This window comes from Chlamydotis macqueenii, chromosome 4 (genome assembly GCF_036417535.1).
Source record: "Chlamydotis macqueenii isolate bChlMac1 chromosome 4, bChlMac1.mat, whole genome shotgun sequence".
NCBI classification, from domain to species: domain Eukaryota; kingdom Metazoa; phylum Chordata; class Aves; order Otidiformes; family Otididae; genus Chlamydotis; species Chlamydotis macqueenii.
Window position 1 is genome coordinate 5,753,566 of NC_141559.1, and position 69,877 is coordinate 5,823,442.

Sequence of the window (69,877 nt, forward strand, 5' to 3'; positions counted from 1 at the left end):
GGTTCCAAAGGCCAGGGCAGGACAACGCTGCTGGGTGCAGCACGGGTGATGCTGGTGCTGTCTCTGGGCAGAGGAGTGGCTGAAGGCACTTGAGGAGGCGCTTAGCAGACCAACTGACCACTCACACTTACAGCTCAGGAGTCTTAGTACGTTCTTCCAACTTGACAGCTCCTTTTTCCATTTATTCCTTTTTTCAACTCTCCACCCCCTGAAATAAGAAACTAAAACCACAAACTCAGGGAGATCCTTATATTTACTCAGTAACTGTGCCTTCACCTTACACTTGAAAAGCCCCCTCAGAAATGTCCTGGGGTGATCTGGAGCTGTGACCAGCCTTGACTTCTTGACAGCAGAAGAACCCTCTCCTGCCAGGAGTTGTTTCTTCTGCCCACAACTTCTCCCCACAGCACTGTTCAGAGCTCCCTGGGACAGATGAATGTCAGCCCTGGCAAGATAAAAATCCCTGCCGTGGCACACAGCACCCTGGGGCGCAGGGACCCTGCTCTGAAGGGACAGTTCTGGGTACCCCTGAGTGCACACCCGGCTTCCCGCCCTGCAGCCATCCCTGGGAGAAGACAGCCAACATGCTCTGTCCCTCTGATGGTGCAGCAGGGAAGCTGTGCTCCAAAGCACGTCCTTCTTCTCTACACTGGGGAAACTGTGAGAGGCCTCCTGACAGATCCCACAGGCTGTGGGATGTGCCAGCTTTAGGAGGAACCACAGATGCGTTGCCCTGGAGCCAGAGACTTACCCTGTAAAGGGCTGTGAAGATTTTTCTCCAAGTGCGCTCTCCTCTCTCCTCCCACCGCAGGCTGCCTTTATCCTCTCTGTGCCTCGCTCCTCTCCCCTCAGCTCCTGCAGGCAGAGCCCTCAGCCCTGCTGCGCTTGGCAGAGGAGCTGCTCCTGGGCAGAGCTGTCTCTCTGCAGCGCTGCCCTGTTACCATCAGCTCCCTCCATCCCAGGAGCCCGGCCCAGCTCAGCAGCAGAGGCCCAGCCCAAGGCAGCACTTTCTCTGTCCCCTTGGGGCTCCCTCCAGCTGTCCCTGGGGCTGCAGGGAATCTGCTGGGAAACAGCCTGCAGCCATCACTGATGGTCCCTCCCTCAGCTGGGCAGAGACACTTCTTTCCAGCAGTGTACTTTCTCTTACCATATTCAGCTCTAGGTTCAAGAATCATCATTTCACACCTCAGTTTTAGGCAGGACACCCAGATAGCAGCATGAAGGAATCTACTTTACCCAATCTGAGGGGAGAGATTCAGTAGAACACAAAACATCTCACAAAGAGGTCTCTGCAAGTGTTCCGTCACTCTCAAACCCTCCTGGTTCTTCTCTTCCCCATCCTTTAACCTTCCCATTTATGATACTACCATCATGGATTCATCCAAGAGGTTTCATGATGTTCCTGTATCACAGGATGTCCACACACAAAACCACCTTCAAAATCCTCTCTTTCTTTGCTGGGATGGGCTTCACATCCAGGCCAAACATGCACCAGTGTCCTCAGGCTGAGGAGCACACTGCTGTGGGAGACAAAGAACCCATTCAAGTCCTCATGGAGAATTTCATTACCAATGACCCTGGGAGTACCTGGAAGGGGAGCAAAACAGCATGCCAATTATTGTGGAGGTTCCCGGAGGGTCTTGGGACAGTTTGGGAAACAGGTCTCTGTATATCGCGTATCAGGTGGGCCAACAATGGAGAAACTGATTTGCATCTGTTCCTCACCAAGAGGGAAGATGTGGTGAGGGATGTGAAAGCCAGAGTCAGCCTTAGTTGTCATGACCATTAGGTAACAGGGTCTCACCTGCCAAGGAGAATGAGGAAGGAAAATAGAAAAGTGCAGATGCCCCACCTCAGAGGAGGAGGCTTTGGCCTAGTCTTGTGATTTGTAGTGGGGGAGCCCATGTGAGCAGCACAGAAGGGCAGCAGAGCTCAGTAGAGCTGGTCTTCAAGGACAGCGCTTTTCAAGTCCAAGACCGTCTGCACCAACAGTCAGGAAAACAAGAAGAGATATTCAGGAGAGATGCTTGAGGAAGCAGGAAATTCCTGGGAAAGCTCCATGGCAAAAAGGAAGCATACAGGAGATGGATGCAGAGACTTGAAAGAAAGAAGGAATTCAGAAATAGGGTTGGTTTTAGGAAAGCTGCAGAGTTGACACTTGCAAGGGAGTTCAGGGGCAAAACAATCAGCTGTTCCTACTTGAGGAAAAGTGAAAGAAGAAATGAAGAGAATGTGTGGCCACTGCTGGGTTTAGTAAGAGCAGGAATAGACAGGTTTGAGGTACTCTTGGCCTTTGTCTTCTCCAGCAAGGTCTCTCAGTTGTGTGTGCCTAAAAGACAGACCCCAGCCAGAACACAGCAGTGGATGGAGATGGAGTCAGAGGTTACTTAGGTAAGGTCAAGCCTTTAGAGTCCATTGCACCAGATGGATGGATCTTAGGATGCTGAGAGAGCAGGATGATGCCATAGCAAGGCTGTTCTGAGACATTTTGTGAGGTCATAAAGAGTGGAGAAAGCAACAAGCAAATCTTGCATCCCTCTCCATGGAGCTGGCTGCAAGCTGTCATGAGGCAGTGCTGAGAGACAGGGCAGCACGTGAAGGTGTCTCTTGGAGGCTGGTGGGGACTCCCTTTGAGCAGGTGAAAGGACAGCAGAAGCCCACATGCAGGACAAGCGAACCTTTCCCTACTCATGATGTTCAGGGCAGAGTGCAGAGGTATTCAGCTGAGCACGTGGAGTAGCACAGGGAGAGCTCAGTTTCATTTTCTCTTCACCATCAGCTGTATTTTCCACCTCTCCTTTGGGTAGAATGGCACTTGTCCCACATATGTCCCTCTCTGCCTAACCTCAATCAGGGCAGTTGAATGTCAATGTGATGGCCAAGCATGGGCTTGTAGTGCTACGCGAGACACCAGGGCTCTGCAGCACAACTGCATGCAGCTGGCACAGACAGCACCGGCCCTGTGCAGGAACCCCAGCCCCATTCAGAGCAGTGGTGTGACGGGCACCAGCCAGGGCATCTCCGACCAATTCAGTGCCTTTGGCCAGTGACTGAATCCCACCACTGCAGAGACACAAGGTCTGTCCCTTTTCCATCCAGTAGACGTATGACAGCACATGAACACAAAACATCTCACACAATGGTCACTCTCAAACCCTCCTGGTTCTTCTCTTTCTCACCGTTTAACCTTCCCATTGATGATACCATCATGGATTAATCCAACAGGTTTAATGATGTTCCTGTATCACAGGATGTCCACACTCAAAACAACTTCCAAAATCCTCTCTTTCACAGCTCTTCCTGGATATCTACCTGGCTGCCCTCCTGGGCAACGGCCTCATCATCACTGCCATAGCCTGCAACCCCCACCTCCACAACCCTATGTACCTCTTCCTCCTCAACGTCTCCCTGCCTCACGTGGGCTGCATCTCCACCACTGTTCCCAGTGCCATGGCCAATTCACTGAGGAACAAAGGGGAGATTTCCTACCAAGGCTGTGTAGCCCAGCTCTTTTTCTTTGTCTCTCTTATCTCATCTGAGTACTGTCTTGTCACTGTCATGGCCTACGACCGCTACATTGCCATCTGAAGACCCCTGCACTACGGGACCCTCCTGGGCAGCAGAGCTTGTGTCCACATGGCAGCAGCTGCCTGGGGCAGTGGGTTTCTCTATGCTCTGCTGCACACTGCCAATACATTTTCACTGCCACTCTGCCAGGGCAATGCTGTGGACCACTTCTTCTGTGAAAACCCCCAGATCCTCAAGCTCTCCTGCTCAGACTCCTACCTCAGGGAAATTTAGGTTATTGTGGTTAGTCTCTGAGTATCCTCTGGGTGGTTTTTTTTCATTGTTGTGTCCTATGTGCAGATCTTGAGGGCTGTGCTGAGGATCCCCTCTGAGCAGGGATGGCACAAAGCCTTTTCCACGTGCCTCCCTCACCTGGCTGTGCTCTCCTTTTTTATCAGCATTGCCACGGTTGCCTACCTGAAGCCCCCCTCCATCTCCTCCCCGTCTCTGAACCTGGTAGTTTCATTTCTCTACTTGGTTTTGCCTCCAGCATTGAACCCTGTCATCGGCAGCATGAGGAACCAGGAGCTCAAGGATACCCTGAGGAGGGTGTACAAATACATATTCCTCCATCATTAATAAGGACCTGCCAGTTATATATAAGTCCCAGGAATGTAGTAAAATCCCTGTCTATCTTTTGCTCTTCTAATTTTAATTTTTATTTGTTTTTCAAAGTTGTGATAATATGAATTGTAATTATATATTATTCATACAACTTTTTCTTAATTTTAAGACCTCTTTTTTCTCTCTGGTAAACCCAATGTACATAAGGAACTGGACTCATTGCAAAGATAAAGCAGCTGGAACGTAGTCATTTGTCCCTACCCTCATCTCTCAGATCTCCTCTGGAGCTTGGGGCCCAGCCCCAGCAGGCAGAAGGGATTCAGGAGCCAAGCGCACAGTTGTCACATGGGAGATGACAACACCAATGTTCACGTAGATGTTTGACCACGCAGGGTGAGGACACGCTGCAGTGGGTGTGTGGTGCAGAGCCCAGTCTCCTGAAAGGCAGCTGAGACAGGCAAGTGCAGGAAAGAGGAGGCTGGTCCGTTCCCTTGGTGGCATGGAGAGTCCAAGAAGGTGCCCCAGGGCACCCATCAACCCCCAACCCCCTTTGTCAGATGTTTCTAGCACTGCCCACACACAGCAGTTTATGGGTGTTTTTGCTCTGTGTCCGTCTGTCAGCGACATGGCTCAAGGAGGAGGAGAGGGTGTATTGACAGGAACCTGGGCAGATCCCACAAGGACAAGTGCCAGTTCCTGCCCCTGCAGGGCACTCACCCTGGCTGGGGCACAGGCTGGGGAGCAGCTCTGTGGGAAAGGACTTGGTGGGCAGGGAGCTGGACAGGAGGCAGCCTGGTAGCAAGAGAGGAGAGCAGTGCCCTGGGATTTACGACCAGGACCATGGCCAGGAGATGGTGGGGGAAAGGACTCTCCTTTGTGTGGAGGTTGTTAGACCTTATCCAGAACACTGTGTCCAGTTTTGGGAACCCCAGCACTTGAAAGGCATTGGCAAGCTGCAGCAGATTTATTGAAGGGCCCTGAAGATGGTCAGAGGCTGGATCACTTTCCCTGTAATGAAAAGCTGATGAACCTGGGCTTGTTCAGCCTGCAGAAAGGACGACTGAAGGGTACCTCACAGCAAGGGGAGGCCTCATCTTTCTTACCATGGAGCTAGCCCAACATTGCAACAAGCTTTGGTCACCACGAGACATTGTGAAGTCCTCCGTCCTTGGAGATTTTCAAGACCCAGATGGACCAAACCCTGAGCAACCAGATGTGACTGTATACCTGACCCTGCTTTGAGGTTCTACAGATGTCCCAAGGTCTGCTCTGAACCTCAGTGATTTTATCATCCTAGGATCTCTTGTCCGATGTCTGCTCAGCAGATGAGAGAGCAGATGTACATGGGGCACAAATCCTCCTGTGTTTTATGTGACCATCTAAACCAAGTCAGGTGAACGTCTCCTCCACTCTCCTGACTGCAAGGGGAGCCTGGGAGGCACTGCCTCAGACAGCTCCACATTATCCATAAAGCTCATAGCATCCAGCTTTAACACCCTCAAAGGCCATGGTCTGGACCTTGAAACCCTGCTCTCAGAAACTGTTTGCTGAAGCTGGTCACTCAAATTCTAATACAATTTTCAGCTTTTTTAATTCCTTGTGTTTATTTCCTCCTCCTTTAGCTTTGGTTTTTTGGGTTTTTTTTTGTTTGGTTTTTTTTTTTGTTTGTTTTTTGTTTTGTTTTGTTGGGTTTTTTTTTTTTACATTCAAGTCTGTGGGGGATTTAATTAATATTTTTAAAATTACGATTGTGCAAGAAAAAAGAATTTCCAGAACTAGGCTGGGATGTAGCCGCAGGGAACGCAGGTGTCTTCAGTTACAGGGACACGGATGCCTGGTGCCAGTGCAGGTGTCCTGGGCCTCTGCCTGGCCTCAGCCAGCAGCTCCCGAGCAGCTCTGGTCTCCTGCAGGAGACCTCCTGTGTGTGACAGCGACTACTCACAGGGAAAAGCATCACATACACCGGGGCGTCTATGAGTGGCACTCGATGTCCATGGTCAGACAGCTGAGCTCTGCCCGGAAAGGGGAACAACTGCTTGCAGCAGTTAAAGAACACCTGAGTACCTTTCCGTCACCTGAGATTAAGGAAAACTTTAGTAAAATGATGATGTTTTTCCACCACGACAAAATGGGGATTTCTAGGATGCATATTAATTGCAGGGGAGGAAATACGGTACTGTAATTGTCCCTGTACTCTCATTGCCAGAAGTCTGTACGGTGCATTTAACCTCCCTGATTTTTCCACGTGTCCAGGTCTAAAGGTGCCTTCTCAGCAGAACGTCTGAATCGATGTCATTTCCACTGCTCTCTAGTTTCACTTTCTCCTCACTCTTGCTCAGTCAGATCCCATTCAACCACCCACGTTGAAGCTTGGATCTCCAGGGAGTCAGAAGCCCACCCCTGTCTATTTATCCCTTCAGCCAGCTCCTTCGCTATGTGTAGATCTACCGTTGCCCACCTCTTTGGCTGAAACTCTTCCAGTGAGGTTATCCCCTGTGGGTGGTGAACCTCATTGGAGGCAGCTTCAACTCAGCATACAGATGAGGAGTGTGGGTTCTTGTTTATTAAAATTTACCATACTCTCCTTCCCTTTGTTTGCAATGAAGGAAACCCTGCTGTGCCTCTGTGCAGCCAGGTCTCTCAGGAAAGCAGGTGGGAGTTGGTGCAGAGGAGCTGTCACCTCCAGCTGCAGACCTGGGTGGAGAAGTCTGGTGTCAGGAAAAGTGATGCAAGTCCCAGGGGGTCGATGAGAGAAATGGTGGGGCTGGAGTGGTGAGGAATCAGGTTGTCCATGCAGTGTCTGACCTCCAGGAGGAGCTGGTCCTACCCATCCTGACATCATTAGCAAATCCCCTGCATCCATATCAACTGGACAATGCTGCAATCACTCCTTCTGACAACTGAAAAAGTAATAAAATTGAAAAAAATAAGAAACTTAAAAATAAAAAATACTTTTGTGTTGAATACTCAGTGAAAGCTTCCCCTTTATGTCCACTCTGGAGACCTCTCCAATTAGCTGTCCAAGACTTGAAGATTGTAGGAAATAATTGGAAGAGACATGGCTTTTTGCATTTTAACGAGCCCCAGGGTGCATTTGGTGCTGAGACCGTGAACCTCAGACACTGAGAGGAGCCTGGACAAACTCCTGAAGAAGCCAATGTCAGAAGCAACCCCTACAGCTTCAGGGAGCATTAATGGGTCCCACTGGGGATCCTTACCAACAAAGCCTCCCTGGGGACTGGTTAGAGGAGAAAATGGGAGGCAGAGATGAGAGGCAGGCAAAGGCGATGTAAAGGTGGCTCTGATGCTGAGTGAACCTCCATGTGTTGCATGAAGACAAAGGGCCATGGCCTGACCCCCCAGCCCCTGGGAAGGGAGATCCTGTGGGTCACACATTGCTCAGGGCTTTTCCTGGGGCAGTGTGATGTGGGAATGTGTGGTGCCAAGTGCAGGACTATGGTGCGATGCTTATGGGTCGCTCCATGGTTGAGTGAGGAGGCCTTCAAGTCTTTGTGCCATCAAGCTGTGGTGTCTCCTGACAGTCCTTGGTGGTCCAGGCAACAGCCATAGCCAGGGAGATTAAGACATTGTTTCTTTTGGAAGCTTCTAGCCTTGCCACACCCCTCTGCCGTCTCCACAACTACAGAGTCTCACACCTGCAGCTCTTTCCCTGCAGGCATGCACCACTAGCTTGTATGACATTCGTTGGAGTGGCAAGCACCTTCTCCTTATAGCAACTTCTCAGCTGGTCAGGTTCCAGCTAATCCTGATAGATGGGTTTATTCTCTCCTGTGATGCAGGACTGGCCACTTCTTCTGGTAAACTTCAATAGGTTTCTCTTGGCCAGTTCCCCAAGTTGCTCAAAGTCCCCCTGGACTGAATCTCCATTTGGTCGGCTGTTAATGTCTGTGTGCTGATGGCTCACCCTGACTGAGGTGTGTCTGACACAATAACAGCAGGAGGAGTTTCAGGACACTACAGGAAATAAAAGGATGTACTAGTTTAATTTCTGGCCCAGTGTGATGGTTTAGCCCGAATCACCACACAGTTTCTTGCTCCCCCTCCCCCTCCCCAGGGGAATGGGGGAGAGAATTGGGAAGGAAGGAGAACTCGTGGGTTGAGATGAAGACAATTTACTAAAATAAAAAGGGAAAACTACAATAATAACAGAATATAAGGATATTAAAAATATACAAAGTGAACAATATGTGTTTTCTCACCACCTGATGTCCCAATGACCGATACAGCCCGTCCCGAGCAGCGATCACGGAAACAAAACCGAGCAGCAAGCAAAGGAGCAAAAGGGAGCCAGCAAGGTAGGGGGAACGATGCCAGCAAAAACAAACCAATTCATCTATTGTTGGTCCCTCTCCCTCTTTCCAGAGCATAATTGCCAATGAATTGGCATACGATGATGGTACACTCTGTAGAAACTTCTGCCACATGAGCCGTGTGCACCGGACTTCATCTGGATCTTGGAGTGCCTCCTCACTGTCTAGGTCACTATAAATGGCTTCCAGCACAGCTAATTCCCTTAGGTACTGGATACCTCTCTGTATGGTGGTCCACTTGCCTGGATGATAAGTAATATCTTCCTTGAAGGGATATCTTTCCTTCATACTTGACAGGAGTCGCCTCCAGAGGCTGAGAGCTTGTGCACCTCTTCCAATCACTTTGTCAATGCCTGCTTCCCTAGAAAGGGATCCCAGCTGTTTAGCTTCCTTACCTTCTAATTCCAGGCTACTGGCCCCATTATCCCAGCATCGAAGCAGCCAGGTGAGAAAGTGCTCGCCTGGACGGTGGCCAAAATCTTTTTGTATGTCTCACAACTCATTCAGGGATAGGGATCGGGTGGTTTCAGTCTCATTTATGAGTTCCTCTCTCATGAGTTCCTCTCTCATGAGTTCTTCTTCTTCCTCCTCTGTTCGTGATGGTCCTGGTTTTCCCTCATCCCTTACTAAAAGAGCTGACTTTCGCTTCCAAGATTTCTTCTTCTGTACTGGGGCGACTGATACTGACACAGGTTGGTTCTCTGATTCGGCTGCAGTGCCAGTAGTTAGAGTTGGAGTAGCCACAGTGCCTGTCATTGGGGCTGGAGTAGCCGCAGGGCCGGTAGCTGGGGCTGGAGTAGCTGCGGTGCCGGTAGCTGGGGCTGGAGTAGCCGCAGGGCCGGTAGCTGGGGCTGGAGTAGCCATGGTATTGGTCAGTTGATTTTTTCTCCCTTCTTCCTGAGGGTGCTGCACGTTAAGCAGTGTTTGGTAGATACTAGTCATTGCCCAACACAAAGTGATAAGCTTTGCCTCTTTAGAATAGCCATGGCATTTTTTCTTTCAAATATTCGATCACTTCATCAGGATTCTGTAGTTGTTCGGGAGTGAAGTTCCAGACCATTGGAGGTGAGAAGTTCTCTAGGTACCTGCCCGTCTTCTCCCACATACCATGCCACCCCTGCCCCTCCAACCTCAAGGCAGATCTCCGGGTGAATTTTTTAAATAGTTGTTTAATCCTAAACAACATCTGAAACCCATTCAGAAGACAGAGCAATAGGAGTATGCTGGCTTGCCCATCCCAAGGATATTCAAAATTCTCGAGAGCTGATGTGACTAGCTGAAAAGTAAAAGGGAAGGTAAAGGAGTAGGGGAAGGTACCCTCCTCTGACTTCCCCATAGATTTTCTCCCCGGAGAACCAAAGAAAAATGTGCGATTATTAATAATTCTTACCAAATGGCATCCAAAGTACGGAGTTGCCAGCAATGCCGAAAACAAGGACCAGACTAATTTAATGACCAGTGATGTTACCATATCATAAGCCAGTAGGGCCCAGTAAATCGAAATGAGAACTCTCATCCATTTCTGACAAATGATAAACAGCATCAAAGGAAATATGTGATGCAACTTAGGACAGACATAACACAACCATGTGAACACGTAGTACAACATTGTGACCAGGGATTCAAATAAAATAATGAGCACTTGTAACAACTTTAACACACTCTAGTCAGATCTCTCCTTACCTCAACCCTTCGAGCCCCATGTTGGGTGCCAAAAAGACTGTGATGATTTAGCCTGAATCACCACACAGTTTCTTGCTCCCCCTCCCCAGGGGGATGGGGGAGAGAATTGGGAAGGAAGGAGAACTCGTGGGTTGAGATAAAGATAATTTACTAAAATAAAAAGGGAAAACTACAATAATAACAGAATATAAGGATATTAAAAATATACAAAGTGAACAATATGTGTTTTCTCACCACCCGATGTCCCAATGACCGATACAGCCCGTCCCGAGCAGCGATCACGCAAAAAAAAACGAGCGGCAAGCAAAGGAGCAAAAGGGAGCCAGCAAGGTAGAGGGAACGATGCCAGCAAAACGAGCAGGAAAGATGGATGCCAGGAAGGCAGATACCCACCCTCGCCTGCCCCCACTTCTATACTGAGCATGACGTTTATGGCATGGAATAATCTCTTTGGCCAGTTTGGGTCAATTATACTGTCTGTCTTCCTCCCAGCTTCCTGCATCTGCAAATTAGCGAGACTTGGAAAGCAGGACGGTGTCCTTGGTCTCATTCACAACAACTGCTATAATCAGGGTGTTTATCAACATTCTTCACACACGAAATCCAAAACACACCAGCTACTGAGAGGAAAAGTTAACTCCATCCCTGCAAAACCAGGACAACTACCAACACTGTTTTGGTCACAGATCCCAAAATTGTAACTATGTGGACTGCTATGAAGATAATTAACTCCATCACAGCCAGACAGGGTGGGCTGGATGTCTTGGAAACTGTGAGGATGATAAAAGTGAAGAACTTGTGTGGAGGAAAAAGGAAACAGTGCATTGAAGGTGAGGCCAAGGATGTCATTGGGGCTGTTTGGGGTGCCTGTGGTGCAGCCTTGTACCCGATGCGAATTGTTTCCACAGTCAGAGGGAATCTGCGTGCTTGCCCTAATGTTGAGGACATTAAGGGGGAGGAATGAAAGTCTCATTTAGGCTGGAAGGGACATTGCAAGATATCTGTAGAGCTTACTCAAAGCAGGACCACACCAGGTTGCTCTTGGTTTTATCCAGATGTGTATGAGAAAATTTCAGGGATGGATGAAGCACAGACTCTCCGGGAAATGGCTTCCCACATCTCACTGTCCACATGTTGCAGAAGTGTCTCCCTACACTGAGCCTGACCCTCTCTTCTTTTCACTCCTTGCCTCCTGTGCTCCTGCCTTTCACCAAAGTGGCTACTTATAACCCTCCCCGTAGGTGGTACAAGTCTGTTACCTCCTCCCCTCAAAGCACTCCGTTCTCCAGAGTGAACAAGCCCAGCTCCATCAGTCAGTCCTAACAGGGCAGCTGCTCCAATCCTGACCATATTTGTAGCTCTCAATTGAACTTTTGTGGCTTCCAACTTGCCAATGTCTCTCTGGCATTGGAGGGAACCAAAACTTGGGCAAGCATTATGGATGTGGTGTACAGGTTATTAGCAGAGGCAGAAAATTACTTGTGGTTGATGTTCTGCTGCTCATAAAGCTTCTGATGGTCTTTTCAGATGGCTCATGTTTTGTGTAATGCAACACAAGGACCATCCAAATATTTCCCACAGAGCTCTGAACTGCCTAGGGAGTCATTGAAAAATAGCATGGAATCATAGAATGGTTTGGGTTGGAAGAGACCTTAAAGATCAGCTAGTTCCACGCCCCCCCCAGCCATGGGCAAAGACACCTTCGACTAGATCAGGTTGCTCAAAGCCCCATCCAACCTTGCCTTGAACACTACCAGAGATGGGGCATCCACAGCATCTCCAGGAAATTTCCTCCAGTGCTTCACCACCATTACAATAAAGAATTTCTTCCTTAGATTGAATCTGAATCTACCCTCTTTTGTTTTAAAGTCATCACCCCTTGTCCTATCAAAGCAGGCCCTGCTGAAGAGTTTCTCCCTGTCTTTCCTGTAGGCCCCCTTGAGGTACTGGAAGACTGCTATCAGGTCTTCCCAGAGCCTTTTCTTCTTTTATTCAGACCGAAAAACCCCAGCTCTCTCAGCCTGTCCTCACAGGAGAGGTGCTCCCACCCTCTGATCATCTTCATGGCCTCCTCTGGACTCTTTCCAAAAGTTTCATGTCCTCCTTATGTCTGGAGCACCAGAGCTGGATGCAGCACTCCAGGTGAGGTTTCATGAGAGCAGAGTAGAGAGGGAGAATCACATTCCCTGTCTTGCTGACCACTCCTGATGCAGCCCAGGATGCAGTTTGCTTTCTGGGCTGCAAGCACACATTGTTGGCTCACGTTGAGCTTCTCATTAATCAACACATTCAAATTCTTCTCCTCAGGGCTGGTCTCAATCCATTCCCCGCCCAGCCTGTATTTGTGCCTTACACTTGGCCTGGTTGAACTTCATGAGGCTGGCACGGGCCCACCTCTCCAGCCTGTCCAGGTCCCTCTGGATGGCATCCCTCCCTTCCAGTGTGTTGATGGCACCACACAGCTTGGTGTCATCGGCGAACTTGCTGAGGGTGCACTCTATCCCACTGTCCATGTCGCCGGCAAAGATGTTGAACAGGGCTGGGCCGAACACGGACCCCTGAGGGACGCCACTCGTCACTGGTCTCCACTTGGACATTGAGCCGTTGACCACCACTCTCTGAGTGCGGCCATCCAGCCAACTCCTTATCCACCAAGTGGTCCGTCCATCAAACTCATGTCTCTCCAGTTCAGAGAGGATGTCAAGTGAGACAGTGTACAATGCTTTGCACAAGCCCAGTCAGATGGCATCAGCTGACCATCCCAACAGTTTTTTTGTTTGTTGAGGTCTTTGCTAAGTATTCATTAAAGTTCATAGTAGTGTGTGCAAGATCCAGTTACCCGTTTGGCTGTGACATGAATTCAGGTGCAATCAATTTTTCAGTGGTGTCTGGGCCAGTGCAGCAGTCCCAGAATGCCCTAGATGGTGATGTATTTGTGCTATGCAATCAGATATTCCTTACACAAAATAGATAGGTGTTGCATGTCTGCTCTCCATATTCCTTGGGAGTCTTTGGTCTCTTCAGGCCTTTTCCAAGACGCAATTTCTTCAGCAGGAGCACTCAAATCCATCTGTTCAGGAGCAGACATCGCCAGGTCGGACTGTTGGACTGCTGGTAAGCCCGGTGGTGTGTGCGACAGTCGTGCTGTGCTTTTATTTGCAACTTCCACTCCATAATTTCTTATTTCTTCTTTTGTCCTCTCACCAGCACTGGCTGGCTGTTGAATGGCAGCGAGGTTTTGTGGCAATTGTTTAACAGTTCAGTACTTACTCCCACAAGCAGTTATACACTCACGATCTTTCTCTCCCTGCCCAGTGGCATGCCATACTCCTAATGAACACTGAGAATCAGAAAAAATATATACAAATTATTCTTTGGACAGCTACAAGTCTTTGTTAATGCAATCAGCTCTGCTGCTTGGGCACTCAGATCCAGGCTGAGTGGTGAACCCTCCACTCCTTTATTTTCCGGAATTACTGAATGGCCTGTCACCCGTTTACTGCTCAGGTCACATGAAGGCCATTGACACATAGCTCAAGATCCGAATCTGGAAGTGGCACATTTGTTAAATATGTTTGACTCTTTTCAGCTGGCAGGTTGTTACCACACTATTGTGATGTGGGTTTTCTTCCCCAGGTGGAGGGAGCACAGTAGCAGCGGGCAGTATGTTACATCCCTTAACTCTCCTGTTTTCCACTCTTAAGAGAATCAGCTCATCACGATGTACTCACTGCAGTGACTGCCTGGGCAAGGTGCTGTGACAGCAGCATTTCAATTTCCTGTCAGATTTGTACCATGGGAGGGAGGCCAAGCATCCGCTTTTCACTCTGATCCCCTAAAGGTGCTGTGGCAGCTGATGTAGGGATGCAGGCAAAGGGTCCCTGAGTTATGGGACCCTCATACAGAAAGAAGGTAAATAGCTGACCGTAGTCTGGCAGTCCCAGAGCAGGTGCAGACAAAAATGCTTGCGTCAGAAGCTCAAATGCCTTTACCTTGTCTGCTGTTCAGTGGATGAGTTCTCCAGCATCTTCAGCAGTAGACTGTGGTTTTGCCATCTCCTTAAAAGCAGCTATTCAGGGTTGGCAGAATCCTGCAGCTCCTGAAAGGGCTCACATTCGGTTTCAGTAACTGGCCCAGACAGATTTTGACTGGCTTTAGTATGTTCCTCAAGTAAACGACACTCCCTTTGCTGGAGAATGAAACCCAGATACTTTACATTTCTCTTAAAAAAATTGTATCTTATGTGGAGAAGTAAAATGACTTTTCTCCTCAGGCCCAAGAACCTCAGCTATACCTTCTTACCCTTGCTTTTTATATTTCTGACCACCTCTTCCTTGTTTGTAAGCATGAAGTCCCACAGGGCACCTCACCTCTCTGACTGCTCAGTCACCCTTGTCAGGAAGATGTCGTCATTGTGCTCCAGAAACCTCCTGGACGGCTTGCGCCTGGCTGTGATCCCCCTTCACAAAATACTGGGATAGTTTAGATCTGCTTTTGGGACCAGGGCCTGCAAACATGAGGCTTCTTCCAATTCCCTGAAGAAGGCCTCATCTACTTCCTCTTCCTGACCAAGGGGTCACCACCAGACATCCACCAACCACAACGTTGCCCATGTTCTGCCCTCTCATGTTGACCACTCAGCTCTCAGCTGACTCATTGTCCCCAGGCAGAACTCCAGGCCCTCCTGCTGCTCTCTCCCATAAAGGACAACTTCCCCTCCGAGCACAGGTCTGTGGCCTTGTGACTTGTAGATCCCCCAGACCCCACAGTTTCTCCTGGAGGTGTTATTTGTAGTGCCCTGCAACTGCTCCTGCTGTTACCTTGTGAGAGACACCACCATCATGGTGAGCCATCTGCAAACAAACATGAACAGCTGGCTCAGTTCATGGCAACCTGGAGAAACTCTGGGTTTTGGCCAACAGAAACCTCTGGAAGGTTTACAAGGAGTAATGTCCAGTCCCGTAGAGTGGAGAGACTAACCAAATACAACAGGGCAGGCTGAAATCTGATTGACTGAGCAGGGACCATGAGGAGAAGGTGGTAGGTGCTATGAGGGACACCATAGGTGCTCACCATGAGGAAGCCCAGCTGCATACAAGGCTGCATTAGGAGGAGCATGGGCCACCCAGACAACCTGAGGTATGATCCCACTCATCTCAGGACGGCTGTGGTCCCACACAGACAGGTGTGTCCCAGTGTGGGGCTCCCCATTTCAAAGAAGTAGGAAGGAACTGCAGAGTGACCAGAGGAGGTCTGTAGAGGTGGTGTTTGGGACCTGGTGCACATGACCTGTGTGGGATGGCTGAGGAACATGGGCTTCTTTGGCCCAACGTTGTGGATGCTCCAGACAGTATAGGAGTAGCCTAAGAGTGCTTCAATGGGGGTTTCAGTGGTGGTGAAGCTGTTCTTCACAGTGAGAAACAATATAAGAAAGAGATAATGCCCATTCAGATTTGCTCAGCATCAGAGCCACCTCTACATTGCCTTTGCCTGTCATCTCTGCCTCCAGGTTTCTGCTCTCACCAGCCCCAGGGAGGCTTTGTCAGTAATGTCCCTCAGTGGGACCCATTAGTGCTCCAAGAAACTTTGGAGTTTGCATCTGTCCTTGACTTCTGGAGAGGTTTCCTCAACTTCCTCACCTTGTCTGAGGTTCATGGACTTGGCCCCAAACCCACCAGAGAGGATATTACAATGCCTTGGGCTGGTTCTCTGCTGCTGAGCTGCTCCAGGCTCCTGGGACGCAGGGAGCTCACGGCAAGGAGGCAGAACGGCAGAGAGACAGCTCTGCCCAGGAGCAGCTGCTCTGCCAAGCGTAGCAGGGCTGAGGGCACTGCTGCGGGCACTGAGTGGGGACAGGCAGGGCAGAGAGAGGGTAAAGGCGGCCTGGGCTGAGAGCTCACTGGAGGAGAAACCTTCACAGCCCTCTGCACGGTAAGTCTCTGGCTGCAGGGCAATGAACAGAACCTTCCTGGAGGGGTCTTGTCCAGCTGCCACAGCCCACAGAGATCTCTCTCCAGTGTAGAGGAGGAGGAGGAGATGCTCCAGAGCAGGGATTCCCTGCTGCACTGCCAGAGGGACAGGGCACGACGGCTGCATTCTCCCAGGGGCGGCTGCAGGGTGTGAATGTGTGTGTGCAGCCAGGGGTGCCCAGGGCTGTCCTTCAGAGCAGGGTCCCTGCGCCCCAGGGGCTGTGTGCTGGGGCAGGGACTCTGCCTCTGCCGGGCTCAGCACTCAGCCTGCCCGGGGAGCTCCCCACGGCGCTGCTGGGAGAAACTGTGGGTAGAAGATGTGACCCTTATCAGGGTCCCTGTCCTGTTGAGCTCGTGGTCACTGCAGGTCATTTCCAGAGGCAACTTTTCAAGAAGCACATCAGGGCGGGTGCCAAATGGAAGGAAAGGTGCTTTCTGAAGTCTGTGCTTTCAGTTTCTTACTGTGTTTGTGGGGGAAAAGAGCAATAGAGGTGTCTGGTTGTCACAAGGGACTGATGCTCACGCAACATTGGACTGAAAGGTCTGTAGGTCTGTGACGAGGCTGATAACGTCCCTTCACCTCTTCCATTGCCTGCTGAGAGCCCCATCACTTGTGTGGTATCACCGTGGTTCATCTGAGCTGCTCCTTAGCCAACACAGAGATGCTCCTGTGCTGTGCAGTACATTTTGAAACTGGGTTCCTCTCTTCTGAGCAGCATCCAGTTCCTTCCAGGGGAAGAGCTGACTGTGCTCATCCTCTGGCTCAGAGAGGTGTGAGCCCAGGGCAGCTGACAGCAGGACGGATGGACATACTGTCTGTCCTCCCTGTGCACCAAGGCTCTGTCCTTTTGCCTCCCAGGGCTCTCAGGATGGCACCTGCAGTGTAGCAGAGGTGCCAGGGATGTCTGCCTTCAGCAAACCCTCCTCAGGTGGGACAGGGGGCAGGAGCAAAAGAAACATAACCACCCCCCGACAGCTCTGCTCTGCAGCCAGGTGAGTTGGGAGGGACAGTGCTGAAATGTCATTGATTTCATGAGGGGATTTAAACAGAGATCACTCCTGGTTCCTACCTGCCTGTTGGTGCACAGCAGCACTGACTCCTCAGGAGCCCACAGCAAAGTCCTCTGGTCTCCATTGCACCCTCAGCCAGCAGAACCCAGAGCTCAGCCAGGGAGCTGCACGAAGGTCTTTCTGGAAGGACAAGGGCTGGGGTGGGAGTGATTGTTCTATGAGAAATGGAGTAAGTTTTCCTCTGAGAAGTCAATCTTAACCCTTCACTGTCTTCTCCTGCTTCAACAGGCCCCCGTGTTCAGGGGAAGGAAATGTCCAACAGCAGCTCCATCACTGAGTTCCTCCTCCTGGCATTTGCAGACACATGGGAGCTGCAGTTCTTGCACTTCTGGCTCTTCCTGGGCATCTACCTGGCTGCCCTCCTGGGCAACGGCCTCATCATCACTGCCATAGCCTGCGACCACCGCCTACACACCCCCATGTACTTCTTCCTCCTCAACCTCTCCCTCCTCGACATGGGCTGCATCTCCACCACTGTTCCCAAAGCCATGGCCAATTCACTGAGGGTAAAAAAGGACATTTCCTACCAAGGCTGTGTGGCCCAGCTCTTTTTCTTTGTCTCTCTTATCACGGCAGAGTACTGTCTTCTCACCATCATGGCCTATGACCGCTATGTTGCCATCTGCACACCCCTGCACTACGGGACCCTCCTGGGCAGCAGAGCTTGTGTCCACATGGCAGCAGGTGCCTGGGGCAGTGGGTTTCTCTATGCTCTGCTGCACACTGCCAATACATTTTCACTGCCACTCTGTGAGGGCAATGCTGTGAACCAGTTCTTCTGTGAAATCCCCCAGATCCTCAAGCTCTCCTGCTCAGAAACCTACCTCAGGGAATTTCAACTTATTGCATTTAGTGCTTTTGTCTTTGTTGGCTGTTTTGTCTTCATTGTTGTGTCCTATGTGCAGATCTTCAGGGCTGTGCTGAGGATCCCCTCTGAGCAGGGACGGCACAAAGCCTTTTCCACGTGCCTCCCTCACCTGGCTGTGGTCTCCCTGTTTATCAGCACTGGTATGTTTGCCCATCTGAAGCCCCCCTCCATCTCCTCCCCACCTCTGAACCTGGCAGTGTCATTTCTGTATTCGGTGGTGCCTCCAGCATTGAACCCCCTCATCTACAGCATGAGGAACCAGGAGCTCAAGGATGCCCTGAGGACAGTATATGAAAACACGTTATTCCGTCATTAATAAGGACCCACCGTCTATATACAACTCCAAGGAATGCAGTAAAATCCGAGTCCATCTTTTGTCCTCCTATTTTTTAAATTTGTAGTTGTTTTTCAAAATTGTGATAATATGAACTGTGATTATGTATTCATACAACATCTTCTTAATTCTGAGACCTCTTTTTTCTCTCTGGTAAACCCAATGTACATAGGGAACTGTTTTGAGTTTTGAGAAACAACCAGGGAGCACAGAGAGAGACCAGTAATATTAGGGATATGGTCTGGTGAGATCAGGAGAGGGAAGCAAGGAAGATTTTGACAGCGTGCAGGGAAAGAGCCGCAGATGTGAGACTCTGTAGGACATGCTGTAGTGGAGATGGTCAAGGGCTGTGGCAAGGCTAGAAGCTCCCAACAGAACCAAGATCAGTATCCCCAATATGGCTGTTACATGAACCACCAAGCCCTGACAGGACACACCAAACCTGATGGCACCAGGACATGAAGGCCTCCTCACCCCACCAAGACCCATAACCATCGCACCGTAGTCCTGCACTTGGCACCACATATTCCCACATCACACTGCCCCAGGAAAAGCCCTGAGCAATGTGTGACCCACAGGATCTCCCTTCCCAGGGGCTGGGGGTCAGGCCATGGCCCTTTGTCTTCATGCAACACATGGAGGTTCACTCAGCATCAGAGCCACCTTTACATTGCCTTTGCCTGCCTCTCATCTCTGCCTCCCATTTTCTCCTCTAATCAGCCCCCAGGGAGGCTTTGTTGGTAACGATCCCCAGTGGGACCCATTAATACTCCCTGAAGCTGTAGGGGTTGCTTCTGACATTGGCTTCTTCAGGAGTTTGTCCAGGCTCCTCTCAGTGTCTGAGGTTCACGGTCTCAGAACCAAATGCACCCTGGGGCTCGTTAAAATGCAAAAAGCCATGTCTCTTCCAATTATTTCCTACAATCTTCAAGTCTTGGAGAGATAATTGGACGGTCTCCAGAGTGGACATAAAGGGGAAGTTTTCACTGAGTATTCAACACAAAATATTTTTTGTTTTTACGTTTCTTAATTTTCTTTCAATTTTATTACTTTTTCAGTTGTCAGAAGGAGTGATTGCAGCATTGTCCAGTAGATATGGATGCAGGGGATTTCCTGATGGTATCAGGATGGGTAGGACCAGCTCCTCCTGGAGGTCAGACACTGCATGGACTACCTGATTCCTCACCACTCCAGCCCCACCATTTCTCTCATCGACCCCCTGGGACTTGCATCACTTTTCCTGACATCAGACACCTCCACCCAGGTCTGCAGCTGGAGGTGACAGCTCCTCTGCACCAGCTCCCACCTGCTTTCCTGAGAGACCTGGCTGCACACAGGCACAGCAGGGTTTCCTTCATTACAAACAAAGGGAAGGAGAGGATGGTAAAGTTTAATAAACAAGAACCCACACTCCTCATCTGTATGCTAAGTCTAAGGTGCTTCCAATGAGGTTCACCACCCACAAGGGATAACCTCACTGGAGATGCTTTTCACAGGTAGATACAAACACAGTGAAGGAGCTGCATGAAGAGATAATCCTATTGCTGAGAGATGAGGCGAGGCTTCTGACTCTCTGAAGCTCAAAGCAGCACCTGGGTACTTGAGAGGGATCTGATTCTGAACAAGGTGCAAGGGCAGGGGGAAACTGGAGAGCATTGGAAAGGCTGTAGGTCCCCATGCGGCATCTGGGCTCTTGGCTCCTGAACCCCTCCTGCATGCTGCAGCTGCACCTTGGTTCAGAGAAGTTCAATAGAGATGGGAGCTTGGAAAAACAATTTTGAACTGGTTTCTTTATTGTGTCTCTCTACACAAGGAGTCTAGCGCCATTTTTACATGAGTTGTTTGGATCAAAAGAACCCAGGAATCGAATGCCAAGAATAATATTATTTAAGCGGAAATTTTAGAATCCTAGAATATTTAGGTTTGGAAGGAACCTTTAAATGTTGTCTAGTCTAACACCTCTGCAGGGAGCATGGACATCTTCAAGCAGATCAGGTTCCTCAGAGCCTCATCCAACCTGGCCTTGAATTTTACCAGGTATGGGACATTCACCACCTCTCTGGGCAACCTGGGCCAGGGTTCCACCACCCTCAGTTTAAAAAAAAAAATTCCTAATATCTAATCTAAATCTACCTCCCTTGTCAGAGACAGAAAAGGTTAATTAATGTCTCAATATCGCTAAAGGATGGATGGAACCGACCAAAACGTCCACAAACCACAATGCTAAAAACTTCAATATCTGTTAAAAAATGTCTAGACTAATATCCTGGTTTTGTAGCTGAAGCAGCAACATGTGCTTATAAACTCCAAGAACTGCAAAACGGGGTGTCTTGTTTTTGTACCCTTCCCCCAGAATAGAGCCAAACCCTGTGCATGAGCTCAGGCCCGGGACAATACCAAGCATGCACAGCATTGCCAAGTGACTGCACAATGGAGGCCTGCTCTGGGGGATGCAAAATGACTTTGTGGACACTGTCTTGCTGGACATCAGGTAACCGCACGGCTTACCAAGAACAAGCGGGCCTTGCATTTGCAGAGAGCTAACGCCCACCACCACAGAGACAGATCAGCATGATGCAGCAATCACAAGCTAAACCACAGGCAGGAAGCACCTGACCTCCTAAGATGGAAAGACTGGTAAAGGCCCCCAAAACATGAAGAAGAGGGGGGCTGATACACAGGACTACAAAAAGTGTCGCCGCATGAACCCGTCTGAGGATCTCCACCCCACTCAGATGGACCTTCGGGACGACGATTCTCCGTGGTGGCATTGTCATCCTTTTGAGGCGCCCACCCCATCCACTCTGTAAGACGGACTTTCAGGACGCTGACTCTCCATGGTGGTATTTTATCACCTCTTTTTTTCTCTTTTCTTCTCTCTTCTTTCTTTCTCTTTCTCTCCCCGCCCTTATCCTTTGTGTGTGAATGAAATAAAGAACCAACATACGCGTATGACACCGTTGTGTCTTAATTCCTTAACCGAGAAATTCGTCCCTTTCACGGCCGGATATTTATCGGTTAGTGACAGGAAGGAAAATAGAAAAGTGCAGATGCCCGACCTCAGAGAAGGAGGCATTGGCCTAGTCTTGTGATTTGTAGTGGGGGAGCCCATGTGAGCAGCACAGAAGGGCAGCAGAGCTCAGTAGAGCTGGTCTTTAAGGACAGCGCTTTTCAAGTCCAAGACCGTCTGCACCAACAGTCAGGAAAACAAGAAGAGATATTCAGGAGAGATGCTTGAGGAAGCAGGAAATTCCTGGGAAAGCTCCATGGCAAAAAGGAAGCATACAGGAGATGGATGCAGAGACTTGAAAGAAAGAAGGAATTCAGAAATAGGGTTGGTTTTAGGAAAGCTGCAGAGTTGACACTTGCAAGGGAGTTCAGGGGCAAAACAATCAGCTGTTCCTACTTGAGGAAAAGTGAAAGAAGAAATGAAGAGAATGTGTGGCCACTGCTGGGTTTAGTAAGAGCAGGAATAGACAGGTTTGAGGTACTCTTGGCCTTTGTCTTCTCCAGCAAGGTCTCTCAGTTGTGTGTGCCTAAAAGGCAGAGCCCAGCCAGAACACAGCAGTGGATGGAGATGAAGTCAGAGGTTACTTAGGTAAGGTCAAGCATTAAGAGTCTGTTGCACCAGATGGGTTGGATCTTAGGGTGCCAAGAGACCAGGATGATGTCATAGCAGGGCTGTTCCAAGACATTTTGTGAGGTCGTAATGTCTGGAGAAAGCAAAAAGCCAATCTTGCGTCCATCTTCTAAAAAGACCCAAGGACTGAGCAGGGGAATTACAGGCTGCAGTGACAGAGGCCAGGAGCTGTGTGGCTGGGCAACAGCTCTGTGGGAAAAGGCTGTGGTGGTCCTTCAGTTTCATGAGGCAAAACAGGACCCAGCAGAGAAGGTGGCCAACAGCATCCAGGGCTGCATGAGCAGCACCACAGCCAGGAGAAGTGATTATCTCCTTCTGCTCTGCACTTTTTACAGTACATCCAAAATAGCTCAGGCTTAGCTGTGCACTGGTGATGAGACATTGGCAAAGAGGAGTCAGTTCACTGCAGGGCTACTCAGATGGTAATCCTTCCATTATCCTTCACATGTTTCTGTAATTTCCCCAAGAATATCAGTATTTACAAGAATCACAACAACAAAAGCATCCCCATCTCCTCCCCAGTTCTAAATCTATTTCTGGCAGTTCAGTACTGAGTGGTGCCTCCAGCAGTGAACCCCCGCATCTACAGCAGGAGGAACAAGGAGCTCAAGGATGCCCTGAGGAGAGTATATGAATACACATTATTCCATCATTAATAAGGACCCACCATCTACATATAAGTCCCAGGAATACAATAAAGTTCCAGTCTATCTTTTGCTGTTCTATTTTTTTTATTTTGCATTGTGGAGGCAGAAAGTGCAACGCAGCTGTTTGACATTGACGAATTTGGGCTATGTCCTGGAACAACGCTTGCTCAATAACAAAAAACAGCAACTAGAACAAGAAAAGGAAATAGCAAAGGCAAAAATAGTAAAGACAACCAAAAACCTATAACCAATCCAAATGAAGCATAAGGCACGTGAACAGTAAATTGCTACCAATCAAATTAGATAATTAAGTGTGTGCACTTCGTGTGTAACTTAGAGTGTAAAACGCCTACTAACAATAAAGGTCTCTGGAACACCATCCACGCAGTCCGTGTTTTTACTGCCACAATTTTCACTGGCTCTACTACATTCCTCAAGTAAATGACCTCCCCTTGTCAGAGAATGAAACCCAGATACTTTACACTTCTCTTACAAACTGTATCTTATGTGGAGAAGCCCGATGGCCCTTCTCAGCAAGGCAAACAGGAAGGTACAGGTGTCAGCTACGTAAGATTCCTAATGAATCCTTCACATCATATACCAAAACCAGTTCTATTTTTTAAAAAACCCAACGTCCTGCAAATTTTCTACTAAAATTTTAGAAAAATAATGGAGAACCCAGGAAAGCTTTGATGGGAATCTTGCTCATGTTAGCTGTATCTTTCCCCAAGTAGATACTGAAAGTTATCGAGATTCAGATGGCTGAGTGCACTGGTTTAGAGAAGAAAACTTTGCCCCTGTATCTATCAGTCAGGAATATTTACGTTCATCAATGAAAAGATGTAAGATTCTCATAAGAAGGAGCATAAAGAAAATCCTATTGAGAGGCTCCTGGAGTGACTGCACCACAGGTCCCTGCTAACTGCCAATCCTGGGTGACACCGAGCTGTCCTTTTTGCGTACAGCAAGGAAAGATTGCACCGCAGCAGCGAGAGGTCCTTTAGGGAGGCCTGGGTTTTGTTCTGCACTTTTACCTTGGGTTTTGTCATCCTGGGCACTCCCGTTTCCGATGGCCTTCTTGTCCAGGATACCGACAACAGTTTACAACAGTCTCCTCTTCTTAGAGATCCAGTGCTTCTGACATTTTCTCCTCTGCCTCCACCTTGGAAATCTCCCCCGCCCTGTCCTCTCAACCTAGGATTATTGTTCAATGCCACTGCCAGCAGACGAGCTTTGTGTGCCTCTCCTTTCTGAGGGTTTTGCTTCAGCTGTCTTTCATCTTTTCCATTAAACATGAATGTAGCAATGCAATTTCATCCAAGCCTTTGCCCGGCCATCCTGGGCTTAGAAAAATATTTCTTAATACGTGAGGCTGCCTGATCTACAAAGAAAGGGGAACATTTGCTTTGATACCTGTAAGTATCCCAGACATACCAAGGGCTACTTCTTGTGATGGGAACCAGATCTCCCATTGCTGGCATAATTAACTCAGCTTAATCAAAAGAACCAGAGTGCGGCCACGGTTGGTTCACATCACCAAAGGCAGTCACTCCTGGCCAAATTTCCTGACACACGGCTTGGCTTTTTGGTGACTCAGCCATCCCATCAGGTTCCAGTGTTGCAGCAATTAATCTGCTGGGGAATCTTCCACTATCCTTCCTCGGCATCCCATTATTCCAAAATCACCTCCTTACTTCCAAACAAGCTCCACACTTCACTGATCACCCTGTGCTCCAGCCTCTTGAGAGGAACCCGGCAACAAGGCAGCAGTGCAGGTCACGGGGTACGCATGGGAGAGAGACATTGGACCAGGTGAGTCAGCTGTGTCCTTTCTGGGTTTCCAAAGTGTTACAAAAATTCCCAACTGGCCAATGCCGACTGAGAACCTAGGATGCACTTACAGAATTACCAGAGTGAATATTTATTCATGTTCATGAGTGTTGTCCAGCCAAACTGGGGCACCTCAAATCTGGTTTACATGGGGTTCTTATACCCTACAAACATTGAGGTACAACAATATTTGACTAATCACTAGTTAACAAATACACTCCTGATTACTAATCATAATAAAACTTTGCAAAGCAACTGTATTTCTGTGTCATCGCCACAGATTAACGATGATTAATCCAGATGTCCCTGGAGTTGCTCTTGCTATGCTTACTTGTCTGTGGTGCCAGACACTGGGAGGGTCTCAAAGCTGTGTTAGAGGGACTGGCATGCTGGCGTTGAGTTTCGGGGGTGTTTTTTATCCCTCATGCACAGCTCTGAGATTCCGAGAGGTAAAGTCTTTGTTTTCAGGTCCAGAGTGTCCTTCAGGTTCTTGTGAGGAGCTGGTGTCTGTCAGTTTGCTTCCTTGCACATGAGTAATCCGTACACAATGTGAAATCTCTCTGTCTCTCTCCCTCTCTCAGGTTAAAATTCTTGCATACTATAAAGGCTGATTTGCATAATTGGGAGGGAAATGTTCACAGCACTCTGCAGACACACACACAGTGTGGTTCCCTTCAGGAGCTGGTTTTAGACCCTCTGTCTATCCAGCAGCTGGCCCTGGGATCCCCTCATCCCCCAGTTCCCCCAGGCCCACACAAGAACACACACAGACAAATGTAAGTATGAAGTCCCACAGGGCACCTCACCTCTCTGACTGCTCAGTCACCCTTGTCAGGAAGATGTCGTCATTGTGCTCCAAAAACCTCCTGGACTGCTTGCGCCTGGCTTTGATCCTCCTTCACAAAATACTGGGATAGTTTAGATCTGCTTTTGGGACCAGGGCCTGCAAACATGAGGCTTCTTCCAATTCCCTGAAGAAGGCCTCATCTACTTCCTCTTCCTGACCAAGGGGTCACCACCAGACATCCACCAACCACAACGTTGCCCATGTTCTGCCCTCTCATGTTGACCACTCAGCTCTCAGCTGACTCATTGTCCCCAGGCAGAACTCCAGGCCCTCCTGCTGCTCTCTCCCATAAAGGGCAACTTTCCCCCCGAGCACAGGTCTGTGGCCTTGTGACTTGTAGATCCCCCAGACCCCACAGTTTCTCCTGGAGGTGTTATTTGTAGTGCCCTGCAACTCCTCCTGCTGTTACCTTGTGAGAGACACCACCATCATGGTGAGCCATCTGCACACAAACATGAACAGCTGGCTCAGTTCATGGCAACCTGGAGAAACTCTGGGCTTTGGCCAACAGAAACCTCTGGAAGTTTTACAAGGAGTAATGTCCAGTCCTGCAGAGTGGAGAGATTAACCAAATACAACAGGGCAGGTTGAAATCTGATTGACTGAGCAGGGACCATGAGGAGAAGGTGGTGGGCACTATGAGGGACACCATAGGTGCTCACCATGAGGAAGCCCAGCTGCATACAAGGCTGCATTAGGAGGAGCATGGGCCACCCAGACAACCTGAGGTATGATCCCACTCATCTCAGGACGGCTGTGGTCCCACACAGACAGGTGTGTCCCAGTGTGGGGCTCCCCATTTCAAAGAAGTAGGAAGGAACTGCAGAGTGACCAGAGGAGGTCTGTAGAGGTGGTGTTTGGGACCTGGTGCACATGACCTGTGTGGGATGGCTGAGGAACATGGGCTTCTTTGGCCCAACGTTGTGGATGCTCCAGACAGTATAGGAGTAGCCTAAGAGTGCTTCAATGGGGGTTTCAGTGGTGGTGAAGCTGTTTTTCACAGTGAGAAACAATATAAGAAAGAGATAATGCCCATTCAGATTTGCTCAGCATCAGAGCCACCTCTACATTGCCTTTGCCTGTCATCTCTGCCTCCAGGTTTCTGCTCTCACCAGCCCCAGGGAGGCTTTGTCAGTAATGTCCCTCAGTGGGACCCATTAGTGCTCCAAGAAACTTTGGAGTTTGCATCTGTCCTTGACTTCTGGAGAGGTTTCCTCAACTTCCTCACCTTGTCTGAGGTTCATGGACTTAGCCCCAAACCCACCAGAGAGGTCATTAAAATCCTTGGGCTGGTCCTCTGCTGCTGAGCTGCTCCAGGCTCCTGGGACGCAGGGAGCTCACGGGAAGGAGGCAGAACGGCAGAGAGACAGCTCTGCCCAGGAGCAGCTGCTCTGCCAAGCGCAGCAGGGCGGAGGGCACTGCTGCAGGCACTGAGTGGGGACAGGCAGGGCAGAGAGAGGGTAAAGGCGGCCTGGGCTGAGAGCTCACTGGAGGAGAAACCTTCACAGCCCTCTGCACGGTAAGTCTCTGGCTGCAGGGCAATGAACAGGAGCTTCCTGGAGGGGTCTTGTCCAGCTGCCACAGCCCACAGAGATCTCTCTCCAGCGTGGAGGAGGAGATGCTCCAGAGCAGGGATTCCCTGGGTCTCTGGGCAATGCAGTCCAGAGGGTGGGGATGAAGCTGGCTCTCTCTTAAGGACACCCCGTCTTTAGGGCATCCATACCCTCACAGCTCTTCCCTGGAGAGAAGAGTGTGGAGATCATCTGCATTTTGAAACTGTGTTCCTCTCTTCTGAGCAGCATCCAGTTCCTTCCAGGGGAAGAGCTGACTGTGCTCATCCTCTGGCTCAGAGAGGTGTGAGCCCAGGGCAGCTGACAGCAGGACGGATGGACATACTGTCTGTCCTCCCTGTGCACCAAGGCTCTGTCCTTTTGCCTCCCAGGGCTCTCAGGATGGCACCTGCAGTGTAGCAGAGGTGCCAGGGATGTCTGCCTTCAGCAAACCCTCCTCAGGTGGGACAGGGGGCAGGAGCAAAACAAACATAACCACCCCCCGACAGCTCTGCTCTGCAGTTGGGTGAGTTGGGAGGGACAGTGCTGAAATGTCATTGATTTCATGAGGGGATTTAAACAGAGATCACTCCTGGTTCCTACCTGCCTGTTGGTGCACAGCAGCACTTACTCCGCAGGAGCCCACGGCATCATCATCTGCTCCCCATTGCACCCTCAGCCAGCAGAACCCAAAGGTCAGCAGTTGGAGAGAGTCGAGGGAAGTCCATGAAGATGATCAGAGGGCTGGAGCACCTCTCCTATCAGGACAGGCTGAGAGAGGTGCAGTTCACCCTGCAGAAGACAAGGCTCCAGGGAGACCTTATAGCGGTCGTCCAATATCTAAAGGGGGCCTACAGAAATAACTCTTCAGTAGGGCCTGTTGTGATGGGGTGAAAGGTACTGGTTTTAAAATAGACAGAGCTAGATTCAGACGAGATATTTGGAAAAAAAATTTTACAATAAGGTTCATGAAATACAGGAGCAGGTTGCCCAGAGACGTGGTTGGTGCCCCATCATTGGAAACATTTGGACAAGAGAAGGAGGCTCCTATAGTGTTACACTGAGAGATCAGCAGGTCTGAGAGCAACTTGATAAAGCTCCTTCATCATTCCTTTGCCTACAGAGAGCTCAGTCATCTCTTCAGTGTTTTTCTGACCCACTCCTTAGGACTGGCCAACAGAAAGATGGGCCTGGGCAGGGTCCTGCTGCCAGGAGGTTTCCTGATGACAGGGGTGAGCACACGGTGGGTGGGATGGGCTCTGTGAGTTGTAGCCGCTGCAGCCAGAGCTCCAGCACAGGAGACTCCTGAGTGCCCCTCAGCCCCTCCATGGCCTTGCTGCCCTGGGCAGAAGCTGGCTCTTTTTGCCAGACACCCCATCTTCAAGGGATCAGAAAGCTCACAGATCTTTACTGAGGGGAGTTTTACTGGGGAGGGGAGTTTTAAACTGGATTCCTCTGCTCTCAGCAGTCTCCAATTTTCTTTTCAAGGGAACAGCGGGGTGTGATCATCCTCCAGATTAAAGAGGTGCAAGCCCAGGGCAGCTGGGATCAAGTTTAATGGACTCACTCTGCACTAAGGGTCTGCCTGTTTGCAGCCCAGCTCTCCCAATGCAGCACTTGTAGCAGAACAGAAAATTCAAGGCTGTCTGCCTTCAAAAAGTAAAACAAACACAACCAACCCCCCACAGCTCTGCTCTGCAGCCGGGTGAGTTGGGAGGGACAATGCTGAAATGTCGTTGATTTAATGAGGGGATTTAAACAGAGATCACTGCTGGTTCCTACCTGCCTGTTGGTGCACAGCAGCACTGACTCCTCAGGAGCGCACGGCATCATCATCTGCTCCCCATTGCACCCTCAGCCAGCAGAACCCAGAGCTCAGCCAGGGAGCTGCACGAAGGTCTTTCTGGAAGGACAGAGGCTGGGGGAGTGGGAGGTTCTAGGGGAGATGGAAGAGGTTTTACTCAGAGTTTTCTGTCCTAACACTTCTCTGAATTTTTCTCCTTGGACAGCACCCAGTGCCCAAAGGAAGGAAATGTCCAACAGCAGCTCCATCACTGAGTTCCTCCTCCTGGCATTCGCAGACACACGGGAGCTGCAGCTCTTGTACTTCTGGCTCTTCCTGGGCATCTACCTGGCTGCCCTCCTGGGCAACGGCCTCATCATCACTGCCATAGCCTGCGACCACCGCCTCCACACCCCCATGTACTTCTTCCTCCTCAACCTCTCCCTCCTCGACATGGGCTGCATCTCCGTCACTGTTCCCAAAACCATGGCCAATTCCCTCTGGGACACCAGGGCCATCTCCTACCAAGGATGTTTGGCCCAGCTCTTTTTCTTTCCCTTTTTTATCTCAGCTGAGTATTATCTTCTCACCGTCATGGCCTATGACCGCTATGTTGCCATCTGCAGACCCCTGCACTACGGGACCCTCCTGGGCAGCAGAGCTTGCGTCCACATGGCAGCAGCTGCCTGGGGCAGTGGGTTTCTCACTGCTCTGCTGCACACTGCCAATACATTTTCACTGCCACTCTGCCAGGGCAATGCTGTGGACCAGTTCTTCTGTGAAATCCCCCAGATCCTCAAGCTCTCCTGCTCAGACTCCTACCTCAGGGAAGTTGGGCTTCTTGTGGTCAGCGCCTGTGTTGCATTTGGCTGTTTTGTGTTCATTGTTGTGTCCTATGTGCAGATCTTCAGGGCTGTGCTGAGGATCCCCTCTGAGCAAGGACGGCACAAAGCCTTTTCCACGTGCCTCCCTCACCTGGCTGTGGTCTCCCTCTTTATCAGCACTGCCATGGTTGCCTACTTCAAGCCCCCCTCCATCTCCTCCCCATCTCTGAACCTGGCGGTGTCATTTCTGTACTCGGTGGTGCCTCCAGCAGTGAACCCCCTCCTCTACAGTATGCGGAACCAGGAGCTGAAGAATGCCCTATGGAAAGTGGTCCAAGGGACACAGATGCACTGCAAACAGCCTAACTCCCCTCCTCAGCATGTTTCCCAAAGTATATGTTAGGTGAGAAATTGAGGTTTTTTTTTTTTTCTTCCAGATAATTCTACTTATATAAAATTTTCTCGGTTTCTACTACTTGTCTTGAGACTTGATCCTGTTGTGTCTGAGTGCATGCACCACACTGTGCCTGATGTGACCCGTCCACTAGCAGCCTGTTCAATAAAGGGACATTTCCTGTGTGCATTGTCTGAAGGCTGGGCTCTTCCTCCGACATTACTGCAGAAAAATTTTCCAAGGAATTGGTCTTTTGAAGTGCCTTTTCTCCTTGCATTCTCCTGATGTTTTGTCTTAAGCTCACAATTTAATTGGGTTTAATTGCACCAGAAGTTATTGTTTTAAAGGCTCTCTTCTTGGAGTCCAATGGCAGTGGAGATGGTGCATGGGCTGCCCATTGCCTCCTCAGCCTCCTTCATGTATGACCGCACTGATGGATGTACAATTTCTCTGGAAATTAATATGAAGATGTCAGGACAGGATGCAGACTCACCATGTACCCCGGGGTGGGAGTGAATGGAAACTCAAAAGATTAAGTTGTTCCAAAGCGAAGCATTGAATCAAGGTATCCACAAAGAGGATGCTGCAATGCCATAGGAGTCAGTGGGGACTCAGCAGGCAAGGGAGGGAAGTGAAGAGATGTTGGGAGCTGTTTGAGGAGCCCCAGGGCCAGGAATTTGTCCTGGTTAGTGGAGATAGTGGGGGCAGAGAAGAGGGCAAACGATGCAGTTGGGATTAAGGGTCTGTGCCATGTTCCATTGACATCCCAAGAAGCTGACTCAGAAAAAATTGTCCCAGACCAGTCCCACACACTGGCCAGTTCCACTTCTGCCCAGAGACCCCAGCCCTGAGAAGGACCCTCTGATGCATGATCACCTCCTTCTTCCTCCAGGGCTCAGTGATGCCCAACTCCACCACCATTACTAATAAAAAGGAAACTATTTTCCTGTTGGAAGTCATTACACACCCAGTACCACAGCTCTTGCCACAGCTGGTCTGTCAGCCAAGCCCTTTCTCAGACAGCTCCAGCTAGATCAGGTGCTCATGGCCTTGTCTTGACAACTACTGAAAATCTCCATTGATGGAGATCCCACCAGCTGGCCTGGGTCCTTGCTCCAGTTTTTGGCTCTGAGGGATCTCAAAAAACACAGCTCACTCAGCCTCTCCTTGACCATAACATGCTCCAGGCCCCAAGCTTCTGGCCTCTGCAGGACTCGCTCCAGTCTGTCAGGGCCTTTCTTGTGCTGGTGAGCTCCATACTGGACACAGCAGTCCTGATGTGGTCCTGTGGTGGGTTAACCTTGACCAGCAGCAGGACACCAACTCAGCTGCTCACCCACTGACCTGACTCAACAGGACAAAAATAATAAAAAAAAAAGACAGAATAGCTCATGGGTCAAGATAAAGACAGGCTAATCATTTACTAATTATTGTCAGTGGTAATGGAGAGATCAATTTAATTTATTGTTAATTAACAGATGTGGATAGTGAGAAACTACAACAAAAATATCAAAGTCTTTCCCCCACCAGACTCCTTTTTCCCAGGCTCACATTGCTCCTTCATTCCCAATTCTTCTACACACTTCAACCCTGACAGGCACAGGGGGGTGGGAAATTGAAAGGTTCCATCAGTGTACGACAGTCCAACTCTGCCCCTCCTTCTTCCTCACACTCCTCCTCTGATCCACCATGAGTCCTCTCCACAGCATCCACTCTGTATTTCTGTGGGCTGTGTGTAATTCACATCTTTCTGCCTTACTTTTCTCCTTTATGCTCACAGAACAGTTCAGTTTGAGAGGTACCTCTCGAGATCATAGACCATAGAATGGTTTGGGTTTGAAGTGACCTTTAAAAGTCATCTAGTCCAACCCCCTGCAGTGAGCAGGAACATCTTCAACCGGATCAGGTTGCTCAGAGCCCCGTCCAACCTGGCCTTGAGTGTTTCCAGGGATGGGACATCCACCACCTCTCTGAGCAACCTGTTCCTGTGTGCCACCACCTCCACTGTAAAAAAAATTTTCCTGGTGTCTAATCTCAATCTACCTTTTTCTATTTTAAAATCATTACCCCTCATTCTTCCTCAACAGGCCTACTGAAGAGTTCCTCCCTGTCTCTACTGTAGACCCCCTTGGGGTACCAGAAGGCCCCTATAAGGTCTCCCTTGAGCCTCCTCTTCTCAGGCTGAACAGTGCCAACTCTCTCAGCCTGTCCTCATAGGAAAGGTGCTCCAGCCCACTGATCATCTTTGTGGCCCTCTGCACCATCTAGACTCAACATCTAGAGAGATGTGGATGGACTGGTACAGCCAGGGACATTCCCCATCTCCTAGCCTGAGGCATGCAGTCAAGATGCAAATGTCTGCAGTGCACACTTGTTACAGGCCTCCAGGCAGAGTGTGACTCGTTCGGCATGACCCTCTAAGCCTGGATCAGCTCATTTTGCTTCTGTTCCCCTTCTCCGCAACTATCAAGACTATGGGAGCTTTCGTGAAATCTAAATTCCTCCTTTGCAGCTTCCCCTGCTTCCACCTCCTGCGTGCTGCCTTTCTGTCCTGGAGCTCAGGCAGTTCAGACAAGCAGCCTCCTGAGATGCTTGCTTCTTTCCAAGGTTATTTGGAGAGATCACTCTTGTCCTTGGAGGAGGCTGTCCTGTAAGGCCTACCAGATTGCCTGAGCTCCTCCACCCTTCAGAGCTGCTCCCCAAGGCACCGCTTGTATCAGTCTCCCAAGGACAGCACAGACTCCTGCTCCGCAGTCCACGGGCCCGTGCTCTGCGGCTTGCCTTGCTCACTGCCCTTTGTGCTTGGGACCCTGCTATTTCATGGTGATGACAGCCAAGGCTGACACAGATTGTCATAGCCATGGCCAGCTCTTTGTTCTTGGTCAGCATCAGGTCCAGGTGAGCATCACCCTTGTTGTCCCACCTGGCAGCTGTGCTAAGAAGTCATCCCAAGAACCTCCAGATTGTTGGCACCGTGTTGTTCGCCTGGCCGGTGAACGCCAGGGCACTTACCGTCCCCCATGGGAACCAGCTCGTTAAGCTGGAGACTTCCTCAGGTTGCTGACAGAAGACTTTTTCTGCCTACTCTGCTCGATCACGTAGTTTAGATCTGCCAAGACAATGTCACCGTACTGACTTCTTCTCCCATCCTCACTCACACAAGCTAACTCAACCTCTTGCCCAGCTCATAGAGAAGCTGCTCCTTCACACATTGGTCATCCTCCTCATCCTCATCCTCCCTGCCATTCCCTCTGGCAGAGCTTGTGTCCCTCCATCGCAGCACCCCAGTTGAGCAAGGTGTCTTACCACATCTAATTCAATCCAAAAATGTCACATTGCTGTGACAAGACATGGGGGTCCTCCTGACAGTGCACATTTGGGGCACAGCAACTCAGCTGTGGCACCACAGAAGAACACAATCTTCTCACAGGGAAACCTGAGCACTGATCCCTACCAGAAGACCATGGTACATCAAGCAGTTAGCGCTGGACTGCACTGTGCTGCACGTACACCACGGCCTTGAAACCTGTGCTGTGCTGCATGGATCCTTTGGCCACAGGACAGCCTCAGCAGCAGTGTCACACAGAGTCTGCAGGCTGGTCCTGCTTTGTACTGGACATTACGTCTGCTGCGTGGCTTTGCCTGTATCGCACAGTGCAGCAGAAAGATCTCATGAAAACATCATTTCAGTTTGACTGTAGAGAAGATGAATGGAGTTGTTTCCTAGTGAGAAAATCCTGTAGTAGCTTGACTGGCCAAAACAGAAGGCAGTGTTCTATGGATGGGGTCTACAGGCTGTGCAGTGTTTGGATCGGAAGCCCGTTCAATGTTTCACCACCTGGGGTTCTCACCTTCTCAAGGGAGACAAGATTGCCTCTGTGATACTCCTCTTATAGTGCTAGACCTAACGAACAGCAGTTGAAATGATATCTCATGGAGTTTGATCACCTTCCTAAGTGGGATCGTAACAGACCAGGATCTCCTGAGGAAAAAACACTTTATCAGCACCCTTGTCTGCAAATCTCCTGGTCTCAAGGACTGGTAAGGGTGTAGTTTTCTCAAGTAACCCCTGCCTTGATCCCCATCCACCCTTGGTTGTTCTCATCCAGAATCCTGCCTCAAAGCACAAAAGTCTGGGAGATGTTGCTGGGGGCAACTGAGGCAAAGACATAGATTATCTCAGATCTACCTCTACTCTGCTCTCATGAGACCCACCTGGAGTACTGCATCCAGTTCTGGAGACCCCAGCATCAGAAGCACATGGACCTGTTGGAGTGTGTCCAGAGGAGACCACAAAGATGATCAGAGGGCTGGAGCACCTCTCCTGTGAGGGCAGGCTGAGAGAGTTGGGGCTGTTCAGCCTGGAGAAGAGAAATCCCTGGGGAGACCTTATAGAAGCCTTCCAGTTCCTAAAGGGGGCCTACAGGAAAGATGGGGAGAAACTCTTCAGTAGGGTCTGCTGTGATAGGATGAGAGGTAATAGTTTGAAAATAGAAAGAGGCAGATTCAGATTAGACATTAGAAAAGTTTTTTTTTACACTGAGGGTGGTAGAACACTGGCACAGGTTGCCCAGAGAGGTGGTGGATGCCCTGGAAACATTCAAGGTCAGGTTGGACGGGGCTCTGAGCAACCTGATAAGGGTGGAGATGTCCCTGGTCCTTGCAGGGGAGTTGGACGAGATGATCTTTAAAAGTCCCTTCCAACCCTAACCATTCTATGATTCTGCAATTCTCCCTACACCGACTCTTTCCAAATTTAGCAGTCATCCCACAAGACTTCTGGTTCCTTTCTAACTGTTCCTGAAGTAGCAGCAGCTCACATTGGTGCCTCTGAATGCCACTTTGAGTGTCAACTGAGTTTTGATGTGAACCATTGCTGTGCCTAGAGGATGCTGTCTTTGGAGAACAGATGATCTCTGACATGTTGCCCTGTCTCTGCGAACTTCTCCATCAGAGCTTGCAGTTACCTGCAGGTACCTTCACCACCTCCGGCAGCTCCCCTGTGGCCAGGTATTTGCACCTGAACACCTCGCTCCTGCCCTCCATCTCCACTAGTGAGCGTGGGAGTTGAGAGAAGACGCTCACGTGCAGGTGTCCATTCCGTGCACACCTGATCAGTGGCCGAAGTAGGTTTGTGGTGTGCATGGGAGGGAGCTGAGTCTCCTTCAAATGCTGGGAACAGAAACGCAGGATGAGAGGCCTTCATTGCCTCAGCTGAACCCCTTCTCTCAGGAGGGGTAAAGGAGATCCCTGCCTGTCTCTGTCTGGGAGTCCTGTCCAATTTAAAAAAAAAAAAAAAATTAGATGTAACTTTGAGGGGAGAAATTGTGCTTCTGGAAAGAAGCCTCTCTCCCCGGCTGAGGGACCATCAGTGCTGGCTGCAGGCTGTTTCCCAGCAGGTTCCCCTGCAGCCCCAGGGACAGCTGGAGGGAGCCCCGAGGGGACAGAGAAAGTGCCGCCTTGGGCTGGGCCTCTGCTGCTGAGCTGGGCCGGGCTCCTGGGATGGAGGGAGCTGCTGGTAACAGGGCAGCGCTGCAGAGAGACAGCTCTGCCCAGGAGCAGCTCCTCTGCCAAGCGCAGCAGGGCTGAGGGCTCTGCCTGCAGGAGCTGAGGGGAGAGGAGCGAGGCACAGAGAGATGAAAGGCAGCCTGGGGTGGGAGAAGAGTTGAGAACTCAACAGGAGAGAAAAATTCACAGCCCTTTACGTGGTAAGTACTTGCGTGAAGGTCAATGTGTCGGTAGTTTGTGGAAAGACCTCCAAAAGCTGTCACATCCCACAGTCAGGAGGACTTTCACAGTAGTGGAGCAGGATGTGTTCCACACGAGGGCTTCTCAGCTGCACGGCCAGAGGGACAGAGCACAACGGCTGCCTTCTCCCAGGGACGGCTGCAGGGTGTGAATGTGTGTGTGCAGCCAGGGGTGCCCAGGGCTGTCCTTCAGAGCAGGGTCCCTGCGCCCCAGGGGCTGTGTGCTGGGGCAGGGACTCTGCCTCTGCCGGGCTCAGCACTCAGCCTGCCCGGGGAGCTCCCCATGGTGTTTGGGGAGAGGCTGTGGGTGGGAGGAACAACTTCTGGCTGAGCAGGGTCCTTCTGCTGTCGAGAGGGTGCTGTGTGGGTCAGGGCTGCTCACAGCTCCATGTCACCACTGGGAAACTTCCAAGGGTATGTGTCAAGAGGAAGGTCAAGGCAGGGTTTGCTATAGAGATAAAGCGCTTTCCTGAGTCTCTGTTTTTGTTTTCCTACTCTGAGGGTAGGGGTCTAATGAAGGTGGGGAGGGAAAGAGAAATCAAAAAAGGAGCTGTCAAACTTGGACAAGTCCTTGAGACTCCTGAGCTGTAACTGTGAGTGGTCAGTTGGTCTGCTAAGCGCCTCCTCAAGTGCCTTCAGCCACTCCTCTGCCCAGAGACAGCACCAGCATCACCCGTGCTGCACCCAGCAGCGTTGTCCTGCCGTGGCCTTTGGAACCTCCAAACAGGAACAGGCACCCAGCCAGTGCTCTGCAAACAGGCAGGTGTGTTTGGGGCCATTGAGAGTGCACAGAGGGTGGGATGGGGTCTGTGAGTGCTGACAGGGAAAAGAGATCAGACAGGGAAACAACGCCCAGGAGGAAAATCCCCAGGCATCACAGTTACGATCAAGGAATGAGAGGAAACTAAACCCAGAAATGTTGTGGGAGGGAGAATTCAGAAATCTCTGTAGCATCCCCTCCAGTGCAGACCCCTTGCTCTGAGCAAGCCCCCGGCCTCCTCTCCCACCCACCCAAGCCTCTGCCCTCAGGGCTGCGGGGTCCCAGCCATGAACCCCCTCCTCTGCAGCCAGAGCTCCAGCAGAGCCGTGCTGCAGCTCTCCAGCCACGTGCCCACTGCCCTCTGCAGAGCACAGGGGCTGAGAGCAGCTGCCCGGCAATGGTGGTGTCGGGGAGGGGGCACGCACAGCTGGGGGAGGGGGACGCTGTCCCCAGTGCCCGCCTGCCTCTGCCCTGTCCTCTCTCAGCCGCGCCCTGGCTGTATTTGCCCTTGTGCCTCCACCTCTCTGTGGTGTTGCTGCTGGGATCTTGTTCTTGCTGTCAGGCTGTCTGGGGAGGGGAGTTCCAGCTGCAGAGTCACCCCCTGATCTTGTGGGTCCTTTCCTGCAGCTGTGTCCGTGGGAACAAGTGTTCCAGCTTTCAGCTGTGGGGCTGTGGGCAACGCAGGCTGTGGGGCTGGGGCAGGAGCTGGTTTTCCCTCAGTTAGATACCATTTTTAAAACTCTTACTGTAACTTCTTCCAGTATCCTTCCAGGCTGTGAGTTTCCTTTCAGGATGAAAACATCTCCCATAACATCTTTGTGTTACCTGCACACCCCATGGTTCAGCAGAGAGATGCTAAGGCCAAAACCCTGCTTTTGTGTTGGTGAAATGAGCCGTGAGTGCTGTGGGCTAGAAGCGAGGTGCTGAGACCTTGAGTAAGGGTGAGACATTCTGTGGTCTGCAGTGGATCCCTGTGCTCTCAGCAGTGTCTGCTGGCTTTTCACAGAAACACAGCAGTGTGATCACCTTCAGTCTCAGAAAGCTGCAAGTCCAGGGTATCCAGGACGGAGAGACAGACCAGCTCCGCTCACTCTGTGCTAAGCCGCAGGGAATTCTCTTGCTCTGCAGAGTCACTTTGCTGTGAAGCAAATTGGGAGCAGCAAGGTTGCAAAGCTCATTGGTATCAAAAGTAGATTTCATAGAATCATAGAATCATAGAATGGTTAGGGTTGGAAGGGACCTTCAAAGGTCATCTAGTCCAACCCCCCTGCAAGGAGCAGGGACATCCCTGACTAGATCAGGTTGCTCAGAGCCTCATCCAGCCTGGCCTTGAATGTTTCCAGGGATGAGGCTTCCACCACATTTCTGGGCAACCTGTTCCAGTGTTCTATAATGCGCATCATAAAAAATTTTTTCCTAATTTCTAATCTAAATCTACCCCCCTCTATTTTAAAACCATTACCCCTCGTCCTATTGCACCAGGCCCTACTAAACAGCCTTTCCCCATCTTTCTTGTAGGCCCCCTTGAGGAACTGGAAGACCGCTATCGGGTCTCCCCGGAGCCTCCTCTTCTCCAGGCTGAACAGCCCCAACTCTCTCAGCCTGGCCTCATAGGAGAGGTGCTCCAGCCCTTTTATCATCTCCGTGGCCCTCCTCTGGACCTTCTCCAACTGGTCCATGTCCTTCTTGTGTTGGGGCCTCCAGAACTGGACACAGTACTCCAGGTGGGGTCTCACCAGGGCAGAGCAGAGGGGGAGAATCCCTTCCCTTGACCTGCTGGTCACGCTCCTCTTGATGCAGCCCAGGATGCGGTTGGCCTTCTGGGCTGCAAGGGCGCATTGCCGGCTCATGTTGAGCTTCTTGTCCACCAGCACTCCCAAGTCCTTCTCCTCAGGGCTGCTCTCAATCCATTCTCCGCCCAGCCTGTATTTGTGCCTGGGATTGCCATGACCCAGGTGCAGGACCTTGCACTTGGCCTGGTTGAACTTCATGAGGTTGGTACGGGCCCACCTCTCCAGCCTGTCAAGGTCCCTCTGGATGACATCCCTCCCTTCCAGCGTGTCAACGGCACCACACAACTTGGTGTCATCGGCGAAATTCCTGAGACTTTAATCTGGGATGATTCTGTGTTCCTATTTACCTATTTCTGTAGGGCAGGACTTGCCCTTCAAGACGTCACAGCAGTGCTCCCTGCTCCCAGTGGCACCTCCGCCAGCATCATGTGGAGCTCATACAAGGAACATGAGAAACGTCTCCCTGAAAGGGGCAAGGAAGTCTGGGGTGGTTCCATGGGAACTGGAGTAGGTTTTGCTTAGACGACGCTGCCTTATCTCATTGCCTTTTCTCCTTGGACAGGTCCCCATGCCCAGAAACAGAAAATGTCCAACAGCAGCTCCATCACTGAGTTCCTCCTCCTGGCATTCGCAGACACATGGGAGCTGCAGTTCTTGCACTTCTGGCTCTTCCTGGGCATCTACCTGGCTGCCCTCCTGGCCAACGGCCTCATCATCACTGCCATAGCCTGTGACCACCGCCTCCACACTCCCATGTACTTCTTCCTCCTCAACCTCTCTGTCCTTGACCTGGGCTGCATCTCCACCACTGTTCCCAATGCCATGGCCAATTCCCTCTGGGACACCAGTGCCATCTCCTACCAAGGATGTTTGGCCCAGCTCTTTTTCTTTCTCTTTTTTATCTCAGCTGAGTATTATCTTCTCACCGTCATGGCCTATGACCGCTATGTTGCCATCTGCAGACCCCTGCACTACGGGACCCTCCTGGGCAGCAGAGCTTGTGTCCAGATGGCAGCAGGTGCCTGGGGCAGTGGGTTTCTCAATGCTCTGCTGCACACTGCCAATACATTTTCACTGCCACTCTGCCAGGGCAATGCTGTGGACCAGTTCTTCTGTGAAATCCCCCAGATCCTCAAGCTCTCCTGCTCAGACTCCTACCTCAGGGAAGTTGGGCTTCTTGTGGTCAGCGCCTGTGTTGCATTTGGCTGTTTTGTGTTCATTGTTGTGTCCTATGTGCAGATCTTCAGGGCTGTGCTGAGGATCCCCTCTGAGCAGGGACGGCACAAAGCCTTTTCCACGTGCCTCCCTCATCTGGCTGTGGTGTCCCTCTTTATCAGCACTGGCATGGTTGCCTACTTCAAGCCCCCCTCCATCTCCTCCCCTTTTCTGAACCTGGCGGTGTCATTTCTGTACTCGGTGGTGCCTCCAGCAGTGAACCCCCTCCTCTACAGCATGCGGAACCAGGAGCTGAAGAATGCCCTATGGAAAGTGGTTCAAGGGACACAGATGCACTGCAAACAGCCTAACTCCCCTCCTCAGCATGTTTCCCAAAGTATATGTTAGGTGAGAAATTGAGGTTCTTTTTCTCCCAGATAATTCTACTTATATAAAATTTTCTCGGTTTCTACTACTTGTCTTGAGACTTGATCCTGTTGTGTCTGAGTGCATGCACCACACTGTGCCTGATGTGACCCGTCCACTAGCAGCCTGTTCAATAAAGGGACATTTCCTGTGTGCATTGTCTGAAGGCTGGGCTCTTCCTCCGACATTACTGCAGAAAAATTTTCCAAGGAATTGGTCTTTTGAAGTGCCTTTTCTCCTTGCATTCTCCTGATGTTTTGTCTTAAGCTCACAATTTAATTGGGTTTAATTGCACCAGAAGTTATTGTTTTAAAGGCTCTCTTCTTGGAATCCAATGGCAGTGGAGATGGTGCATGGGCTGCCCATTGCCTCCTCAGCCTCCTTCATGTATGACTGCACTGATGGATGTACAATTTCTCTGGAAATTAATATGAAGATGTCAGGACAGGATGCAGACTCACCATGTACCCCGGGGTGGGAGTGAATGGAAACTCAAAAGATTAAGTTGTTCCAAAGCGAAGCATTGAATCAAGGTATCCACAAAGAGGATGCTGCAATGCCATAGGAGTCAGTGGGGACTCAGCAGGCAAGGGAGGGAAGTGAAGAGATGTTGGGAGCTGTTTGAGGAGCCCCAGGGCCAGGAATTTGTCCTGGTTAGTGGAGATAGTGGGGGCAGAGAAGAGGGCAAACGATGCAGTTGGGATTAAGGGTCTGTGCCATGTTCCATTGACATCCCAAGAAGCTGACTCAGAAAAAATTGTCCCAGACCAGTCCCACACACTGGCCAGTTCCACTTCTGCCCAGAGACCCCAGCCCTGAGAAGGACCCTCTGATGCATGATCACCTCCTTCTTCCTCCAGGGCTCAGTGATGCCCAACTCCACCAGCATTACTAATAAAAAGGAAACTATTTTCCTGTTGGAAGTCATTACACACCCAGTACCACAGCTCTTGCCACAGCTGGTCTGTCAGCCAAGCCCTTTCTCAGACAGCTCCAGCTAGATCAGGTGCTCATGGCCTTGTCTTGACAACTACTGAAAATCTCCATTGAAGGAGATCCCACCAGCTGGCCTGGGTCCTTGCTCCAGTTTTTGGCTCTGAGGGATCTCAAAAAACACAGCTCACTCAGCCTCTCCTTGACCATAACATGCTCCAGGCCCCAAGCTTCTGGCCTCTGCAGGACTCGCTCCAGTCTGTCAGGACCTTTCTTGTGCTGGTGAGCTCCATACTGGACACAGCAGTCCTGATGTGGTCCTGTGGTGGGTTAACCTTGACCAGCAGCAGGACACCGACTCAGCTGCTCACCCACTGACCTGACTCAACAGGACAAAAATAAAAAAAAAAAAAAAGACAGAATAGCTCATGGGTCAAGATAAAGACAGGCTAATCATTTACTAATTATTGTCAGTGGTAATGGAGAGATCAATTTAATTTATTGTTAATTAACAGATGTGGATAGTGAGAAACTACAACAAAAATATCAAAGTCTTTCCCCCACCAGACTCCTTTTTCCCAGGCTCACATTGCTCCTTCATTCCCAATTCTTCTACACACTTCAACCCTGACAGGCACAGGGGGGTGGGAAATTGAAAGGTTCCATCAGTGTACGACAGTCCAACTCTGCCCCTCCTTCTTCCTCACACTCCTCCTCTGATCCACCATGAGTCCTCTCCACAGCATCCACTCTGTATTTCTGTGGGCTGTGTGTAATTCACATCTTTCTGCCTTACTTTTCTCCTTTATGCTCACAGAACAGTTCAGTTTGAGAGGTACCTCTCGAGATCATAGACCATAGAATGGTTTGGGTTTGAAGTGACCTTTAAAAGTCATCTAGTCCAACCCCCTGCAGTGAGCAGGAACATCTTCAACCGGATCAGGTTGCTCAGAGCCCCGTCCAACCTGGCCTTGACTGTTTCCAGGGATGGGACATCCACCACCGCTCTGAGCAACCTGTTCCTGTGTGCCACCACCTCCACTGTAAAAAAAATTTTCCTGGTGTCTAATCTCAATCTACCTTTTTCTATTTTAAAATCATTACCCCTCATTCTTCCTCAACAGGCCTACTGAAGAGTTCCTCCCTATCTCTACTGTAGACCCCCTTGGGGTACCAGAAGGCCCCTATAAGGTCTCCCTTGAGCCTCCTCTTCTCAGGCTGAACAGTGCCAACTCTCTCAGCCTGTCCTCACAGGAAAGGTGCTCCAGCCCACTGATCATCTTTGTGGCCCTCTGCACCATCTAGACTCAACATCTCGAGAGATGTGGATGGACTGGTACAGCCAGGGACATTCCCCATCTCCTAGCCTGAGGCATGCAGTCAAGATGCAAATGTCTGCAGTGCACACTTGTTACAGGCCTCCAGGCAGAGTGTGACTCGTTCGGCATGACCCTCTAAGCCTGGATCAGCTCATTTTGCTTCTGTTCCCCTTCTCCGCAACTATCAAGACTATGGGAGCTTTCGTGAAATCTAAATTCCTCCTTTGCAGCTTCCCCTGCTTCCACCTCCTGCGTGCTGCCTTTCTGTCCTGGAGCTCAGGCAGTTCAGACAAGCAGCCTCCTGAGATGCTTGCTTCTTTCCAAGGTTATTTGGAGAGATCACTCTTGTCCTTGGAGGAGGCTGTCCTGTAAGGCCTACCGGATTGCCTGAGCTCCTCCACCCTTCAGAGCTGCTCCCCAAGGCACCGCTTGTATCAGTCTCCCAAGGACAGCACAGACTCCTGCTCCGCAGTCCACGGGCCCGTGCTCTGCTGCTGGCCTTGCTCACTGCCCTTTGTGCTTGGGACCCTGCTATTTCATGGTGATGACAGCCAAGGCTGACACAGATTGTCATAGCCATGGCCAGCTCTTTGTTCTTGGTCAGCATCAGGTCCAGGTGAGCATCACCCTTGTTGTCCCACCTGGCAGCTGTGCTAAGAAGTCATCCCAAGAACCTCCAGATTGTTGGCACCGTGTTGTTTGCCTGGCCAGTGAATGCCAGGGCACTTACCGTCCCCCATGGGAACCAGCTCGTTAAGCTGGAGACTTCCTCAGGTTGCTGACAGAAGACTTTTTCTGCCTACTCTGCTCGATCACGTAGTTTAGATCTGCCAAGACAATGTCACCGTACTGACTTCTTCTCCCATCCTCACTCACACAAGCTAACTCAACCTCTTGCCCAGCTCATAGAGAAGCTGCTCCTTCACACATTGGTCATCCTCCTCATCCTCATCCTCCCTGCCATTCCCTCTGGCAGAGCTTGTGTCCCTCCATCGCAGCACCCCAGTTGAGCAAGGTGTCTTACCACATCTAATTCAATCCAAAAATGTCACATTGCTGTGACAAGACATGGGGGTCCTCCTGACAGTGCACATTTGGGGCACAGCAACTCAGCTGTGGCACCACAGAAGAACACAATCTTCTCACAGGGAAACTGATCCCTACCAGAAGACCATGGTACATCAAGCAGTTAGCGCTGGACTGCACTGTGCTGCACGTACACTGCGGCCTTGAAACCTGTGCTGTGCTGCATGGATCCTTTGGCCACAGGACAGCCTCAGCAGCAGTGTCACACAGAGTCTGCAGGCTGGTCCTGCTTTGTACTGGACATTACGTCTGCTGCGTGGCTTTGCCTGTATCGCACAGTGCAGCAGAAAGATCTCATGAAAACATCATTTCAGTTTGACTGTAGAGAAGATGAATGGAGTTGTTTCCTAGTGAGAAAATCCTGTAGTAGCTTGACTGGCCAAAACAGAAGGCAGTGTTCTATGGATGGGGTCTACAGGCTGTGCAGTGTTTGGATCGGAAGCCCGTTCAATGTTTCACCACCTGGGGTTCTCACCTTCTCAAGGCAGACAAGATTGCCTCTGTGATACTCCTCTTACAGTGCTAGACCTAACGAACAGCAGTTGAAATGATATCTCATGGAGTTTGATCACCTTCCTAAGTGGGATCGTAACAGACCAGGATCTCCTGAGGAAAAAACACTTTATCAGCACCCTTGTCTGCAAATCTCCTGGTCTCAAGGACTGGTAAGGGTGTAGTTTTCTCAAGTAACCCCTGCCTTGATCCCCATCCACCCTTGGTTGTTCTCATCCAGAATCCTGCCTCAAAGCACAAAAGTCTGGGAGATGTTGCTGGGGGCAACTGAGGCAAAGACATAGATTATCTCAGATCTACCTCTACTCTGCTCTCATGAGACCCACCTGGAGTACTGCATCCAGTTCTGGAGACCCCAGCATCAGAAGCACATGGACCTGTTGGAGTGTGTCCAGAGAAGACCACAAAGATGATCAGAGGGCTGGAGCACCTCTCCTGTGAGGGCAGGCTGAGAGAGTTGGGGCTGTTCAGCCTGGAGAAGAGAAATCCCTGGGGAGACCTTATAGAAGCCTTCCAGTTCCTAAAGGGGGCCTACAGGAAAGATGGGGAGAAACTCTTCAGTAGGGTCTGCTGTGATAGGATGAGAGGTAATAGTTTGAAAATAGAAAGAGGCAGATTCAGATTAGACATTAGAAAAGTTTTTTTTACACTGAGGGTGGTAGAACACTGGCACAGGTTGCCCAGAGAGGTGGTGGATGCCCTGGAAACATTCAAGGTCAGGTTGGACGGGGCTCTGAACAACCTGATAAGGGTGGAGATGTCCCTGGTCCTTGCAGGGGAGTTGGACGAGATGATCTTTAAAAGTCCCTTCCAACCCTAACCATTCTATGATTCTGCAATTCTCCCTACACCGACTCTTTCCAAATTTAGCAGTCATCCCACAAGACTTCTGGTTCCTTTCTAACTGTTCCTGAAGTAGCAGCAGCTCACATTGGTGCCTCTGAATGCCACTTTGAGTGTCAACTGAGTTTTGATGTGAACCATTGCTGTGCCTAGAGGATGCTGTCTTTGGAGAACAGATGATCTCTGACATGTTGCCCTGTCTCTGCGAACTTCTTCATCAGAGCTTGCAGTTACCTGCAGGTACCTTCACCACCTCCGGCAGCTCCCCTGTGGCCAGGTATTTGCACCTGAACACCTCGCTCCTGCCCTCCATCTCCACTAGTGAGCGTGGGAGTTGAGAGAAGACGCTCACGTGCAGGTGTCCATTCCGTGCACACCTGATCAGTGGCCGAAGTAGGTTTGTGGTGTGCATGGGAGGGAGCTGAGTCTCCTTCAAATGCTGGGAACAGAAACGCAGGATGAGAGGCCTTCATTGCCTCAGCTGAACCCCTTCTCTCAGGAGGGGTAAAGGAGATCCCTGCCTGTCTCTGTCTGGGAGTCCTGTCCAATTTAAAAAAAAAAAAAAATTAGATGTAACTTTGAGGGGAGAAATTGTGCTTCTGGAAAGAAGCCTCTCTCCCCGGCTGAGGGACCATCAGTGCTGGCTGCAGGCTGTTTCCCAGCAGGTTCCCCTGCAGCCCCAGGGACAGCTGGAGGGAGCCCCGAGGGGACAGAGAAAGTGCCGCCTTGGGCTGGGCCTCTGCTGCTGAGCTGGGCCGGGCTCCTGGGATGGAGGGAGCTGCTGGTAACAGGGCAGCGCTGCAGAGAGACAGCTCTGCCCAGGAGCAGCTCCTCTGCCAAGCGCAGCAGGGCTGAGGGCTCTGCCTGCAGGAGCTGAGGGGAGAGGAGCGAGGCACAGAGAGATGAAAGGCAGCCTGCGGTGGGAGAAGAGTTGAGAACTCAACAGGAGAGAAAAATTCACAGCCCTTTACGTGGTAAGTACTTGCATGAAGGTCAATGTGTCTGTAGTTTGTGGAAAGACCTCCAAAAGCTGTCACATCCCACAGTCAGGAGGACTTTCACAGTAGAGGAGCAGGATGTGTTCTACACGAGGGCTTCTCAGCTGCACGGCCAGAGGGACAGGGCACGACGGCTGCCTTCTCCCAGGGACGGCTGCAGGGTGTGAATGTGTGTGTGCAGCCAGGGGTGCCCAGGGCTGTCCTTCAGAGCAGGGTCCCTGCGCCCCAGGGGCTGTGTGCTGGGGCAGGGACTCTGCCTCTGCCGGCCTCAGCACTCAGCCTGCCCGGGGAGCTCCCCATGGTGTTTGGGGAGAGGCTGTGGGTGGGAGGAACAACTTCTGGCTGAGCAGGGTCCTTCTGCTGTCGAGAGGGTGCTGTGTGGGTCAGGGCTGCTCACAGCTCCACGTCACCACTGGGAAACTTCCAAGGGTATGTGTCAAGAGGAAGGTCAAGGCAGGGTTTGCTATAGAGATAAAGCGCTTTCCTGAGTCTCTGTTTTTGTTTTCCTACTCTGAGGGTAGGGGTCTAATGAAGGTGGGGAGGGAAAGAGAAATCAAAAAAGGAGCTGTCAAACTTGGACAAGTCCTTGAGACTCCTGAGCTGTAAGTGTGAGTGGTCAGTTGGTCTGCTAAGCGCCTCCTCCAGTGCCTTCAGCCACTTCTCTGCCCAGGCACAGCACCAGCATCACCCGTGCTGCACCCAGCAGCGTTGTCCTGCCCTGGCCTTTGGAACCTCCAAACAGGAACAGGCATCCAGCCAGTGCTCTGCAAACAGGCAGGTGTGTGTAGGGCCAGGGAGAGTGCACAGAGGGTGGGATGGGGTCTGTGAGTGCTGACAGGGAAAAGAGATCAGACAGGGAAACTCCTCCCAGGAGGAAAATCCCCAGGCATCACAGTTACGATCAAGGAATGAGAGGAAACTAAACCCAGAAATGTTGTGGGAGGGAGAATTCAGAAATCTCTGTAGCATCCCCTCCAGTGCAGACCCCTTGCTCTGAGCAAGCCCCCGGCCTCCTCTCCCACCCACCCAAGCCTCTGCCCTCAGGGCTGCGGGGTGCCAGCCATGAACCCCCTCCTCTGCAGCCAGAGCTCCAGCAGAGCCGTGCTGCAGCTCTCCAGCCACGTGCCCACTGCCCTCTGCAGAGCACAGGGGCTGAGAGCAGCTGCCCGGCAATGGTGGTGTCGGGGAGGGGGCACGCACAGCTGGGGGAGGGGGACGCTGTCCCCAGTGCCCGCCTGCCTCTGCCCTGTCCTCTCTCAGCCGCGCCCTGGCTGTATTTGCCCTTGTGCCTCCACCTCTCTGTGGTGTTGCTGCTGGGATCTTGTTCTTGCTGTCAGGCTGTCTGGGGAGGGGAGTTCCAGCTGCAGAGTCACCCCCTGATCTTGTGGGTCCTTTCCTGCAGCTGTGTCCATGGGAACAAGTGTCCCAGCTTTCAGCTGTGGGGCTGTGGGCAATGCAGGCTGTGGGGCTGAGGCAGGAGCTGGTTTTCCCTCAGTGAGATACCATTTTTAAAACTCTTGCTGTAACTTCTTCCAGTATCCTTCCAGGATGTGAGTTTCCTTTCAGGATGAAAACATCTCCCATAACATCTTTGTGTTACCTGCACACCCCATGGTTCAGCAGAGAGATGCTAAGGCCAAAACCCTGCTTTTGTGTTGGTGAAATGAGCCGTGAGTGCTGTGGGCTAGAAGCGAGGTGCTGAGACCCCGAGTAAGGGTGAGACATTCTGTGGTCTGCAGTGGATCCCTGTGCTCTCAGCAGTGTCTGCTGGCTTTTCACAGAAACACAGCAGTGTGATCACCTTCAGTCTCAGAAAGCTGCAAGTCCAGGGCATCTGGGACGGAGAGACAGACCAGCTCCGCTCACTCTGTGCTAAGCCGCAGGGAATTCTCTTGCTCTGCAGAGTCACTTTGCTGTGAAGCAAATTGGGAGCAGCAAGGTTGCAAAGCTCATTGGTATCAAAAGTAGATTTCATAGAATCATAGAATCATAGAATGGTTAGGGTTGGAAGGGACCTTCAAAGGTCATCTAGTCCAACCCCCCTGCAAGGAGCAGGGACATCCCTGACTAGATCAGGTTGCTCAGAGCCTCATCCAGCCTGGCCTTGAACGTTTCCAGGGATGAGGCTTCCACCACATTTCTGGGCAACCTGTTCCAGTGTTCTATAATGCGCATCATAAAAAATTTTTTCCTAATTTCTAATCTAAATCTACCCCCCTCTATTTTAAAACCATTACCCCTCGTCCTATCACAACAGGCCCTACTAAACAGCCTCTCCCCATCTTTCTTGTAGGCCCCCTTGAGGAACTGGAAGACTGCTATCGGGTCTCCCCGCAGCCTCCTCTTCTCCAGGCTGAACAGCCCCAACTCTCTCAGCCTGGCCTCATAAGAGAGGTGCTCCAGCCCTTTTATCATCTCCGTGGCCCTCCTCTGGACCTTCTCCAACTGGTCCATGTCCTTCTTGTGTTGGGGGCTCCAGAACTGGACACAGTACTCCAGGTGGGGTCTCACCAGGGCAGAGTAGAGGGGGAGAATCACCTCCCTCGACCTGCTGGCCATGCTTCTCTTGATGCAGCCCAGGATGCGGTTGGCCTTCGGGGCTGCAAGGGCGCATTGCCGGCTCATGTTGAGCTTCTTGTCCACCAGCACTCCCAAGTCCTTCTCCTCAGGGCTGCTCTCAATCCATTCTCCGCCCAGCCTGTATTTGTGCCTGGGATTGCCATGACCCAGGTGCAGGACCTTGCACTTGGCCTAGTTGAACTTCATGAGGTTGGTACGGGCCCACCTCTCCAGCCTGTCCAGGTCCCTCTGGATGGCATCCCTCCCTTCCAGCGTGTCAACGGCACCACACAACTTGGTGTCATCGGCGAAATTCCTGAGACTTTAATCTGAGATGACTCTGTGTTCCTATTTATCTATTTCTGTAGGGCAGGACTTGCCCTTCAAGACGTCACAGCAGTGCTCCCTGCTCCCAATGGCACCTCCGCCAGCACCATGTGGAGCTCATACAAGGAACATGAGAAACGTCTCCCTGAAAGGGGCAAGGAAGTCTGGGGTGGTTCCATGGGAACTGGAGTAGGTTTTGCTTAGACGACGCTGCCTTATCTCATTGCCTTTTCTCCTTGGACAGGTCCCCATGCCCAGAAACAGAAAATGTCCAACAGCAGCTCCATCACTGAGTTCCTCCTCCTGGCATTCGCAGACACACGGGAGCTGCAGTTCTTGCACTTCTGGCTCTTCCTGGGCATCTACCTGGCTGCCCTCCTGGCCAACGGCCTCATCATCACTGCCATAGCCTGTGACCACCGCCTCCACACCCCCATGTACTTCTTCCTCCTCAGCCTCTCTGTCCTTGACCTGGGCTGCATCTCCACCACTGTTCCCAAAGCCATGGCCAATTCCCTCTGGGACACCAGGGCAATCTCCTACTCAGGATGTGCTACACAGGCCTTTTTATTCGTCTTTTTCCTTTCAGCAGAGTACTGGCTTCTCACTGTCATGGCCTATGACCGCTACATTGCCATCTGCAGACCCCTGCACTACGGGACCCTCCTGGGCAGCAGAGCTTGTGTCCACATGGCAGCAGGTGCCTGGGGCAGTGGGTTTCTCAATGCTCTGCTGCACACTGCCAATACATTTTCACTGCCACTCTGCCAGGGCAATGCTGTGGACCAGTTCTTCTGTGAAATCCCCCAGATCCTCAAGCTCTCCTGCTCAGACACCTACCTCAGGGAATTTCAACTTATTGCATTTAGTGCTTTTGTCTTTGTTGGCTGTTTTGTGTTCATTGTGGTGTCCTATGTGCAGACCTTCAGGGCTGTACTGAGGATCCCCTCTGAGCAGGGACGGCACAAAGCCTTTTCCACGTGCCTCCCTCACCTGGCCGTGGTTTCCCTTTTTCTCAGCACTGGCATGTTTGCCTGCCTGAAGCCCCCCTCCATCTCCTCCTCATCTTTGAATTTACTGGTTGCTGCTTCGTACTCATTGGTGCCTCCAGCACTGAACCCCCTCATCTACAGCATGAGGAACCAGGAGCTCAAGGAAGCAGCATGGAAAATGATGACTGAATGTTTTCCAGAAGCGATCCTGTGTCCATCTTCTTCAATGTATGACTCATAGTGGAACTCCTTACTGCCCCAGCCTTTATAGGTTTTGTAGTTGTCATTCTTGCTGAGTGGGACCACACCCTATGATCAGTACTGGGCTGTGTGCCACCCTCTGCTGTTTACAAGTCTCATGAACTGCGACATCTGTCTCCAGAGGACAACTGCACCTTCCCTAGGAGGATTTCTGCCATCAGCATTAATCATTGCAGTCATGTCCCAGATATATTTCTGTGGCCCAGGCAGAGCTGACCACTTCTTCTGTGAATTCACCCCATTGCTGGAGCTCTCACACGGTGACACCGTGACACCCATGCTCTTCCCGTTCATAACCTGCTTTTTAGATCCCATCCCCCCCTTTCTGTTCACGTGGCCATCCTGTGTGCATCAGAGCTGCCACCCTGGAGCAGATCTCCCATCTAGCGTGTGCAGGCAGGTAGAGACCTTTTCCACATGCTCCTCTCACCTCACTTGTGCCACGGTTTTCCATGACGCCCGTACCTTGGGTGTGTGATGCCCAGACAAGTCTTCCTGTGATCATTTGACAAAGTCCTTTCTCTACACGTTCCTCACACCCCTTGTCAACCCCTTCATCTACAGCCTTTAGACTAGAAAGTCTGGGGGGAAGGGGAACCCTGAGGAAAATGCTCAGGAAAGCTCTGCACCACACCAAGAACCCATTGGATTCATGGGCCTGCTGGGAGAAATGACTTCTGGTTCTCTTCTGAACAGGCCCCGTGGACCTGGACTGATGTGCACTGCCTCGTGTGCTCTCCTCTGGAAATGTGTGATATGGAGAAGGCTTGTGGTATGGGAAGGGGCAGAAGGGTGCTGGTGGCACCTGAAGGGCAAGAAAGAGATTGCTGAATGCATGTGGTAGGGGGAGAAGGGCGTGTTGTGTACCTGAACTTTTCCAAGTCCTTGAAAGTGATCTCCCGTAGTCTCCTTAGAGCAGATTGTTAACATGTGGCCTGAAGAGGTGGATGATGTGGCTGGTAGGAAGCTGGTTGGATGATCAAAAGTAAATGCTGTCAGTAGCAGACAGTCCTCCAAGGAGCCAGATACTAGCAGAATCCCTCAGTGATCAGCAAAATTTCATTAAAAAATCATTAAAACCTAATGCTGCCAGAAAAGAAGCTGTTTCAGAGTGCTTTCTCTGCATAGCTTTCAATGTTTTTCAAAAACTCCCATTCTGGACTAGATTCAGTTGGTTACACAGAGGTGGCCACTGCATCCAAGATACCCTGTGCTGACTGGAGCACCCGTGTGGGAAAGGGAGCCCAGGAACCCTTCTGGTGCATGAGCTGGGTTGCAGGCAGGGTACCTCTGTGATGGTGCAGGGCATCACCTTCCTCCAGCGCTGCTGGGTGGGCCGTGAAGAGGCTGTAATTTCAAGCACAGCAGCACAACGTTTCCCCTCAGCCGCTGGCTGTGAGGTCACTTCTGACTGGTCAGCAGCAGGGAGAGAGATACTGTGCGGTCATGAAGGTCGTCAGCAAGCTGCCCCCAATAAGATGGCACACTGGGGGAGGTTAGGAGAAGGCTGGGCAAGAGAGATGAGAGCTCTGGGGGAGGGAAGAGAGACTTGGCCAAAAGATTAAAAAATATTTTGAGGAGGACAAATGGGTTATAGTGATGTTGCTGTGAAAAGACCGACTGTGAAACATTCATGTGAATCCCTGACACTATCTCTAACCAGGAACCTTAAGCCCTAACCTGTTCCTAAAGGCCACTCCTCACCCTGACAGCAATCCACCAGTACTGACCTAACTGAGGTTAAGCTGTCCCTAACCTCAAACCAAATCTCAAAGCCACAATCCCTTACCCGCACTCTTACCCTACTGCTCACCCTAGCCCCTAGCCTTTATCTCTGGTATTTAAATTCTAGCCTTAATCTTAGCCCTGGCTCCAGCCCTAATCAAAACCCTAGCCCACAAAGCTAGCCCACGCCTTAAACACTAACCAGGCACCCTCAGCAGAACACCAGACCTTGCCCCTAAGCCTTTGCCTAATCCCTAACTCTCAAAGGTGAGCTCTAATCCCACAGCCCTACCCTAACTGCTGAAACCCTCTTTCCCACGCTCTAACGCGCTCATAATCATCCTCTCTCCTCACCCTGCCTTCAGCCGTGTGGTCCCTTGGGGCAGGGCAGGGATCGTGAGGACCAAGAGCAATGTCATGGTGTTGGAAGAGGAATGTGAGGTGACCTGTATCTGATCAGCTCATAGGCCGCAAGGGGGAGATGGGTGAGCGTGCTGTGGTGTGGTCAGCTGTGCCTCAGGATCTCATGGACCAGCAGGAGGCACATGGCTGTGAGGGAGGCTGTGAGGTCACTTCTCTCTTTGGAGTTGAGAAGCCAGCAGCAGGAACATGGCTGGGAAAGGGGCTGTGAGGTCACTTCTTTCTGAAGGAGCTGATAGGTCAGCCCTTGACTCGTGGCTGGGATAGGTACTTCTAAGCTCACATCTGTCAGCAACCTGACAGGCCAGCAGAAGGTGCCTGGCTGCCACACTGATTCTGAGATCCTCTCTGCCCAAGTTCCTGGTGAGTCCTTCCAGGAAGAGGCCTTGAATATGAGTTGGCAAGTCCCTTCCACTAGAGTACAGGACAGGTCAGCAGCAGGAACATGGCTTGGTTGTGTCTACTGGAGAAGTTGAAAGATACATGTCTTGGAAGATCACAATGATTTTACTTTTGTTTCATCAGTTGATAGGCCACAAGAAGGCGGATGTTTTGCCTTATTTTCATGACTTCAATTGTTTCTGAGAAGGTCATAGGCCAGTAGGAGGCACTTGGCCATGGAGGGGAACATGGGCTTACTTTAGTCTCCAGTGTGCTTGAGTGACTAGCCATCAGCAGACACAGGGCTGTGGTGTTGACTATGATGTCACTTGTGCCTGAGAACCTGCCAGTCACAGACACATGACCTGGCGGTTGTTTTACACTAGGAGTTCTGGTTTGTTTAGAATGGAAAGGAATGGAATGGAATAGAATACAATAGAACAGAACAGAACAGTTCAGTCAGATGTGACAAGGATTCTAGAATGACAGAATCCTAGAATATCTCCAGTTGGAAGGAGCCCACAGAATCACTATGTCCAGCTCCTCTGCTCCTCGCAGGACTACCTAAACCCAAACCATATGACTAAGAGCATCATCCAGATGCTCCTAGAACTCTGACAGACTTTGTGCTGTGACCAGTTTCCTGGGGAGCCTGTTTGAGTGGCCAGCCATCCTCTCAGTGAAGAATCTTTTCCTTATTTCTGATCTGAACTTCCCCTGACGCAGCTTCATTTCATTTCCACTTGTCCTATTACTGCGCACCAGAGGGAGGAGATCAGCACCTCCTCCACCACTGCCCGCCTTGAGGAAGTTGTAGGCTGCAATGAGGTCACCCCTCAGCCTTCTCTTCTCCAAGCTGAACAAACCAAGTGACCTCAGCTGCTCCGCAGAAACCTTGCAATTGAGACCTTTCACCATCATGGTCGCCCTCCTCCGGACACACTCTGATAGTCTGAGCAATCAGGTTGTTCCTCAGTCTCCTTTTCCCAAAACTAGACAAGTCCGGAGTCCTCAGCCGCTCCTCATAGCACATGCCTTCCAGCCCTTTCACCAACTTTGTTGACGACTTCTGGGCACACTAAAGGACCTTCATTTTCTTTTAAAATGGTGAGTTCCAAAACTGCACAGAGGACTCCATTTGAGTGTGCACCAATGCTTTTGTCAGAAATATCAGTTTCTAGCTGGCAGTCCAGAGTACCCATGCAAACCAGCAGTGCTGGAGAGGCATCTACTGTGTGTGAAAATAAGTGGGTTGGATCAATATTTGTTTCATTTTGCTGTGTAAAAACAGAAAATCCAAATACCTACAGAATGAAGTTCTGATCACCCACCTGGTCCATGTCCTTCTTGTGCTGGGGGCTCCAGAACTGGACACAGTACTCCAGGTGAGGTCTCACCAGGGCAGAGTAGAGGGGGAGAATCACCTCCCTCGACCTGCTGGCCATGCTTCTCTGGATGCAGTCCAGGATGCAGTTGGCCTTCTGGGCCGCAAGGGCTCATTGCTGGCTCATGTTGAGCTTCTCATCCACCAGCACTCCCAAGTCTCTCTCTTCAGGGCTACTCTCAATCCATTCCCCGCCCAGCCTGGATTTGTGCCTGGGATTGCCATGACCCAGATGCAGGACCTTGCACTTGGCCTGGTTGAACTTCATGAGGTTGGTACGGGCCCACCTCTCCAGCCTGTCCAGGTCCCTCTGGATGGCATCCCTCCCTTCCAGCGTGTCGACGGCACCACACAGCTTGGTGTCGTCAGCGAACTTGCTGAGGGTGCACTCTGTTCCACTGTCCATGTCGCCAACAAAGATGTTCAACAGGGCTGGACCTAATACGGACCCCTGAGGGACGCCACTCGTCACCAGTCTCCACCTGGACATTGAGCCACTGACCACCACTCTCTGAGTGTGGCCGTCCACACAATGTTACTGGCGTATGTTCAACCTGGTGCCCAGCGAGACCCCTGAGGCCTTTCCCGCCAAGCTGCTTCCTAGTTGGTTGTCCCCGTCAAACATTGGTGCATGAGGCTGTGCTTCTCCAGGGGTAGGACTTTGTGCTTCCCCTTGTTGCACTTCATGAGTTTCCTCACGTCCCACCTCACAGTCTGCTCATCCAGTCCACACAGCAACAGCTTCTGTATGAGGATCCTAGGGCAGACAGTGTTGAAAGCCTTCCTGAAGGCCAGGCAGGCAATATCCACTGCTCTCCCCTCATCTACTGGGTCAGTCACTTCATCCTAGAGGTTTATCAAGTTTTTAAGCATGATTTCCCCTTGGTGAAGCCACGCGGACAACTCCTGATTACTTTATTGTTTTTTAAGTGTCTGTTAATGGTTTCTAGGATTAGCTTCTCCATCACCTTCCAGGGGATCAAACTGAGGGTGACAGACCTGTAGTTCCCTCGTTCTTCCTTCTTGCCACTCTTGAATATGGGACTGACATTTGCTTTCCTCCTGTCTTCAGGCACTTCTCCCAGTCACCATCATCGATCAAAGATTATCAAGAGTGTCCTCAAAATGACATCAAAAAGTCACTGTTCCCTGACCCCTAACTCTTTTACCTAGAGTATATTTCCCTTGTTCCAGCCATTCCCACTGGTCTCTAGGACCTGGGATTCCTGAAAGCCAGTCTTGCTAGTGAAGACAGAGGTGAAGAAAGCATTCAGTACCTCCATGTTATCCATGTCTTGTGTAAGCCAGTCCCTTGATCGTTGAGCAAGGGGCCCACGTTTTCCATAGTCTTCCTTTTCTCACCTATGTACTTGTTGAGGCCATTCTTGTTGTCTTTGATTTGACATCCCTGGCCAGATTCAATTCCATTTGGGTATTAGCTTTCCTGACTTCATTCCTGGATGCGTGGATAATATCTGTTTGTTTCTCCCAGTTATTCATCCTTGCTTTCACGCTGTATATGCCTTATTTTTGTATCTGAGAGCTGAGGGGTCAGCAAGAGAAGACAGAAGAACATTGGCCAGAAGGGTTGAAGACCAGCTCCTGGAGGGAGTCATATTGTCTGTCTGTCTATATAGGTATAACTTTTTCCACGAGCACTGCCTGGCACACCAACTTTCATCGACTCGGTTTCCACTGGTGCTTGATTTGCTTGCTTTGTATCCCCATTTGGTGTTGCCGAGATGGTTGTCACAGTAATTCATAGCTGGGACAGAAATTAAACTAGTACGTCTTTTATTTTTTATATAGTGTCCTGAAACTTCTCCTGCTGTTATTGTGTCAGACACACCTCATTCAGGGTGAGCCATCAGCACACAGACATTAACAGCCGACCAAATGGAGCTTAAGTCCAGGAGAACTTTGAGTAACTTGGGGAATTGGCCAAGAGAAACCTCTTGAAGTTTGCCAGAAGAAGTGGCCAGTCCTGCACCGGAGGGGAGAACAACCCCATTTATTGGGCCAACTGTAACCTGACATGCTGAGAAGTGACTCTGAGGAGAAGGCACTACGAGGGGCGCCATACAAGCCAGTGGTGCCTGCTCACCATGAACAAGGCCAGCTGGGGCTGCATTAGGAAGAATGTGTCAAATCAGACCACTTGAGTTACCTTCCCCTTCAACCCAGCACTGGTGTGACTCCATACACAGGTGTGTCCCTGTCTGCAGTTCCACATTTTGGAGGAGTTGGGAGGAGCTGGAGAGTGCCCAGAGGTGGTCTGCCAAGATGGGCTTCAGAGCCTCAAGCATATGTTCTGTGAATAGAGGAAGAAGGACCTGGGCATCTTTGGCCCAGAGACGGAGAGGCTGAGAGTAGGAGTAGCCTGAGAGTGCTTGAAGGGTGGTTTCAGAGATGGTGGAGCTTTGTTTCACAGTAGTAAAAGCATGACAAGGAAATAATGGAAGAAAGTGTAACTTAGGCTCTTGAGACAGGGAAAAAAAACCAGAAAGAAATGTCTCTCCAAGGGTAGTTCTGTTCTGTACAGGTCACCAACAGAGATCCTGGACCATACCATCGCTTTGTGTTTCAAGGAACAGCTAGAGGGAATGGAAAGCGTAAGGGCAGTGAGATCTTCAGGTGAGAGCGAGGTGGGGAAGCAAGGAAGATTTTTAAAGCCTGCAGGGAAAGAGCCGCAGATGTGAGACTCTGTAGAACACCCTGTGGTGGAGATGGTCAAGGGCTGTGGCAAGGCTAAAAGCCCCCAACAGAGACAAGGTCTTTATCACCACTATGGCTGTTATGTGAACCACCAAGGCCTACCAGGAGACACCATACCTTGGTGGGACCAGGACATGAAGGCCTCCTCACCCCACCAAGGAGAGACCCATAACCATCGCACCGTAGTTCTGCACTTGGCATCACACATTCCCACATCACACTGCCCCAGGAAAAGCCCTGAGCAATGTGTGACCCACAGGATCTCCCTTCCCAGGGGCTGGGGGTCAGGCCATGGCCCTTTGTCTTCATGCAACACATGGAGGTTCACTCAGCATCAGAGCCACCTTTACATCGCCTTTGCCTGCCTCTCATCTCTGCCTCCCATTTTCTCCTCTAATCAGCCCCCAGGGAGGCTTTGTTGGTAACGATCCCCAGTGGGACCCATTAATGCTCCCTGAAACTGTAGGGGTTGCTTCTGACATTGGCTTCTTCAGGAGTTTGTCCAGGCTCCTCTCAGTGTCTGAGGTTCATGGTCTCAGCACCAAATGCACCCTGGGGCTCGATAAAATGCAAAAAGCCATGTCTCCTCCAATTGTTTCCTACAATCTTCAAGTCTTGGACAGCTAATTGGAGAGGTCTCCAGAGTGGACATAAAGGGGAAGTTTTCACTGAGTATTTAACACAAAAGTATTTTTTACTTTTAAGTTTCTTAATTTTCTTTCAATTTTATTACTTTTTCAGTTGTCAGAAGGAGTGATTGCAGCATTGTCCAGTAGATATGGACGCAGGGGATTTGCTAATGGTATCAGGGTGGGTAGGACCAGCTCCTCCTGGAGGTCAGACACTGCATGGACAACCTGATTCCTCACCACTCCAGCCCCACCATTTCTCTCATCGACCCCCTGGGACTTGCATCACTTTTCCTGACATCAGACTTCTCCACCCAAGTCTGCAGCTGGAGGTGACAGCTCCTCTGCACCAACTCCCACCTGCTTTCCTGAGAGACCTGGCTGCACACAGGCACAGCAGGGTTTCCTTCATTGCAAACAAAGGGAAGGAGAGGATGGTAAAGTTTAATAAACAAGAACCCACACTCCTCATCTGTATGCTAAGTCTAAGGTGCTTCCAATGAGGTTCACCACCCACAAGGGATAACCTCACTGGAGATGCTTTTCACAGGTAGATACAAACACAGTGAAGGAGCTGCATGAAGAGATAATCCTATTGCTGAGAGATGAGGCGAGGCTTCTGACTCTCTGAAGCTCAAAGCAGCACCTGGGTACTTGAGAGGGATCTGATTCTGAACAAGGTGCCAGGGCAGGGGTAAACTGGAGAGCAATGGAAAGGCCGTAGGTCCCCATGCGGCACCTGGGCTCTTGGCTCCTGAACCCCTCCTGCATGCTGCAGCTGCACCTTGCTCCGGAAAAGTTCAATAGAGATGGGAGCTTGGAAAAACAATTTTGAACTGGTTTCTTTATTGTGTCTCTCTACACAAGGAGTCTAGCGCCATTTTTACATGAGGTGCTTGCATCAAAAAAAACCCCAGGAAGATTGAATGCCAAGAATAATGTTATTTATGCGGAAATTTTAGAATCCTAGAATATTTAGGTTTGGAAGGAACCTTTAAATGTTGTCTAGTCTAACACCTCTGCAGGGAGCACGGACATCTTCAAGCAGATCAGGTTCCTCAGAGCCTCATCCAACCTGACCTTGAATTTTACCAGGTACGGGACATTCACCACCTTTCTGGGCAACCTGGGCCAGGGTTCCACCACCCTCAGTTTAAAAAAAAAAATTCCTAATATCTAATCTGAATCTACCTCCCTTGTCGGAGACATAAAAGGTTAATTAATGTCTCAATAACGCTAAAGGATGGATGGAACCGAGCAAAATGTCCACAAACCACAATGCTAAAAACTTCAATATCTGTTAAAGAATGTCTAGACAAATATCCTGGTTTTGTAGCTGAAGGAGCAACACGTGCTTATAAAATCCAAGAACTGCAAAACGGGGTGTCTTGTTTTTGTACCCTTCCCCCAGAATAGAGCCAAACCCTGTGCATGAGCTCAGGCCCGGGACGATACCAAGCATGCACAGCATTGCCAAGGGACTGCACAATGGAGGCCTGCTCTGGGGGATGCAAAATGACTTTGTGGACACTGTCTTGCTGGACATCAGGTAACAACATGCTTCAGGTAACCGCACGGCTTACCAAGAACAAGCGGGCCTTACATTTGCAGAGAGCTAACGCCCACCACCACAGAGACAGATCAGCATGATGCAGCAATCACAAGCTAAACCACAGGCAGGAAGCACCTGACCTCCTAAGATGGAAAGACTGGTAAAGGCCCCCAAAACATCAAGAAGCAGGGGGCTGATAAAAAGGACTACAAAAAGTGTCGCCGCATGAACCTGTGTGTGGAACTCCATCCCACTCAGACAGACTTTGGGGAAGTCGATTCTCCGTGGAGCCATTGTCATCCTTTTGAGGCGCCCACCCCATCCACTCTGTAAGACGGACTTTAGGACGCTGACTTTCCATAGTGGTATTTTATCACCTCTTTTTTTTCTATTTTTCTCTCTCTTCTTTCTTTCTCTTTCTTTCCCCGCCATTATCCTTTGTGTATGAATGAAATAAATAACCAACATATGTGTATGACACCATTGTGTCTTAATTCTGCAACTGAGAAATTCGTACCTTTCACAACCGGATATTTATCGATTCGTGACAGGAAGGAAAATAGAAAAGTGCAGATGCCCCACCTCAGAGGAGGAGGCTTTGGCCTAGTCTTGTGTTTTGTAGTGGGGGAGCCCATGTGAGCAGCACAGAAGGGCAGCAGAGCTCAGTAGAGCTGGTCTTCAAGGACAGCGCTTTTCAAGTACAAGACCGTCTGCACCAACAGTCAGGAAAACAAGAAGAGATATTCAGGAGAGATGCTTGAGGAAGCAGGAAATTCCTGGGAAAGCTCCATGGCAAAAAGGAAGCATACAGGAGATGGATGCAGAGACTTGAAAGAAAGAAGGAATTCAGAAATAGGGTTGGTTTTAGGAAAGCTGCAGAGTTGACACTTGCAAGGGAGTTCAGGGGCACAACAATCAGCTGTTCCTACTTGAGGAAAAGTGAAAGAAGAAATGAAGAGAATGTGTGGCCACTGTTGGGTTTCATAAGAGGAGGAATAGACAGGTTTGAGGTACTCTTGGCCTTTGTCTTCTCCAGCAAGGTCTCTCAGTTGTGTGTGCCTAAAAGGCAGAGCCCAGCCAGAACACAGCAGTGGATGGAGATGAAGTCAGAGGTTACTTAGGTAAGGTCAAGCATTAAGAGTCTGTTGCACCAGATGGGATGGATCTTAGGGTGCTAAGAGACCAGGATGATGTCATAGCAGGGCTGTTCCAAGACATTTTGTGAGGTCGTAATGTCTGGAGAAAGCAAAAAGCCAATCTTGCGTCCATCTTCTAAAAAGACCCAAGGACTGAGCAGGGGAATTACAGGCTGCAGTGACAGAGGCCAGGAGCTGTGTGGCTGGGCAACAGCTCTGTGGGAAAAGGCTGTGGTGGTCCTTCAGTTTCATGAGGCAAAACAGGACCCAGCAGAGAAGGTGGCCAACAGCATCCAGGGCTGCATGAGCAGCACCACAGCCAGGAGAAGTGATTATCTCCTTCTGCTCAGCACTTTTTACAGTACATCCAAAATAGCTCAGGCTTAGCTGTGCACTGGTGATGAGACATTGGCAAAGAGGAGTCAGTTCACTGCAGGGCTACTCAGATGGTAATCCTTCCATTATCCTTCAAATGTTTCTGTAATTTCCCCAAGAATATCAGTATTTACAAGAATCACAACAACAAAAGCATCCCCATCTCCTCCCCAGTTCTAAATCTATTTCTGGCAGTTCAGTACTGAGTGGTGCCTCCAGCAGTGAACCCCCGCATCTACAGCAGGAGGAACAAGGAGCTCAAGGATGCCCTGAGGAGAGTATATGAATACACATTATTCCATCATTAATAAGGACCCACCATCTACATATAAGTCCCAGGAATACAATAAAGTTCCAGTCTATCTTTTGCTGTTCTATTTTTTTTATTTTGCATTGTGGAGGCAGAAAGTGCAACGCAGCTGTTTGACATTGACGAATTTGGGCTATGTCCTGGAACAACGCTTGCTCAATAACAAAAAACAGCAACTAGAACAAGAAAAGGAAATAGCAAAGGCAAAAATAGTAAAGACAACCAAAAACCTATAACCAATCCAAATGAAGCATAAGGCACGTGAACAGTAAATTGCTACCAATCAAATCAGATAATTAAGTGTGTGCACTTCGTGTGTAACTTAGAGTGTAAAACGCCTACTAACAATAAAGGTCTCTGGAACACCATCCACGCAGTCCGTGTTTTTACTGCCACAATTTTCACTGGCTCTAGTACATTCCTCAAGTAAATGACCTCCCCTTGTCAGAGAATGAAACCCAGATACTTTACACTTCTCTTACAAACTGTATCTTATGTGGAGAAGCCCGATGGCCCTTCTCAGCAAGGCAAACAGGAAGGTACAGGTGTCAGCTATGTAAGATTCCTAATGAATCCTTCACATCATATACCAAAACCAGTTCTATTTTTTAAAAAACCCAACGTCCTGCAAATTTTCTACTAAAATTTTAGAAAAATAATGGAGAACCCAGGAAAGCTTTGATGGGAATCTTGCTCATGTTAGCTGTATCTTTCCCCAAGTAGATACTGAAAGTTATCGAGATTCAGATGGCTGAGTGCACTGGTTTAGAGAAGAAAACTTTGCCCCTGTATCTATCAGTCAGGAATATTTACGTTCATCAATGAAAAGATGTAAGATTCTCATAAGAAGGAGCATAAAGAAAATCCTATTGAGAGGCTCCTGGAGTGACTGCACCACAGGTCCCTGCTAACTGCCAATCCTGGGTGACACCGAGCTGTCCTTTTTGCGTACAGCAAGGAAAGATTGCACCGCAGCAGCGAGAGGTCCTTTAGGGAGGCCTGGGTTTTGTTCTGCACTTTTACCTTGGGTTTTGTCATCCTGGGCACTCCCGTTTCCGATGGCCTTGTTGTCCAGGATACCGACAACAGTTTACAACAGTCTCCTCTTCTTAGAGATCCAGTGCTTCTGACATTTTCTCCTCTGCCTCCACCTTGGAAATCTCCCCCTCCCTGTCCTCTCAACCTAGGATTATTGTTCAATGCCACTGCCAGCAGACGAGCTTTGTGTGCCTCTCCTTTCTGAGGGTTTTGCTTCAGCTGTCTTTCATCTTTTCCATTAAACATGAATGTAGCAATGCAATTTCATCCAAGCCTTTGCCCGGCCATCCTGGGCTTAGAAAAATATTTCTTAATACGTGAGGCTGCCTGATCTACAAAGAAAGAGACCATCAAAGTCTGATTTTCCTCATTTCCAGGGCTGACTCCTCTAAACATGCTCACTTGTTTAAACAATTGGGTGTAATATTGAGAAGGATGTTCAGCATATCCTTGATGGCATCCTCGGATCTTAGCCCCATTTACAGTCTTCCTTCCTGGCAGTTCTAACGACTCTGACAATCTCCTGTCACGGTTCACAGCACATCTGTATTGGCTGGTAAATTTGAGGGACTGACCTGTGTCACTGGTTGGCCATGGAGTTCTGCCCTGTGCTTCACAGGCCCATTTGCTAATTGTTTCCCAGATTTCAATTCTGTCATCAGCAGTGAAAAGAGTCTCAAACACTCCCTGCACGTCAGCCCACAGAGGGCTAGAGATGCCAAAGATGCCACCTACAGTTTGCATCACCTTCCCTGTGTCATCCCACTCTGGGCACTTGTCACCCCAAACCCAAATCAGCAGGTGCAAATGGCACGTAGGCTGTTCCCACAGAAAGCTGACCAGATTCCGGTCCCAGCTCTTTTATTTCTTGTTGGAAAGCTGTTTGCAAACCAGAAGCAGCAGCGGGAGCCAAAACCAGATCAAAAGCAGAAGAAAGAGCAGTAGCATGGGCAGGTGGAGCTGAATGTGGCACGTCCCTGATTTTCCTGTTCAGACAGAGACTTTTACTCAATTTCCAACCTGGAGGGGAAACTTCTCTCTGAGATTTAATAGTCTGGAATGTAAAGAGATACTATTTTTCCCATTTGTTCACAACCCTACTTTTTCTCCACTCTGGAGGGGAACATTTGCTTTGATACCTGTAAGTATCCCAGACATACCAAGGGCTACTTCTTGTGATGGGAACCAGATCTCCCATTGCTGGCATAATTAACTCAGCTTAATCAAAAGAACCAGAGTGCGGCCATGGTTGGTTCACATCACCAAAGGCAGTCACTCCTGGCCAAATTTCCTGACACACGGCTTGGCTTTTTGGTGACTCAGCCATCCCATCAGGTTCCAGTGTTGCAGCAATTAATCTGCTGGGGAATCTTCCACTATCCTTCCTCGGCATCCCATTATTCCAAAATCACCTCCTTACTTCCAAACAAGCTCCACACTTCACTGATCACCCTGTGCTCCAGCCTCTTGAGAGGAACCCGGCAACAAGGCAGCAGTGCAGGTCACGGGGTACGCATGGGAGAGAGACATTGGACCAGGTGAGTCAGCTGTGTCCTTTCTGGGTTTCCAAAGTGTTACAAAAATTCCCAACTGGCCAATGCCGACTGAGAACCTAGGATGCACTTACAGAATTACCAGAGTGAATATTTATTCATGTTCATGAGTGTTGTCCAGCCAAACTGGGGCACCTCAAATCTGGTTTACATGGGGTTCTTATACCCTACAAACATTGAGGTACAACAATATTTGACTAATCACTAGTTAACAAATACACTCCTGATTACTAATCATAATAAAACTTTGCAAAGCAACTGTATTTCTGTGTCATCGCCACAGATTAACGATGATTAATCCAGATGTCCCTGGAGTTGCTCTTGCTATGGTTACTTGTCTGTGGTGCCAGACACTGGGAGGGTCTCAAAGCTGTGTTAGAGGGACTGGCATACTGGCATTGAGTTTCGGGGGTGTTTTTTATCCCTCATGCACAGCTCTGAGATTCCGAGAGGTAAAGTCTTTGTTTTCAGGTCCAGAGTGTCCTTCAGGTTCTTGTGAGGAGCTGGTGTCTGTCAGTTTGCTTCCTTGCGCATGAGTAATCCGTACACAATGTGAAATCTCTCTGTCTCTCTCCCTCTCTCAGGTTAAAATTCTTGCATACTATAAAGGCTGATTTGCATAATTGGGAGGGAAATGTTCACAGCACTCTGCAGACACACACACAGTGTGGTTCCCTTCAGGAGCTGGTTTTAGACCCTCTGTCTATCCAGCAGCTGGCCCTGGGATCCCCTCATCCCCCAGTTCCCCCAGGCCCACACAAGAACACACACAGACAAATGTAAGTATGAAGTCCCACAGGGCACCTCACCTCTCTGACTGCTCAGTCACCCTTGTCAGGAAGATGTCGTCATTGTGCTCCAAAAACCTCCTGGACTGCTTGCGCCTGGCTGTGATCCTCCTTCACAAAATACTGGGATAGTTTAGATCTGCTTTTGGGACCAGGGCCTGCAAACATGAGGCTTCTTCCAATTCCCTGAAGAAGGCCTCATCTACTTCCTCTTCCTGACCAAGGGGTCACCACCAGACATCCACCAACCACAACGTTGCCCATGTTCTGCCCTCTCATGTTGACCACTCAGCTCTCAGCTGACTCATTGTCCCCAGGCAGAACTCCAGGCCCTCCTGCTGCTCTCTCCCATAAAGGGCAACTTCCCCTCCCAGCACAGGTCTGTGGCCTTGTGACTTGTAGATCCCCCAGACCCCACAGTTTCTCCTGGAGGTGTTATTTGTAGTGCCCTGCAACTGCTCCTGCTGTTACCTTGTGAGAGAAACCACCATCATGGTGAGCCATCTGCACACAAACATGAACAGCTGGCTCAGTTCATGGGAACCTGGAGAAACTCTGGGCTTTGGCCAACAGAAACCTCTGGAAGTTTTACAAGGAGTAATGTCCAGTCCCGCAGAGTGGAGAGATTAACCAAATACAACAGGGCAGGTTGAAATCTGATTGACTGAGCAGGGACCATGAGGAGAAGGTGGTGGGCACTATGAGGGACACCATAGGTGCTCACCATGAGGAAGCCCAGCTGCATACAAGGCTGCATTAGGAGGAGCATGGGCCACCCAGACAACCTGAGGTATGATCCCACTCATCTCAGGACGGCTGTGGTCCCACACAGACAGGTGTGTCCCAGTGTGGGTCTCCCCTTTTCAAAGAAGTAGGAAGGAACTGCAGAGTGACCAGAGGAGGTCTGTAGAGGTGGTGTTTGCGACCTGGTGCACATGACCTGTGTGGGATGGCTGAGGAACATGGGCTTCTTTGGCCCAACGTTGTGGATGCTCCAGACAGTATAGGAGTAGCCTAAGAGTGCTTCAATGGGGGTTTCAGTGGTGGTGAAGCTGTTCTTCACAGTGAGAAACAATATAAGAAAGAGATAATGCTCATTCAGATTTGCTCAGCATCAGAGCCACCTCTACATTGCCTTTGCCTGTCATCTCTGCCTCCAGGTTTCTGCTCTCACCAGCCCCAGGGAGGCTTTGTCAGTAATGTCCCTCAGTGGGACCCATTAGTGCTCCAAGAAACTTTGGAGTTTGCATCTGACTTTGACTTCTGGAGAGGTTTCCTCAACTTCCTCACCTTGTCTGAGGTTCATGGACTTAGCCCCAAACCCACCAGAGAGGTCATTAAAATCCTTGGGCTGGTCCTCTGCTGCTGAGCTGCTCCAGGCTCCTGGGACGCAGGGAGCTCACGGGAAGGAGGCAGAACGGCAGAGAGACAGCTCTGCCCAGGAGCAGCTGCTCTGCCAAGCGCAGCAGGGCGGAGGGCACTGCTGCAGGCACTGAGTGGGGACAGGCAGGGCAGAGAGAGGGTAAAGGCGGCCTGGGCTGAGAGCTCACTGGAGGAGAAACCTTCACAGCCCTCTGCACGGTAAGTCTCTGGCTGCAGGGCAATGAACAGGAGCTTCCTGGAGGGGTCTTGTCCAGCTGCCACAGCCCACAGAGATCTCTCTCCAGCGTGGAGGAGGAGATGCTCCAGAGCAGGGATTCCCTGGGTCTCTGGGCAATGCAGTCCAGAGGGTGGGGATGAAGCTGGCTCTCTCTTAAGGACACCCCATCTTTAGGGCATCCATACCCTCACAGCTCTTCCCTGGAGAGAAGAGTGTGGAGATCATCTGCATTTTGAAACTGGGTTCCTCTCTTCTGAGGAGCATCCAGTTCCTTTCAGGGGAAGAGCTGAGTGTGCTCATCCTCTGACTCAGAGAGGTCTGAGCCCAGGGCAGCTGACAGCAGGACGGATGGACATACTGTCTGTCCTCCCTGTGCACCAAGGCTCTGTCCCTTTGCCTCCCAGGGCTCTCAGGATGGCACCTGCAGTGTAGCAGAGATGCCAGGGATGTCTGCCTTCAGCAAAGCCTCCTCAGGTGGGACAGGGGGCAGGAACAAAAGAAACATAACCACCCCCCGACAGCTCTGCTCTGCAGTTGGGTGAGTTGGGAGGGACAGTGCTGAAATGTCATTGATTTCATGAGGGGATTTAAACAGAGATCACTGCTGGTTCCTACTTGCCTGTTGGTGCACAGCAGCACTGACTCCGCAGGAGCCCACGGCATCATCATCTGCTCCCCATTGCACCCTCAGCCAGCAGAACCCAAAGGTCAGCAGTTGGAGAGAGTCGAGGGAAGTCCATGAAGATGATCAGAGGGCTGGAGCACCTCTCCTATCAGGACAGGCTGAGAGAGGTGCAGTTCACCCTGCAGAAGACAAGGCTCCAGGGAGACCTTATAGCGGTCGTCCAATATCTAAAGGGGGCCTACAGAAATAACTCTTCAGTAGGGCCTGTTGTGATGGGGTGAAAGGTACTGGTTTTAAAATAGACAGAGCTAGATTCAGACGAGATATTTGGAAAAAAAATTTTACAATAAGGTTCATGAAATACAGGAGCAGGTTGCCCAGAGACGTGGTTGGTGCCCCATCATTGGAAACATTTGGACAAGAGAAGGAGGCTCCTATAGTGTTACACTGACAGATCAGCACGTCTGAGAGCAACTTGATAAAGCTCCTTCATCATTCCTTTGCCTACAGAGAGCTCAGTCATCTCTTCAGTGTTTTTCTGACCCACTCCTTAGGACTGGCCAACAGAAAGATGGGCCTGGGCAGGGTCCTGCTGCCAGGAGGTTTCCTGATGACAGGGGTGAGCACACGGTGGGTGGGATGGGCTCTGTGAGTTGTAGCCGCTGCAGCCAGAGCTCCAGCACAGGAGACTCCTGAGTGCCCCTCAGCCCCTCCATGGCCTTGCTGCCCTGGGCAGAAGCACTGGGGCATTTCTCCTTCTTTCTCCACCTGCCCCTGCTGCTGCTGCTCTTGTTTTCAGGCTCTCAGGGGATGGGGGTTCAGCAGCAGCTCAGCCACTGTCCCCGCAGGCCTTGCCGTGCAGATGTGTCCATGGCAGCAAGGTGCCCAAGCCCTCTTCTGGCCTGTGGGTCTCTGGGCAATGCAGTCCAGAGGGTGGGGATGAAGCTGGCTCTTTTTGCCAGACACCCCATCTTCAAGGAGTGAGGGCAGCTGGGATCAAGTTTAATGGACTCACTCTGCACTAAGGGTCTGCCTGTTTGCAGCCCAGCTCTCCCAATGCAGCACTTGTAGCAGAACAGAAAATTCAAGGCTGTCTGCCTTCAAAAAGTAAAACAAACACAACCAACCCCCCACAGCTCTGCTCTGCAGCCGGGTGAGTTGGGAGGGACAATGCTGAAATGTCGTTGATTTCATGAGGGGATTTAAACAGAGATCACTCCTGGTTCCTACCTGCCTGTTGGTGCACAGCAGCACTGACTCCTCAGGAGCCCACGGCATCATCATCTGCTCCCCATTGCACCCTCAGCCAGCAGAACCCAGAGCTCAGCCAGGGAGCTGCACGAAGGTCTTTCTGGAAGGACAGAGGCTGGGGGAGTGGGAGGTTCTAGGGGAGATGGAAGAGGTTTTACTCAGAGTTTTCTGTCCTAACACTTCTCTGAATTTTTCTCCTTGGACAGCACCCAGTGCCCAAAGGAAGGAAATGTCCAACAGCAGCTCCATCACTGAGTTCCTCCTCCTGGCATTCGCAGACACACGGGAGCTGCAGCTCTTGCACTTCTGGCTCTTCCTGGGCATCTACCTGGCTGCCCTCCTGGCCAACGGCCTCATCATCACTGCCATAGCCTGCGACCACCGCCTCCACACTCCCATGTACTTCTTCCTTCTCAACCTCTCTGTCCTTGACCTGGGCTGCATCTCCACCACTGTTCCCAAAGCCATGGCCAATTCCCTCTGGGACACCAGGGCCATCTCCTACCAAGGATGTTTGGCCCAGCTCTTTTTCTTTCTCTTTTTTATCTCAGCTGAGTATTATCTTCTCACAGTCATGGCCTATGACCGGTATGTTGCTATCTGCAGACCCCTGCACTACGGGACCCTCCTGGGCAGCAGAGCTTGCGTCCACATGGCAGCAGCTGCCTGGGGCAGTGGGTTTCTCAATGCTCTGCTGCACACTGCCAATACATTTTCACTGCCACTCTGCCAGGGCAATGCTGTGGACCAGTTCTTCTGTGAAATCCCCCAGATCCTCAAGCTCTCCTGCTCAGACTCCTACCTCAGGGAAGTTGGGCTTCTTGTGGTCAGCGCCTGTGTTGCATTTGGCTGTTTTGTGTTCATTGTTGTGTCCTATGTGCAGATCTTCAGGGCTGTGCTGAGGATCCCCTCTGAGCAAGGACGGCACAAAGCCTTTTCCACGTGCCTCCCTCACCTGGCTGTGGTGTCCCTCTTTATCAGCACTGCCATGGTTGCCTACTTCAAGCCCCCCTCCATCTCCTCCCCATCTCTGAACCTGGCGGTGTCATTTCTGTACTCGGTGGTGCCTCCAGCAGTGAACCCCCTCCTCTACAGCATGCGGAACCAGGAGCTGAAGAATGCCCTATGGAAAGTGGTTCAAGGGACACAGATGCACTGCAAACAGCCTAACTCCCCTCCTCAGCATGTTTCCCAAAGTATATGTTAGGTGAGAAATTGAGGTTCTTTTTCTCCCAGATAATTCTACTTATATAAAATTTTCTCGGTTTCTACTACTTGTCTTGAGACTTGATCCTGTTGTGTCTGAGTGCATGCACCACACTGTGCCTGATGTGACCCGTCCACTAGCAGCCTGTTCAATAAAGGGACATTTCCTGTGTGCATTGTCTGAAGGCTGGGCTCTTCCTCCGACATTGCTGCAGAAAAATTTTCCAAGGAATTGGTCTTTTGAAGTGCCTTTTCTCCTTGCATTCTCCTGATGTTTTGTCTTAAGCTCACAATTTAATTGGGTTTAATTGCACCAGAAGTTATTGTTTTAAAGGCTCTCTTCTTGGAGTCCAATGGCAGTGGAGATGGTGCATGGGCTGCCCATTGCCTCCTCAGCCTCCTTCATGTATGACCGCACTGATGGATGTACAATTTCTCTGGAAATTAATATGAAGATGTCAGGACAGGATGCAGACTCACCATGTACCCCGGGGTGGGAGTGAATGGAAACTCAAAAGATTAAGTTGTTCCAAAGCGAAGCATTGAATCAAGGTATCCACAAAGAGGATGCTGCAATGCCATAGGAGTCAGTGGGGACTCAGCAGGCAAGGGAGGGAAGTGAAGAGATGTTGGGAGCTGTTTGAGGAGCCCCAGGGCCAGGAATTTGTCCTGGTTAGTGGAGATAGTGGGGGCAGAGAAGAGGGCAAACGATGCAGTTGGGATTAAGGGTCTGTGCCATGTTCCATTGACATCCCAAGAAGCTGACTCAGAAAAAATTGTCCCAGACCAGTCCCACACACTGGCCAGTTCCACTTCTGCCCAGAGACCCCAGCCCTGAGAAGGACCCTCTGATGCATGATCACCTCCTTCTTCCTCCAGGGCTCAGTGATGCCCAACTCCACCAGCATTACTAATAAAAAGGAAACTATTTTCCTGTTGGAAGTCATTACACACCCAGTACCACAGCTCTTGCCACAGCTGGTCTGTCAGCCAAGCCCTTTCTCAGACAGCTCCAGCTAGATCAGGTGCTCATGGCCTTGTCTTGACAACTACTGAAAATCTCCATTGATGGAGATCCCACCAGCTGGCCTGGGTCCTTGCTCCAGTTTTTGGCTCTGAGGGATCTCAAAAAACACAGCTCACTCAGCCTCTCCTTGACCATAACATGCTCCAGGCCCCAAGCTTCTGGCCTCTGCAGGACTCGCTCCAGTCTGTCAGGGCCTTTCTTGTGCTGGTGAGCTCCATACTGGACACAGCAGTCCTGATGTGGTCCTGTGGTGGGTTAACCTTGACCAGCAGCAGGACACCAACTCAGCTGCTCACCCACTGACCTGACTCAACAGGACAAAAATAAAAAAAAAAAAAAGACAGAATAGCTCATGGGTCAAGATAAAGACAGGCTAATCATTTACTAATTATTGTCAGTGGTAATGGAGAGATAAATTTAATTTATTGTTAATTAACAGATGTGGATAGTGAGAAACTACAACAAAAATATCAAAGTCTTTCCCCCACCAGACTCCTTTTTCCCAGGCTCACATTGCTCCTTCATTCCCAATTCTTCTACACACTTCA

The 69,877-nt window shown here is 50.4% G+C and overlaps 5 protein-coding genes and 1 pseudogene across 5 annotated transcripts; all 6 read left to right on the forward strand.

The window, feature by feature from the left end:
* Positions 1 to 1,778: 1,778 nt before the first annotated feature.
* Positions 1,779 to 4,146, forward strand: LOC104474766 (olfactory receptor 14C36-like; annotated as a pseudogene).
* Positions 4,147 to 17,436: 13,290 nt separating this feature from the next.
* LOC147600792 (olfactory receptor 14I1-like) lies at positions 17,437 to 18,369 on the forward strand. Its single transcript, XM_086746603.1, has one exon. It carries the CDS (start codon positions 17,437 to 17,439, stop codon positions 18,367 to 18,369), a length of 933 nt encoding a protein of 310 aa, XP_086602729.1.
* Positions 18,370 to 28,846: 10,477 nt separating this feature from the next.
* LOC147600793 (olfactory receptor 14J1-like) lies at positions 28,847 to 30,829 on the forward strand. The gene is made up of 2 exons (XM_086746604.1): positions 28,847 to 29,839; positions 30,677 to 30,829. The coding sequence occupies exons 1-2, from the start codon at positions 28,847 to 28,849 to the stop codon at positions 30,827 to 30,829; spliced, it is 1,146 nt and encodes a 381-aa protein (XP_086602730.1).
* A 7,958-nt stretch (positions 30,830 to 38,787) lies between these two features.
* On the forward strand, positions 38,788 to 39,765 carry LOC147600794 (olfactory receptor 14C36-like). The gene has a single exon (XM_086746605.1). It carries the CDS (start codon positions 38,788 to 38,790, stop codon positions 39,763 to 39,765), a length of 978 nt encoding a protein of 325 aa, XP_086602731.1.
* An 8,863-nt stretch (positions 39,766 to 48,628) lies between these two features.
* On the forward strand, positions 48,629 to 49,594 carry LOC147600795 (olfactory receptor 14C36-like). Its single transcript, XM_086747201.1, has one exon. The coding sequence runs from the start codon at positions 48,629 to 48,631 to the stop codon at positions 49,592 to 49,594; it is 966 nt and encodes a 321-aa protein (XP_086603327.1).
* Positions 49,595 to 67,238: 17,644 nt separating this feature from the next.
* LOC147600796 (olfactory receptor 14A16-like) lies at positions 67,239 to 68,303 on the forward strand. Its single transcript, XM_086746606.1, has one exon. The coding sequence runs from the start codon at positions 67,239 to 67,241 to the stop codon at positions 68,301 to 68,303; it is 1,065 nt and encodes a 354-aa protein (XP_086602732.1).
* The last annotated feature ends 1,574 nt before the right edge of the window (positions 68,304 to 69,877 follow it).

What these genes read in the sequence shown, in the direction of transcription:
- LOC147600792 (XM_086746603.1), top strand. Translation starts at nt 17,437, where the DNA reads ATGTCCAACAGCAGCTCCATCACTGAGTTCCTCCTCCTGGCATTTGCA.
- LOC147600793 (XM_086746604.1), top strand. Translation starts at nt 28,847, where the DNA reads ATGGAAGAGGTTTTACTCAGAGTTTTCTGTCCTAACACTTCTCTGAAT. An exon ending in AGAATGCCCTATGGAAAGTG is followed by an intron (nt 29,840 to 30,676) that starts GTCCAAGGGACA and finishes CATCCCAAGAAG; the next exon opens with CTGACTCAGAAAAAATTGTC.
- LOC147600794 (XM_086746605.1), top strand. Translation starts at nt 38,788, where the DNA reads ATGTCCAACAGCAGCTCCATCACTGAGTTCCTCCTCCTGGCATTCGCA.
- LOC147600795 (XM_086747201.1), top strand. Translation starts at nt 48,629, where the DNA reads ATGTCCAACAGCAGCTCCATCACTGAGTTCCTCCTCCTGGCATTCGCA.
- LOC147600796 (XM_086746606.1), top strand. Translation starts at nt 67,239, where the DNA reads ATGGAAGAGGTTTTACTCAGAGTTTTCTGTCCTAACACTTCTCTGAAT.